We start from the raw sequence: 70,718 nt of genomic DNA, 5'->3' as shown, positions 1-70,718 counted from the left end.
ATCAACTTGCTTCCTAGTAAGGTCATCAAGTTTGAAACACCCATCACACGTCTTCTTGGCATTGTACCAAATTACACGTCGCTTCGTATCTTTGGTTGTGCTTGTTGGCCAAATCTTAGGCCTTATAACACGCGTAAACTTGCGTTTCGTTCAAAGAGATGTGTGTTCTTAGGATATAGTCCAATGCACAAAGGAGTAAAATGTTTAGATGTTCCTACGGGAAGAGTTTACATATCCAGGGATGTCGTTTTTGATGAGTCTGTTTTCCCATTTGCATCACTTCATCCTAATGCTGGTGCCCTTCTTCGAAAGGAAATTCTTCTCCTTCCTCAAAATCTTAGGAGTTTTGATCATGGGGGCGACAATTGTACTAACCAAAATGTTGGCACTTGAGTGAACGGGTCCGGGAACTCCGGCAGCCCCTAGTGCTGGTGGTGGTGGCCGTCTGGTGGTGATTGCCGTGATGATGACCTGGCCATCGTGATGGTGATGATGATGGCCGGGCGTCATTGATGGAGATGCCGCCAATCGATGCTGAATGATGGCTTGCTGGGTGGAAATAAGATGCGTACCATTGCGAGGGTGTGATGGACTACGGTGGATTGTTCTGGGTCGTTATCTATGTTGGACGATCCGAGTTGGGCCATGAACGAATAGGTCATGGCTTGGAAACTCAAACAGTATGTATTTTACATTCTAGTGCCCTGTAATACAGTTATCAGCCAGGTCCCCAGCCGTTTGATCATGCGACCTGGGATTGTTGGATCAGCCTTTTGAAGCACACCACTGAAAGTGCGTTATATCGACTAGAGGGGGGGGTGAATGGGCGATTTTTATGAATTCTTCATTGAGGAATTTGCTAGTGAGGAAATTTCTTAGCGAAGAACTACTTGCAGCGGAATAAGTACTCAGAAGTAAACATAACAGAAGACAAGCATAGTCATCATGATGTAATGAAGACAAGCACAGAGTACAGAAAACGTAGTCACAGGATAACACTAGATGAAGACAAACAGACTGAAGAAATTGAACTGAGGAAATTGAGAAAGTCTTCAGTCAAAGTCTTCAAACACAAATATGACAAGCAAACAACACAATGATAAGGAAACAAAAGAGTTGAGGAAATAGAACCAGTTGGCTTGGTGAAGAAAACGATTTGGTAGACCAGTTCCAACTGCTATCTCAGTTGTACATCTGGTTGGAGCGGCTAGGTATTTAAACCTGAGGACACACAGTCTCGGACACACAGTCCTCACCGTATTCTACTTGAGCTAAGGTCACACAGACCTCGCCCAATCACTCGTGGTAAGTCTTCAGGTGACTTCTGAACCTTCACAAACTCGGTCACTCGATGATCCACAATTCCTCTTGGATGCTCTAGACCATGACGCCTAACCATCTGGAAGAAGCACAGTCTTCAAAGGTAACAAGTGTTTGATCCACGCAGGATCAATCTCTTCAGTGATGCTCAATCACTTTGGGTTTGTAGGTGTTTGGGTTTGGGTTTTCCTCACTCGATGATTTTCGCTCAAAGTCCTCAGAGGATGGGATGCTCTCAATTGACAAGTGTCAGTTTCTCTCAGGGCAGCCAACCAGCTAGTGGTTGTAGGGGGCGGCTATTTATAGCCTAGGGAGCAGCCCGACATGATAAGACATAAATGCCCTTCAATGATATGACCATTAGGTGGATAAGATATTTTGGGACAGCTGGCGCGCAGCACAACAACGGTCGGAAATTTGAGGTTCAAAATCCTCAGGGCTATCATGTTCCTCACTGTGTAGGCAATCCGCACTGGCGAATTCCTAACTCCTTAGTCAGAACAAATTCCTCAGAGACCAGAAGAACTTCGTCTCTGTCACTGATGAAATTGACTGAACTGTATGAGATTTCCAATGGCTTCACTCGAAGGGATTGGTAGGTGTAGGATTTTGAGTTGAGCATCACATGGAAATTTTTCCTTAGTATTTCCTCGACCCTCTTTAACAGTATGGTGTTTCCTATGACTCAAGAAAGAGAAAATGAAACTACGAAAACAAAAGTCTTCACGCTTCATGTTCCTCGAATGAATAACAAGTCTTCAAGGTCACACCAATTTCTTCACTTTTAAAGTCTTCAGAAAGTCTTCAGAATACCAAAGTCTTCAGTCAAAGAACTTCATTTTTAGGGGTCGACTTTCTCTGTAAATATCAAACTCCTCATAGACTTATAGACCTGTGTACACTAATAAACACATTAGATCCTTAACCTATAAGTATTTTAATACACCAAAATCACTAAGGGGCACTAGATGCACTTACAATCCCCCCCTTTTTGGTGATTGATGACAACACAGGTTAAGTTTTCAACGGGGATAATCATATGAAGTGTAAATACTGATATTGAGGAATTTGATTGCAAGATATAGAAGAACTCCCCCTGAAGATGTGCATAGTGAGGAATTTGCTTTTGAAGCAATGCACACTTGAAGAGTTGAATCATGGAGATCTCCCCCTATATCTTGTAATTTATACACGCATTTGATATATAATATGAAGAATTTGAAATGCATGATGAAATATGATGACTGACGAATTTCAGCATGCGTGCGATAATATTAACGAGGAATAAGCATGCAGAATAACGTAGAAGAAGTATCAGACCACCATCGGGTTTATGTTTACAACTCGATCCAATAAAAGTTTCAGAAGAACGAGAGTTGTAACTTAGCAAAAAAACGCCCATATAGTAGACCCGCTTGAAGACTAACCCAAATTTCTCCCCCTTTGTCATCGAATGACCAAAAGGATCAAAACTGAGGACTAACACCCCTGAAGATAATCAAGTTGATGAAGGAGCGCCAGCGTTGTTGGGGTCGATTGTTGTAGTAGGGCCTGCCGCTGTGTCGTCCAAGTCTTCATGTTCATCAGTGTCACGCGATGAAGAATAGGAGCTGGCCACCAAAGAAGGAACCTTGACCTTCTTGTATTTCTTCGGAGGAGGTGCAGACCAGTCAAATTCTTCCTTGAGACTCATTTTCTTCAGATCTTTAGCGCTGTAGACATGAGAGAGAACAGCCCAGGTACGGTTGAAGGTTTCATGGAGATAGTAGTGGTTTTTCTTCACTGTATTGTGTGTGGAGGTCATGTTGTGAAGAATTGAACTAAACTGACGCTTGACCCATTTATGATTGCGATCAACCTTCTGATGAAGACTGAGGAGTAACTCACGATCAGTCATCACCCTGGGTATTGTGGCTTGAAGATTTTGCTTGGTGTTGTTGGCGGCAGAGTCATGAGTGGCAGAGTCATCATTGGTGGAATAGGATACATCCTTGCGAAATTGACCATCCAATAGACGAATGCCTTCATCTATCACAGCAGCTGCCTTGCCTTTGTCATCAGCTGAGGAAAATGTCCGTTTGAGGACTTTAATTGGAGGCAAGTAGCTGCAGTGGTTCAGAGTGTCAGCTTTGTAGTTGAGTGAAGACCTTGTCCTGATGAATCTCATAATCCACGGCGCATAAGGCTTCAGCTCAAATGGTGACATAGTTATATTGGCCAGAGTCCTCATGAAGAAATCATGAAAGTTGACGGGAACACCACGAATGATGTTGAAAAGAAGATTCTTCATGATGCCAACGACTTCTTCATCATTTGAGTCGTGGCCTTTGATAGGACTCATTGTCTTCGACAGAATGCGATAGACAGTCCGAGGCACATACAACAATTCCTTGACGAGGAAATTGGTTCGAGGGTCCTGCCCTGGCTTCAAGGCTTCATCAAAACTTGCATGTAGTGATTTGTAAGCTCATGTTCACTATAGACACAACGTGCACCTTCAAGGGGAGGACTGAGTGGTAGGGCACGAAGCAATTCAGAAGCTGGTGCCTTGTAATGAGTATTTTCTTTCATCCAGTCCAGTACCCATGAGTTCACATCTTTAGAATCTCCTGTGATCTGCAGCGTTGCATAGAACTGAAGAATGAGTTCTTCATTCCAATCACAGATGTCAGTGCAGAAGTTTAGCAGCCCAGCATCATGAAGAACACTGAGGACTGGCTCGAAGCACGGCAGAGACTCCATGTCCGCGTGAGGAATATGTGCATGATCGAAGACTTTGTCTTTGTTAAACAGCACTATGGAATAGAAATTTGCTTGACTAGCAGTCCAAAAATGTCTCTTCCTTATGCTAGCAGAGTCATAGGGGTTGTAATCTGTGAAGAATACATGCTCGCCAAAGAAGTCTTCAGCCTTGAATTTTTGCTTCCTTGAGAACGGATCCTTTGGCTTTGGCAGAGGAGTGTTAGTGAGTTGCATCACGACCTCAGGAATCGCAATCTCAGGTTCATCAGTCTGAGGAATTTCTGGTTCCTCTTCAGGTGCAGTCTGTGTTGTCACATGATCAGCAGCAGCAGTTTCTTCAGCACTAGTGGCTGGAATGTCTTCACGCACAGACGAGGTGGGATGAGTTTCTTCAGAGCCCATTTGAACTGTTGGTGCAGGGGACTGAGGAATTTGTTGTAGCGGGGTGAAGAGTGGATAATTTGAATGCTGACTTTCCCAAAAGTCATCATTCATCACAGGTGTTGTACTTCCAATATCCACGTCTTCATGTACATTACGTTTATGAATATGCAATTACATAAATATTGTGTTGGAAACTTTTACATGGATATGAAACTAAATAGGTCAGATCAATCTGACCTTTATGATTAGCATTTGTCATTTCAGATGTTTCTCGAACCATCCAACCATTAGGGCAAGAGCTTGTTCACCGGTTTCGACTTCGAATGGGTTGGTGACATTGTATCTACAAGCAAAGCCATGGCAAACTCCTGGAAAGATCTTCCCGAAGTAAGGTATCTACAACAAAGCAATATGACATGAGGCCACGTAGCACTTGGGTTAAAAGACCTTCTGACTAGTCATGTCAATTCACTTATGAGATGGTGTATTGAAATCTTTGGTCGGTCTAACACCATTTTCACAAGCCTACCTTTTTTTATAAACCTACCAAATCCAGTAAACAAAGTGCAGAATTACACATCCACGGTTGTACCTCCGTTCTCATTTACTTGTTGAAGAAATGTTACCGCCTTAAACTTTCTCACGATACAAAGTAACAATGTTTTTTTATAAAAAAATATTGCAGAATGTGATAATTTTATTAAAAATACTTCATAAAATAGTAAATTTGACATCAGAGGAAATAGAGTGTAATTGCGCACTTCAAGATAATCCACCTACAACCTTGTCAGGAAATATGAGGCCTTATTCAATAAAAATCTTTATATTTCTTCATTTTGGTAACGTTAACATGTGAGATGCGTAGCAATTATACACACTACGATATTCAAAAAATGGATCTTGTCCTTCAAAAAACTATATTTCAAACTTTGGAATAACAATGCGAGCATAACTATGTTAATGGCATCAAGAGTCAACAAAATCAAAATTAACTCACCTTGTCACTTCTTTTGCGAAGGGCATTCAAAAACTGATATATGAACTTTTGTGGTGTAGCTTGGTCATATTCGCCTCCAAGGATTTCAATGGGACACTTGACCTCTGAGTTCCAGAGAAACTTCAAATATGAATATAAGGGAGTCACACTAAAACTAACAACCTCATAAGTAAAAATAAAAGTGCACCTCTCATATCACCGACAATGACTGAGTAAGGATGGGAGATGACAACTGCCTTCACCTCATTCATTTTCGCTACCTCCACTGCGAACTTTCCTGTTAGTGCAACATAACAAAAGGATTATCGGATTAAGTCTAGGATGAAAGGATTAAAGTTGACTATATTATGATTTCTTTCAATAATGTATACTGATTTCACTGACCACCCCAACAGTATCCTCCAACTCCAAGACTAAATTTTCGCTCTTTTCTCAAGGTTGCAAATATTGGTTTAGCATCTTGAGCAGCTTTTACCTGTTAGATAAACCAAGTAAATAAGATAACACTTGCAAAATTATCTTGACAGTAAATCTATTTCCGCCCGAACCACTACAGAACTTCAACAAAATATACCGGTTTCTTTTGGAACTTACCACTTTGATGATAGTATACTACAAGGTGTATTAGACTAATAGTCGAGAAAAGTAATGTAAATGTTTAATAAAAGTCAAGGGAATGTTATTATTGGAATATATTACCGGAGAGTGCTCACTGAGCCATTGTGTGAGGTTTTCACCTGGTGCCCCCGTTAAAGGTTGCCCATTAAAGAAATCAGGGACCACGACATAGTATCCAGCTTCACCAATTTTGTCTGCTATCTTCCTTCCTTGTCATGTTAAACATTAATCACAACCATACATGATTTGAAATTGATTCATATACGTCACTTTGGGCACGATCCGCCAAAAATAGTTGGTGCCCAACAGCACTAGCATCAGCCAAAAAAACGAATAACCTCCTCCCTATAGGCCCGCTGCTGGCCTCCATGTATGATCCTGCAAGCGTCGGCCGTAAATTTGTCCTGTGTATAGCAACGCTTTACACGATTTCTACTTATAGATGTATAGATATTGGGATAAAGAAGTTATTGACCGGCACGACACTCTATGCATGCTCATGTAACTTTGTACATACTATTTAACTTAAACAGCAGTGCTACTACTTCCTTCGGAGGACGATAATATTAGTCTGACACAGGAATTTAGGTAGTCAATTTAACTGGAAAACATATACATAATACAAAAAATACATATTTAGAAACTTTTGTTGATGACAAATCTAGAAAATACCTTCGAAGCCATACAATCCATTTTTCGGTAATGAAATCAAACACATAAAACCCGTGCCTGACTTATATCACATCCGAAGGAAGTATCTTGCTTTGCTTTTATATATAAGAGGAAGAAAGGGAAAGTTGTTGCTGAACCCCACGACATGTACACTATACATCCAGGACATCCATTTTTGCGTTGAATTATGTAGGCATAAATTTACTTTTCTTTTATTTGAAACTAAACCATGCATAAACACGAAACTTAACGCATAATATTTAGGTCTTTTTGATGGAACAGAAATACTTAAAATGATCGGCAATGGATTGTCGAACCTCAGCAACGGCGCTTCGAATCCTGAAGAAATGAAAATGGAATAGCCATGTTCATGCAGTTCTTCTTCACACAAAAGGAAAACAAGCCAGATATGCAAAAAAATTGCACAATATACAGTGAACCAACATGTCCCATGTACAATTTAAACAAAAGAACTAACCGTAGACGTCGGAGGCCAGGACGACGGCCCGGTCGGAGTGGATGGCGCCGGTAACGTAAGCCGTGTAGCCAGCAAAGTCATGGACGACCTTTCCCGCCTCGACCCTGGCGGCCGTCATGTCCGGCGGGTTGTCGTGGCACTGCGAGTGTGGTGGGGCGGAGACTGCTCTGCCGGTGAGCACGGCGAGGCAGAGGAAGAACGGGTACAGAACCTCCATAGCCATGGCTCTCTAGCACACTCAGTTTGTTGTGCGGTAGGTGGACTACTGGACTTCACTGATTTGCAGCTAGCGGTAGGTGGCATGGAGGTTTTCCTTGCAGGGAAGTGGCGTGGAAGTTGCCACGTTGCTTCCTTTCTTTCCTAGTCGTTTCTTATCTTTTGGTGCGTGTACTGTTCTCTGCTTGAGCGCATCATCTTCCTCCTTTCTGTTTGACCCCACGGCTCATAAGCGACAGCCGAGGACGGCGAAGGGTCACCATCGTTCTGTTCTCGCATCTTCTATTAGTACTAATTTGTTACAATCCACTATTTTTTTGGAGAGAATTTCTGATTTATACTTTTTTAATCATGACAATACAACGAATATCAGAAATGATAAAAATTACATTCGGATCCGCAAACCACCTAGCGACGATTATAAGCAGTGGAGCAAGCCGTGCAACCATTACATTTTTTGCATTACTCCATGTATGCAACGCCACGTCATCAATTCATGCATGTTAGTCATAGATTATTTTTTACATTAAATTTTGTATTGTAAATGTGTTGTGGGGTTGCAGGATACCTATGTAGTTTACTCTCCCCATTTTGTTAAACACCACATTCTTTTAACCTTATTTTTATTTTTATATTTATATGCTTCATATTTATATTGTTTTTAAGCTTAATGTGTTTCCCATACATTTTGGATGATCTTGCAGCGACTATTTACACATTTCTTTTATCAAGGTTCCCGCAGCAATACGTGGGGCATCATCTGGCTTAATTGAGTCATGACGGCGAAGGCTCAACAAAACAAGTCATGCCCGCTAGGAAGGCGAGTAGGCTGGGCGACATAATTGGCTGAGGACTCCGCCTGAACATGGGAATCTAAAGGTTCTCCAGACTTGGTTGTCACTCAAATTGTGGACTCCTATCAACGTGGGAATCTAAAGGTTCTCCAGACTTGGTTGTCACTCCACTGTCATGAGATCAGAACCCATTTTAATCTACAGCGGCGTTTTGGCGTGATTGGTTTAAACGGTGCGCCCCTTGGAATCCAGGGATCACGCCATATACGAATGTTTCCTCCATTGCCCACTTGCCAAATATATCCTTGCTTCACTAGCTCCAGACCATGCCCAATGGCAAGCCATGTTGTCGATTTGTTCCCCGTAAATAATGTATCTGTGATGGAACCGGATGGATAGTACTTAGCCCGCAAAACCTGTGCGCATAGGCTGTCCGGGAACTCAATAAGCCTCCACGCTTGCAGCGCTAGCATTGCTTGGTTAAACAATCTCAAATCTTTGAATCCCATGCCACCTCTTCCCTTGGGTCTCAGCATACTCTCCCAACTGACCCAATGTGTTTTTTGCTTCCCTTTCTCTGCACCCCACCAGAACCAATGAATCATTCTTGTTAGAAACTACTTACAATGACATTTGACACACTTTGTCTATGTCTAGTGGAGACCTCGACTTGCCTGCACCATAGTCTGAATGTGGTGATTCATTTCTCTCCAGAGAACATCGTTCCAAGTCTATATCAATTGAAATCCATGCCGCTGTTGTGTACTTGGTCCAGGGTCCGATGACGAAGGCATGGGCGAACAAGAGAGAAGAGAAGAGATGCTACTACCTCCGTCCTGGTTTATTGGTTCCCATTGTAATCTGTGTCAAATTTTGACTATCAATTTAACTAATAAAATGTTTATGCATGTCATCCAAAATTATATCATTGGAAAGTATGTTCAAATATGAATACAACGATATAATGTTTTTTGATATGCACTAATATTTTGTCAGTTAAATCTTTGGCCAAATTTGGCACAAATTACAAAGTGACTAATAAACCAGGACAGATGCAGTAGTGAATTCGGGAACTGATGGCGTGGCGGCGGCTGCGCGGGAAATGTACGAGTACAATTCAGCATTCGGGCCCTCTCCAATGCTCTACCTTGTACAAGTGCTAAGGCTGTCATGTAGGCAAAAGTTATAATATGACAAGGTAATAAAGAGGAGGGAGATGTGTTTGGTGACCCCAAAAATAACCAATGCCAAGCACATGAACTTAGGCAAAAGTAATTAAATGAATGAAACCTACCAATGCATGGAATAATTTAGTTACTAAAACATTAAATGAGGGAAGTGTAGCACCAACAAATGAAGCACCTATACATTATGAACATTAGTTGCTAAACTTTTTAATGAGAGAGACCCGCGTTGCATTATCTATTTGATGGGATCAGCCTAATTATTTACTGGGTTCAGGCCTGATAAGACCTACTTATACGTACCTAACGAACAGCTATCCCTCATCTAAAAAAAAACAGCTATCCCTCAAAAAAGAAAAAACCTAACCAACAGCTTTCGGTGGGTTCAACTGCACCCAACGGTATAACGATGGTTCCACCTCTGCTGATATGTGAACCAGTTAGGTGCATATAACTTACAACCAAGCTATTTAGGCTCAGTAAAGGCAATAATACGTCTAACACATGTGTCGAACCAGCCCTCCTCCAACAAAAGAGAGCTTTCGCCTACACGTGTACAAGTTTGATTACAATTAGAACCTACCCACTTTGGGACTGGGGAGAGAGGACAGTTGTAGGGCACATGTTAGAGCATCTATAGCCGGGCGTCTCAAACCCCACTCAAACATCCGGATGGACGACCTGGTCCAGAAAAAAAGCAACCCACACGAACGCTTCAAACCAGGCTCAAACTCCAGGCTGACCGGCATCCTCATCTCTAGCCCATATTTGAGGTAGATATAAGGTGGCCCTGGCACGTGCCGTGTCGGACCCGACAATCCGACGCCAACTAAAATGGCACCAAATCCCCCCTCCCCCAACCTAGCTACCCGATTTCACTGGCTCCTCTCCTCCCTTCTCCCTCCTCCACGCCGACTGTCTCTGAGCTCCGCAGCCATTTCCAGCCTTAGCATTGCTAGCACTGGCACAACATTCCTCCTAGTCGTGCTTGCCACTGCAGACATTGTCACCGGCCCGGATGCTACCGCGGTACGTCCGGCAATTCTCGAATTGCACCTTGCCTCTATGTGTTCGACACATTGTCTGGGCATGTTTTTTGGTGATTATTTCATACGCAAAATAATGGATACCGATGGTTAGTTGGACGAGCATTAGTGGCCAAACAATGAAAACCAAAGAGCTAATGTTTGAGTTATGCAGTTAATATAAATTTTATGTTTGAACTATGTATTTGAGAGTATCCAGCTGCCAACCTTTGTTATTTACGTGCGACATTGACTTGTATGATTTTGTGTGCATCGTTTTGCATGAATTTGAGAGTCCGGATTTGAGGTGTGTGGCTTCGACATATGAGGGGCTGTCTGGCTCCGTCCACGAGTGTTCCCGGGCACGTCCATGGGCGTATAGAGGGCCTGATTTTCCAAGTCCGACTGTAGATGCGCTTAGGATTGGTATCGTACACACAACCAATAGTAGGACAAACCTAGCCTCTCACAACCTTAGTGACCTAGCCGCACTCGCGATGTAGTGTCGCCGCCACCCAGACTAATCACACGATCTCTCCTCAGACGCACCTCTCGCCTATCATCGCTCTTCCTCCCCCGCCGCCTCCAGACGCTACCGACAGCTAAGTCGTGTGGCCCCAGGGATGGGGATGGTGGCGCGATTCTTTGTTGGTCGCAATGGTTATACACTAGTTCAATTAGGGGTGGGTGGTCGCCGCCATCAATCTCCCCGTTGCCGCTGGACTGTCGCTGAGCAAAGTTCGAAGGTGATGGTGGTGGTGGTGATGGCGGGGGGGGGGGGGGGGTGATGGCGGCGTCGGGGCGTTCCTCCTTTGTGGCTCCGTGCACGGCTATGGCGGGATCTCGTGCGGGTGCCTTGGCTCAATGTGTGCACGACCTTGTGTCGGTGCAGTGTTGATGTGGCCTCCCGTTCCATCAGCAGCCCACCCGGCCCGGCAGTGGTCGCACATCGATTGCATCGGCGGCACATCGTTTGCTAGCGAAAACTTGTTTTGGCCTTGGCCGGATGCATCGACGGTGGTGTTCACGGGCATCTTTACCTCGTTCAAGGCATCGTGGGCCTGTCGTTACTCCCTTTATGCTTCGAGGGAAACCGCAAATTCGGAATTCCCGAATCAGATGATGGCAGTGTGCCTGCGTCATCCCTCCTTGGGGGCACCATCTTTGGAAACATACATAAGCCGGAGAGACCAGTGGGTGGCTTCCATGGAGGCCGCTAGTCTCCACTTCTATAGAATAATTTAATAAAGTTGATTGTGCATCGCTTAATGTAGAGGCCAGGGATAATCGTCCTTTAAAAAGAAAAGGTTAGCAGTAGTCGTTGTACAACCGAGCTGCTCCTGTGTAGCATCAAATTTCCAATTTTTCTGTTTCCCTCTTCTACTTTTTGACCTAGTCTGTTATGTACCGCTGCCCTCCTTGATGAAAACGTGGGGCACTTGTGTCTCAAAAAGAAAAGGTGTCACGTAAATTATCATCGCCACGACCGAACCATAAGGTAGTTAGGACCCCTGAGACAATTTTAGGGCAGGTACATAGAACATCAACAGCTCGATACATCAAATCCAGCTACTCAAACGCCCGCCTGCTGATGCTCCCAGACGCATTGGTGACCGGAAATTCCTTAAATTTCTTTGTCTGTCTCCGAATACCTCAAGGTGACGCGCTTTGTCCATTCAGCCCACGAGGTTGCCAGTCCACAGCTTCATTCGTACTTGTATGTCGATATTTTTTGTTTTTGGGCGATGGAGAACATACACACACAGACTCATCCAGGCTCTAGGTGATTACGGATTCTTGCCTCCCACGGATCTACATTGTCTCTCGGGGCCTTAGGCCATTGAGGCATGGTGAATCCGGCACTAACCGACGGGAGAGCTCATACTCCGTTTTTAGATGTTTTTGTTGCCCGGTTAAGGTTTATGTCCTCATCAATCAGGAAGGCAAGGCGGCGAAGGATCCTTGAAGATGGAATAAGGTTCTCCCCGTCCAGTCCCTGTCCTGACAGTGTGTCTAGCGTTGTTGGAATGTGCATGAAGGTATGTCTTCCATGAATCTCATGAGATTCGGTCGGTGCTCGTCTTTGATTGATCTACTTGGATCCGTTCTTAGTTCACATGTGTTCATCTGTCCACTGGTCTATCCTATGCTTATGTTCATCGGTGACGGTTGCGGTTCAGGTACACTCTTCCTATCGGGTCTCAGCATGACGACTTTTCGACTGTCTTTTACAATTAGTTTTGTCTAGCTCTGGTCATGGAGGGGTGACAACGGTGGCATGCCTTTGGATTGTTTCAGTGGTTGTAGTCATCGCTAGGTGGTCACTAGACCTGCATGTAATCTTTGTTACTTCTTGTTCTTTATACTGCCATGACAGTTGATGAATTAATCAGAAGTTTTTCCCGCAAGAAAAAAAAGGATCGATCTAACGCAGTAGTTTGTAGGGTAGAAGTAGACTTGGTAATTCATACTAGATAGAGACTTCAAGGAAAAATACAGGTTCCTCTTATTGTTCCATGACTAAAGGAAGGGGAAATATTGCTTTTAATGGCAAAAAATCTTCTCCGTTGCAGTCTATTTTTTCCCCCTTCACCTGTTCATGTCATATTTGATTTATGCATAGGGACACACGAAGTGTTTGTTTCTCTTTTGCAGATCTTGAGCATTATCCCACGTTTTGATGATTTGCTTCATAGAGCAAATGCATTTGATGAGCACACGGTGCTTGTCCACTTGCCAATTTATTTTTAGGAAAACTCTAGGAGATTGTCCTAAAGCATATATGTTTCACAAATGATAAGGGAGTATCTATAGCACTATTTACAAAGATTTAAGTAATTAAGTTACATCTATTATTATAGGTGATTGAGGCTTGGTGTTTGTTGACATACTTCACGGACGCAAGCCATTTCATCAAATTAGTTTTTCCTATGTTTTCTCATTAAAGTTAGCGTTTCGATTCGTACATCTTTGTGTTTGTGCATTCTAGTTTATTGTGTCAAATAATCTATGCTTTAAAATTGCAGAACACATTATTAATAATAATTTGTTGCTTTCCCTGATCATCGTAGCAAGGAATATATTTCTAGCTCGATCCCCCTCGCAGGACATTGCTAGCATAAATTGTAATTTTTCTTTTGCAAGGAAGCATAAATTTTAGTTACACCAAGGTCTCATCGTAGCAAGGAAGCATAAATTGTAATTTTTCTTTTGCAAGCCATTCCGTCCGAAAAGACAAGCTCGAGGTGGATCGAGCCCCGGAAGAACAAGTCTCTGGCCCAGGTGCCTTAAACACGGAGGCACTATAAAAAGACCTGGGCGCACCCGGCCCGAAAATTCGTGGGAGTGGACGGGCTCGCCTGCTCACGGAATCGTGCTGCGTTGCTTCGCATTGGGATGCTGGACGCATGCTGTATTTTAGGACATGTACTACCGCTTATTTAATCTATACCTATACCAATATAAAAAGACCCAAAAGGGCAGATTCAAATCATCTCGACCGTCAAATCATGTTATTTAGCGGTTCAAATCGCTTCAATGTTGAGCATCAAACACGTTTAACGCTCTAATTACTCACCACTGTCAATGGTTATAAACACGTTTTGACGATATCCCATGAAATCTGTCATGTAATTAATATCCTACCATTCCCACGAAAAAGTATTTGGTATCTTACCAAATACCAACGTGAAACATATATCTTACCTAATATAACGTGCAACTAATACCCTATCTAATATAAACATACATTGCACGTACATTATTACTAGTGTGTATAACGGACGGGAAGAGGGCAACGTTTGTAAGGCGTGGCGACGGACGTCTACGTACCCGTGACGACGTTTTGGTTCTCTGCCATGTGCCGATAACGCCAAGGTGGATGTTCACCGCTCTCCGTCAAGGCTGGACGGTCTCTCCAAATCGATTCGGCATAGCTTCCTGGCTCAAACCAGTTGTCGCCGTCGGCGGAGCTATGATTTTGCGGATCGTAGTCGCCTACCTCTTCCACGGCTGAAAAGCATGACTGAACTTCAGGCCCGTCTTCGAAAGCTTCCTCTGCCATCGACGTGCCGTCAGCTCTTCCGTCCACCGAATCCTGCGAACAAGCCCCACTGGATGCACTGATCAGCCAATAGTAAATTCAAGATGCTAGAACATAAAGGATCACTCTCAGATTGTGCAGAAGTTTCTAGACATATCATATACACAAAGAGCATAGTGTGTGTTTGTATGAATATGAACATCCAAGAGAAAATTAAGAAATTTTGTAGACATTAGGAACTTGTTTCAGCACGAAACAGCTGGTGTCTTGTTATCATTCAGTACACATTTTATGTCAGACTACTCAAAATTAAGGGATAACCGAACGACTAATACATCGAGGGCATCATATAAGCCATAGGGAAAAGTATATTTTTCGTCCCTAAACTTTCTTGAAAGTATAGAAATGGTCCCTCAACTTCAAAACTGGCAAATCTTAGTCCCTCAACTTTTCAAACCAGATTACTTTAGTCCCTTGACTCACAAAAGTGGTTTTCATGCTGACTTGGCATGGTTTTGACCACTGATGGCCCACGTGATAATCTTCTTCGTCCTTCCTGTTTTAATTTAGCTGAGCATTTCATCGAGCATTTGACGAGCGTCGAGCAACAAGAGAAGGAGGTAGCCGTGGACCTTGTTTGGCTCGCGGCGGCACACACAGAGGGTGCAGGCGGCCAGAGAGCTCCATGCCTACCTCTTCTCTTGGTGCTCGGTGCACGCAAACTACTCGATGAAATACCTGCCAAGTTAAAATGAGAAGGAAGAAGAAGATTTCCACACATGGGCGATGACTGGTCAAAACCATGCCAAGTCAGCACAAAAACCGTTTTTGTTGAGTGAAGGGACTAAAGTAATCCGGTTTGAGAAGTTGAGGTACTAAGATTTGCTGGTTTTGGAGTTGAGGGACCATTTCTATACTTTTGAAAGAGTTCAGGGATGAAAAATATACTTTTCCCTAAGCCATATACCTCTTCGTCCAGCCCGGGGCTTGAGGATGATCTTTGCCCGTTGATTCCTCAGAGCTCGGCGCCGACAAACTCTGTTTAGTTCTACTTGGACTGTCAGCGCCGCATCGCCTACATCACCAATGCTGGACTGGGCGGTTGTGCACACCAGAGTTCAGGTGGGTTCAGCATTGAGAATGCCGCCGCCAAGATCCGGCAGGGGGAACCTATGGCAAAGAAGGGAGCAGAGTACTAAGTTCACGCGGCGAGTCACAGCGGACAGCAGTACGATTCACGGACCGGAGATATGGAAGGTACCTGTCAACGGGATCTGGCAGAAACTCGAAGCCATCGCCCCCCGCCTCCGCCATCGTCATGGCTGCCTCCTGCGGTCGTCCAAGGGATATTTTTTTTTCCGTGATGCCATATATATATGTTTATCCTTGCAAACTCATGTTTTGTGTGATGGGACGGAACGTCCCCAATCATGTTTTGTAGATCCTAAAAAAAACTCATGTTTTGTGTGACGGGACGGAACGTCCCCAATCATGTTTTGTAGATCCTCAAAAAGAAAACTCGTGTTTTGTGTGACGGGACGGAATGTCCCTAATCGTTCTGCACTGGTTCTCCCATTCTGTACCGTGGGAACATGTGGACGATATGCCGTAACGGCATCGTCACAGCAAACGGCTCCCTCAACGTAGACCACTGTTCCAGGTTACGCTCGCATTCAATGCCCAGTCCGTCGTGTCTTTACTCGATTGGTACAAGTAGCGAGAGCAGGCGAGCTCATCCACTACATCGCCACTCTCCCGCACCCCGCGTACCAAACCTTGTATCACTCGGCTCCCAGCTATCATAGAACAACGACCGGCTGTGGATGTTGCGGACCGAACAGCCCAGCAGCAAATGCCTCACGCCGAGCCGGGTGAACACACGAATCCAACTTGTGTGAGCTAAACAGCCCGGCAGGGGGCAGCGAAACCAAAAAGTGCTAGGACAGACAAACACAAACATGCAGACAACTAGCGCTGCCGCCTACGAGAAAATTTTGTTTAAGACGTTATAGCCTAGAGAAAATTTTGTTGCTGATTTGTTTGCCAAGTTTATTGGTGCCCAACGTGATCTGGCAACGGAAAAGCCTGTTTGGGTGTCAACCCCTGTTTTTTTGCGAAATTGATACGACCAATTTCGATTATAGTCAGACCAACAACAATGACGATGTACAAGCTGCTCCTCAGAATCAAGATACCACAACTCCGTTGGTCACTGTTGGGGACATATATGTGCCGTCGTATTTACGACAGAGCTTTGAAAATGAACTAATTGTTGCTACAAAATTGCATCCAGATATATCAAGAGAGATGAGTATTGTTCAGCGAAACGAAGAAGACTACAGAGAAGAATATATATTGGAACTAGTACAAGGAATAGCAGTGCATCCGGAACCTATACATGCACGTGATTTCTTTGGTAATTTTGATTGGCATGCAGGCAAAAGATTAGGGTTTTGGCAACCTATTTTCGATGGAGAAGTAATGCATGTATGCAACGTGCTAGTAGGATATGAAATAGAAAGTGCTTATTTGTTGGGATCGGTCAAGAAGATAAATAGCAGACATTTATTTCTTTTCTGTCCACGCAAGGAACAAGCTCCTTGGAAAAGAAGATTTGTACATGTTCATCTTTCCTTGAAGGAAGTGGGATGGGGCCCACCTGGAGAATAGGAGACGTTTGAAGATGGTGCAACAGTCCAGATAGGTTTCTTTTTTATCTCAGTTATTTTGTTTAAGTCAATTTAGTACTTGCCGAGATGTAAAAGGCATGCTCTATTTAAATTAATAGAAGGATAGATTCTTTCACGGATAGATGTCTTGAGTTTGTTAGATGGGTCAATCATTATATAAGGTCAGGTACGTGAGCCATGTAAGAGGAGGTTATTTTTATATAAAATAGACACGATGTGTTTTTCAGGATAGACACCCGTATCAAGTTTTGGAGGGATCTTTAGAAAACCTTTGTGTTGCGATTTCTCTTCGTGGAAATTGTTTTGCGCGTGAGTACCTTCGTCGAGATTGGTTTTCTCGTGCTGGGCCGCAAGGTTCAAACCCTCTACTTCGTGTACATCGCGTGCGCGGGCGAGAGGTTGCTACTGCTGGTGGTGGAGTGTCGTGAAAGGTCGGGCCGCAACAACGGATCGGATCTCGCCATCGAGGTTCGGTCTACACCAGAAATAGTTCGTCAACCCTATTGCAAAGAAAATCTTATGACTCAACCTTGTTGGGATGGGGTTGAACGGACCACTCTCAAGTTAATAAGATCTCCAGTAGGGCATTAATTTCCTTTCATGCATACCATTGTCGATTCTCTCCGCTATGGCAAGTGTGTTATGTCTTGCGTACTTATTTCCTTTCGTGCATACCATAGCTGACCAGGAATACGTCGTTCCAAAAAGATCGAGCCCACGCTGCCATGATCGTGATGACGCCCAACAGTTGTGGTACAGTTTGTGCTGGGAGTGGCCTGGTTTAAATAGCGGATGTCGGTGAGGCCAAGTGGCTGGTTGTGTCAATGCAGACGCCGGAATTTGTTTCTCGGCTAGCATGAGTATTTAATGGTGGCAGACGGACATACGTGCAACCCATTTGAATGCGGTAGATATCCGTCCTATCTAGTAACGCCTCTCCGGCGTTGGACAGGCAGGGAAAATTTTGGCCAGTGATCCGTTTCAATGCCAACATCAGTGAGAGGTCACGTCCGCTCTAGGCTTACATCAGTGCGGAACTGGCGCTGTAGAGCGGCATGAATGCGGGGCAATCGTTTCGGGTGGCAAAGGACACAGACAAGGAAAAGGAATTTGGGTGGGCCAAGGGTGTTGAATGCATGTGTGGCAATGGTCCGAATCACGCGATCTTAACCAATGCGAGGGATTTGAGGGTTAGCGTTGGAGATACATGCACTTAAGTGGTGCATTGAGTAACTTTTGCTATAGCTCCACCCATGATTATCGTAGCAAGGTTACTATTTCTACAATGAACACTCCTCACTGAACATTGCCTGCATTAAATTGTAACTACATCAAGGTCTCACATGATAATAGTGGTCACTATTGCACAGGATATAGTATCAAATTCTCATATGTCAAAAATTTCAAAAAAATTCCTCATATGTTAACAAAGTTAATTTACTCTATTCAAATTAAACTAGCTAGTATACTGGTAGCAGTACAATATAGTATATGTACTTGCTAGGACGTCTCCCTCCCAAGTATAAGTAGTACTAATATGCTGGCTCCATGCATGTCCATGCCATTAAAGGTATTTCCAGTTGCTCACGAATACAAAGATGATGTTGGCGATGAAGCCCACTACCAACAGGCCGACCAGACACTACACCACAAGCAACAAGAGCACGATCAATCGAATTGGTTATTAATTATTCCAATGTTATTGAAATTAATTCGACTAACCATGCAAATACGTTCGCCGGTGGTCATTTTGTCGCGGTTGGAGTTGGCCCGCGTCGGCTGGAGGACCGGCGCCACTGCCGTCGTCGACGCCAGGGCGGGGGGCGGGTACGCGTACGGCACCGGGAACCCTGGCAATGCCGCCGGCGGCTGGCCGTGGTGATGATGATGGTGGTGGTGGCCGCCGCTGTGATGACGGCTGTGCGTCATCGCCGGCGATGCTGCCGGCATCGTCGAGACATGATGGTGGCTGTGCGAATATGCATCTGGTATAGAGACCTGGACATGATGGCTGTGCGTCATCGGTCCGCTCTAGCTTGGATCGGAGGTAGATGTAAAGTAGTAGATACGTTCGGCGGATTGTCTCTCTCTCTCTCGCGGACTTGCTTGTGCTCGTACGTGTGAGCTCGATCGTTCCACGGTGACTTTTGCGTCCAATATATATGTTGAGAGTTTGTCCATGTACGAGTCGGTCTACACACGTACGATGTATCTGAATTCCAACTATGCACAGAGTTTGTGTCGGACTCATGTACAAATGTACAATGACATAATGTGGCTCCACAGGAATGTCTGTTTTTTTCTCAAAAAATAAAATAGACCGGGAGTACGTGGTAACAAACGTAGTACACTCAAGCCTTTGCAGCACCACGCGATCAAATTCGAAATAATGAGGAGATGGCACATCCGCCTGATACTTGAGCACGTAAATCAGTCTGTAACAAATCTTTCTGTAGATATAGGATCCAACCAAAAATAATAATACACTGGTTTTTTTATGGTCAAAATATCATAATTTGATGTATGAAAAAATTCACTATTCACAAGTAGCGTATTTAGCTTTCTGAACTTTCAGAAAATTAAAAAGTAACTTCTTGAATAACATTCAGTTGTGTTACTGATCTAAGTACCACAATGGTTTGCATACGTATCTCTTTCCTCCTCCACAAGAACAGCTCTTCTCCTCCCGTCGGCGCCGCCGCCGGTCCGCCCCATCTTCGATGGCCTCTAGGTCATGGACGTGCGGAGGATCTCGGCCCTCCGCCGGTGGGAGGGGCCCTGTTCTCGTTCTTGTCAGACTCAGCGTCTTGGTTGGGGACGTGTGGCGGTGACGATGTCCCTTAATAGGATTTCAAATTAACTTAACACAAGGTATGTATTTCCTATTAATGAATTTTATTCCAAGATATTCATCATTAGCAAGGAATCATTTTGGTCCTTTGGTCTACAAACAACCTCCCAAGAAGCAAGGGGAGGATTCTTTCTCACTAAATCTTTGTGTCTCTAAAACTGTGCCTTTTGTATGTGTTCAATTCAACAATTGATCCTTTATAGAGTTCGATGCAACTCCTAAGGAATGTAGGAAAGGAAGATATAACAACAATCATCAGTTGCAATCTACAAGGGTATCCAAAAAAACAGAACAAACACTCAACGTAAATTGAGTCAGCTCTGTCAACCGGTGGTGGGATGACTTTCTCGCAAGAAACTCAGCCATGAAGGCGTCGGAGGCAGCGGCAATTTGATTTACTCAGTGGAATATTTGGAACGAGCAAAATTGTAGGGTTTTCACTGAAAGGATGATGGCATGCCGCGAGGTGCCTCACCTAACCTTCGAGGATATTTGCATGCACATATCTAGCAGTTCCCTTTTGTGCGAATAGTATACATGTTGTATTGTGGGGTTTTGCTCGGCTTGCCCTATCTCAAAAGCCTCGCGTAAAAATTTGTAACATATTTTATTCTTCTAGGAGTATATGAAAGCCAGGGCTCCTGCTGATTTCTCAAAGAAAAAATTGCCAACTCTGGATTAAGGGCGAAATTGATCCATCATATACTAGATATGCCGAGGGGAATGCAAGGGAAGTGAAAGGGAGCTTTCCTCTTTGACATTATAGGATTGATGAGAAGAGTTCCACCAAGTCTTCAGAAATTTTAATTGGCATTGTGAGATTTATGAAAGTTAACTTTTGGGGAATGTTATTCTCGTGATGTTCTCCGGGAAGGAATGTTTTTGTGGAAATTTAGTTGCCGTGAGGATGGAAAATTTAGTTAGCAAACATGACAAATCCTAGCAAAAAAATAAAACTTAGCGGATTTGTTGTACTTGTCCACTAAACTTGCCATCCGCAGGCAACAAAAATTGCTATGCAAAATGTTCACAATTGCCATGCCTCCTAGGGAACGTTTATTGGTTACAAAGGTTCTAACTTTTACCCAGAAGCCCATGTATATCCATCCAGCACAGACTTGAAATGAGTGAGTTCCTCTGTTGAGGCATTCATAATCAACAAGGTATCACGTGCATACTGAATTGTGGGAAAGTTGCGAGGCAAAACCATTGTGTCGCATCTAGGCAATCCCCCTTCCCTCCTACTACGGTCGCTGGTGAGCCCGTTGGTACTCTGAGATTGCATCTGTTTTTGCTCTTGGTTCTCCAAATCAGGTGAGATCTTCGTTCCTCTAGGCGGTCGGCGTGGTGATGACTGCTCTTTTTGGGGTTTTTTGTCCTCCGGCTCCTTCGTCGCTGCACCAGTGTTTCAACCGGTAATTGTGTGGGGCTAGTAAGGTGGTGTGTAGGAGGTGGTTGTCTGGTGGCCCGCAGGATGGCAACGGTGGTGTCTTCGGCGACAGTGGCATTGGCAAATCGACAATGACCTCTTCTCCACGGCAGCCCTTCTAGCCAAGCAGTGACTTTCTGTCTGCGTGGATGGCCGGCTCGAAATACAAAGCAGACGAGCGGCCGCGGTGGCGCTCCACCAGCATGTTCTGGATGTCAAGGTCATGAGGCTCCCAATGGACTTGGCTATAAGTTTCTATTCTGTTTGGGCTGCCTTGTAATGCTATGGTTTTTATTATAAATATATATCTCCCTTTGCAAAAAATGTGGGAAAGTCTTTGTAGGAAATCCTAGAAATAGGTTCTCAAATGACCCAAGGGTTACCCTATATATCTCACTTCCCTCCATGCAACAGATCAACAAATGAAGCGGCAGAACAACCATCGGATCTCTTGTGTGTAATGACGGGAGTACTTTGATGGAAGAGGGGGATTGGGAAAGTAGTGACTGCACCCATGCAGTAAACAGTAAATTGAAAAATGCAAAACAAAAGAAAAAATTCTGAACCTTGGTGGATGTGATTATGAGCAAATATTTTAAGAGCTTGCAAAGTTTGGTCGCCAATAAATATCAAATGATCTCCATACAAAACAAAATACAAATGATGCTCTGCACCCACGTTACTATTTGCATGTTTTCAGCACAAACTTTGTTTTTTCTTGTACGGATTACCTCGGATGTTATTTAGCTACCAAATTTTGCAAGCAACTAAACCATTAGGTCATAATCACATCCACAAAGTTTCAGAATTTTCTGAAATATTTTGCTAAGTTTCTTATCATGGGTGCACCGGGGGTGCAATGTGCGTGGGTGCACAAAAACCACTCTCAAGAGGATTTGTAACACCGGAGTGCTCCACACCCCATATGAACATTAAATTCAAATAAATACCAGGAAATTTGAAAAAAGAACTGGGATTTTTACATCTGAAACTTCGGTGTCCAATCTACTTTCGTGTGAAATTTCGTAAAAAGAACACCAGGAAAAGTATCTGTGACAAAAAAGATAAAGAATTCCTATGTTTAGAAAAACTGTTTGGATTAGTTCAGACAGTATTTCCTTCACCACAGATACGCTTTCTAGTCTTTTTTTCATGAGCCTTCACAAGGGGATAGATTGGGCACCTAGGTTTGATATCCCCAAATTTCAGATTTTTTAATATTGTTTTGGTATTTTCTAAATTTAATTTTCATGTAGGGGCGTGAAGCACCCAGTAGCTCATGTGTATTTCCCATACTTTGATGCTCAAGTGTAAGATGTGAACTATGCGATATTGCTACGTAAGAAATATAATAATGTATATAGACACACACAGAGAAATAAATAATCAGACATGAGTTTTCTTTTTGTTTGTTTGAAAGCATATCGACCACCGAGAAAGACAAGTAAAATGGTTTGAAGAACACGTTGCGGCATATATCGAAACTATAACAACAATCAAGTCACCATGCACACGAGCTGATCAGTACTCCCATGGCTACCACGTGTCCACGTTTATACTTCACTGGAGCAAGTTCTAATATTCCCGATGGGACGTGTCCCAAGTCCTCGTCAACTACTAAGCTACCTATCTGTGTGCCATCGATGCCATCAGAAACAGTAGTAATGTGCAGGCGCACGCTCCTTGGAACAATAATCGATGGATCAGCCGAACATGTAGACGAGGATGCACACCACGGCCAGGATCAAGCAGGCCACAAGCTGCACCAAAAGCAAAGAGCAAATCATCCGAGTTAATCAATCCTCTGATCGGCATCATTGTGTATGCATCCAAGGGCGCGTGGATTACGTACCGTGCAGTTGTAGAGTCCGCCCTCGGAGTCAGAGTCGGAGCAGTCCGGCTTGGGCCTGCTTTGGAGGAGCGGTGCCCCGACCGTCGTGGGAAGGTAAGAGTACGGGACGGGGAACCCCGGTAGCGCCGGCGCCTGCTGGCTGTCGTTATGGTGATGATGGTGCCCGTGGTGGTGGTGGTGATGGTGGCCATGGTGGTGATGGCCGCCGCCGTGATGGTGGTGGTGGTGGTGATGGCCGTGCGTCATCGCCGGAGATCAACGCTGCCGATGATGTCGATTATCGGCCTGGTGGGTAGAATGATGCGTTCGCGAGGGCGTGAGTACGTACGTGGATTGCTTTGACTCGAGCCCTCCATGGCCTTGGTTTATTTATTTATTATGTTGGATCCGTGTCAGACTATGTGTACGAATAGGTCACGACTTGGACCGAAGTGTCTGTACGTTCATCCAGCGTCGTAATATGACTGGAGGGTTTTATGGAGAAACAATAGGACTGGAGTTCAGAAAATAGCTTCAGTTGGACTCGTGTGTATCATGGGCACCCATACACCACGTGTTCCAACTGGAGCGAGAGCATGTTCTCCGCCGACGGTAGATTCCGGTCATCTATCTTCTTTGGCCGGACGGCAACTAGTTAGAAGTCTGTGTGTTGCCGCGAAACAAGACGTCAATACAAATTACAACTCCATAAGCAGGACACGGTGGTAGTACCGATTTCTACCTTCTTGTGAGGTGGTGCAGGCAGGGTAGCAGGCCTGGGCCGTGTCATGGCCTGGTTGGCAGACTTCTGGTTGGCAGGTGTTGCGAGGCACAGGTGTGGAGGCCCTGCAGCAGGTAGTGACTTATTCTAGAACTCATGTGTGGTGTCATGCGACGGCTATTCTCCGAAACTTTGGCACGTAGTGCGCTCGCGATAGCTCCCTCCACGGCCTCCTGCAGAACACGTTTTCATTGTTGTGATGTAATAAGATTTGAATCAAGTAATACTATATATATATATATAACTTAATAAACTGTCATGTGCTTTTGTAGTGGATTATACTATGATGTTTTGACTCCTATTGGCATTATATGGTACATTAGTATTGAAATTATGTGTCAACGGCACAATGCTGAAATTATAGTGTAAAAATACCACCTTGTGGAGGCCCACTGGATACCGGGTATGCGTCAGGTTTGGGTGTGGGCATTCTTTTCTACCAACACATATACTAATGGACAGACAAAGATATGTGTCTGGGTATGGGTGTGGGTCTAACTAAGCTTCAGCCAACGAATACGCATCCACAACAACCCTTATATGTGTGGTAATTTTCCCTTGCATAATAAACAACGTAAAAGATTTTCTGATATTGATGGAAACCAATGGTGCCTGGACGATTTACCTCTTTGATTATTATTACTTGAACTTGATTTAGCTCTCTTTGTTTAAACAGGGCAAAATGTACTAACTGATGACCTAATCATGATATTTTATTATTTTTCGCTTTTCTTCCCCTAATCCTCATGAAATGATGGTATCTAGAAAACCTTTGTCGCCGCAGCTGAGCCGTAGAGTGGATGCGCTGGAGTCCTTGGTGGAGTTTAATTTGCTACTTCAGTTTGAGCCTTTTTTTCCGAATCATGACCATAGAATAATTGTTCTATGGTGTTTTCTAAGAGTAAAACACGGTAGTTACAATATATACAAAAGGAAAAAAATTAAAAGAAACAAAACAAGAAGTCTTTCTCTCTCTCTCTCAGCCAATGGTAGTTCTAGGGATGATGTTATTAGATGTAGAGGGTGGTTAACATTTTGTTAGTAACCATATATGAGTATCAGTCCAGCCTGACAAACTGTTCAAATGTGTATTCTTGATTCTATGTTTTAACAGCAGTAGGTCTTCTCTTAGTTTGAAATTCCACTAGTTAACGCTAAAGACTTCATGTCTGATTTTTTTTCATTTCTCTGATTCCATATCTGCCAACACCGTTGGATAATGATTTCCATGGCAATCTTCTTGGGTAAAGAGGGATGGGATATTCAAATACCATCAAAAATGAAATACACAACTTTTTGTTTGGAACGATGTTGTTCCAGCAATCCGGACAAATCCACAGTCCGAGAAAAGATGGCTATTAGTAACTTCAGTTGATCAGTGCAAAAAAGAGAGTAACAACAGTCAAGGTGAAATTGCTTCCTTTTCAGCAAGCTCCTACTATTTACTCTGTTATGCAGGAGTAGCCAGAAAAAAAATGGTGTCTTTGCCTTGAGGCGTCTTTCCTTTTCCATTGAAAAGCAATGTGCTCTTTCTCAGGGCCAAATATACTTTGGTACATCTTGATAGAGGACTATGATTTTTCCTTGTCCAGTACCTTGCCATGAGTATGGATTGTGTGGAACTTTGTAGCTTTCCATGAGCTATTGTAATTCATTGTATTGATTGATAGCTTACACACAGAGATGGGTATGCAGGAATTCATTGGTATCTTGAGCAACGATCCAACTTTCAACAGATTGGGCAGTATTTTTTACGATATAGTACAGCTCCGGAAACTTTTGTTCAAAGGATTATTCTAAACACTTCTCTTTCCGCGGCACTATTGCTTGACCATTTCCCACTTTACAGGAAGAGTGTTGCTTGTAGAGGGGAATTATCTTAAGATGATTCTTCCACCAACTAGAACCAACAAATCTTGAGTGGGGTAGTTGGGCTGAGTAGTATTTTGCTCATATGAGCTTAACCCAAGGTAGATCCACTTCGTTGAAGAATTTACGCAGGTTCTTCATCATCAAGGCTTTGTTGTGGGTTGAGATATCTAGAATTGCTAGACCACCTTGTTTTTTAGGTTTGCATACTGTTTTCTGGGCAATGAGTGCAGACCCATCATCTCCTTTCCATATTTTCTTCAAAGGAAATTTCTTAAATATCTATCTAGCTGTGAGTAATAACCAAGGGAGGCCAAAGGGATCATGTAGAAAATTGGGAGCGCAACAAACACATATTTGATGAGAAGAGATCTTCCATCATAGGATAACATGGTTGAGCATCCAGAAAGTCTTCTCTCATTTTGCTGGCAGATGGAGGTAAAATCTTCAGTTTTTAGTGTGCTAGCACTTAAAGGTAGGATCATATATGTAAGAGGGAAGCTCCCCTGCTTGCACCCAAGAGTGTTAGAATATGACTCAGGTTGTCTTATCTCACATTTATGGGTACAACACAAACTTATGATAGTTGATTTTGAGACTTATTTGGGCTGCAAAGTGATTCAGCGAGTTGCTTAGTTGAAGGATTTGGTTTGTGATTGCAGGTAGAATTAGAATTGTATCATCTGCATATTGGATAAAATTGGGAAGTCAGGGTTTGAAACAAATGAAATTTGGAGCCTGGATCAAGTAGGCTTGCATTGCCTCATTGAGAATCGTTTGTAATAAATTAGCAGCTAGCACAAATATGCAAGGAGAGAGAGAGAGAGAGAGAGAGAGAGAGAGAGAGAGAGAGAGTCGTTGTCTCACTCCCCTCTTGCAATGAAATTGTTTTCCAGAAACTCCATTGAGTGAGATGGAGGAATACCCAGAACATAAAATCATTCTAATCCACATTATACACCTCTCCCAAGTGGTGTAGTGGTAGTGCCCTCGCGTGTGAGCCTTTGTTTGAGTTTGGGAACCCTGCGTAGATGATTAGAGAGAGAAAATGTGTATTTTCTTTTTGAAGTCAATTTAGGGTTCATGAAACATTGTTAAGACAGGTGTGCAAGAGTGTACGTCATACCTAGATGGAATTTTAAGAAAAGTATTGAATGAATGGATTGGAGTAAAATTAGAAGTTTTGGTTTTTCTTCTTATCGGGTGAGATAATTATAGTGAAGGGAGTGAGATTTCTACAACGATCATCAACCCTAAGAAAACATTGGCGCATAAATTGAAGTTGCACCACCATAATCTACTACTCCTATAAAAGAAAGAGAGGGCGGAGAACCAAACCATCCTATCCATCGGAACCTACAATCTGATGGTCTACATCCCTCCAGAATATTAAACGCGTTTTACGCTTTAATTACCCACCATGCCATTACTTAATTAATTACCAATCTTGCCATTGGATTAACATCGTCCCCGACCACGTTGCCCCTCTCGCAACCAGCAGTTTTTGCATCGCCCGCCGGCGCCGCGCCGTCCGCCTCGCCCGCCCGCGCCGCGCCGTCCGCCTCGCCCGCCCGCGCCGCGCCGTCTGCCGCGCCGTCCGCCTCGACCGCCGCCGCGCCGTCCGCCTCGACCGCCGCCGCGCCGTCCGCCTCGACCGCCGCGCCGTCCGTGCCGCCAGGACATAGCCCGCGCCGACCGGGTCGCGTCCGCCACGCCGTCTGCCTCGACCGCCGCCGCGCCGTCCGCCTGGTCCGCCGCGCCGTCCGCCTGGTCCGCCGCGCCGTCCGCGCCGTCCGCCTGGTCCGCCGCGCCGTCCGCATCGCCGCGCCGTCCGCGCTCGAGGCGCCTTGACCGCTGCGCCGTCCACGCTCCATCCGCCCGGACCGCCGCGCCGCCAGGACACAGCCCGCGCCGACCGGGTCGCCGCGTCCACGCGCCGCCAGGACACAGCCCACGCCGGACCTCCACGCTGCAGGTGCTTTGCCCTCACATTCTTACTGCTTGCTGTCACAATTTTTGGGTTTTTGGTTTGATTCTATGCTTCTAAATTCCGCTGGTGTTTCTGCTGCTGTCAGTTCTAGGCATTGTTCTGTAAATTATGGAGAATCGATCTGTTCTTTACTTGGACCCAGTGGCGATTCTACTCAACAGGATTCATCAGGCTCTAGCCTACCCTCAAAATTTGCCACACAAAAAAAAACACCACCAATGATTATTAGCACAATAGTAGTTAGGTGCAGCGCATAAAATAGCTTCTGACACCAAAAAATCAGTATCCTTGAAGTCGAGCCTGCCCTGCAATTATGTTCTAGATTCGCCACTGCTTGGACCATGATTTTGCTTTAGTTGCTTATTTTTGTAGTAGTAGTAGTATACTTCTTTGTGACAATCAAGAATCTACTAACCGTATTGCCAGTATTATATGTATATACTCCATATGGTAGTATATACTCTGATAATTGTTGTATATACCTTATTTGTAAAATAGTATGTATATACTTCTTGCTAACTACTCTGTATTATCATAGTGGGTTAAATAATTTTTGGTCTTCTAACTCTCTAGGATTATTAGCATCTTTGTGGGCCTTTTCAGTTCAAAATAACCTATTGATTTGATCAATAGAACAGATCTCGCTTTTAAAATAGTGGTAGTTTCTCTAAAGTTCTACTTATTTAATTTATTATTTTGGTATCCACATCCAATAGCCTTACTGTTAATTCAAGCTCACAATTCAAAACATCAGTTTTGGTTTAGCACCTTTTGTTAGGTGCTCTTTTGGTGCAGGAATAATCATCTAAGGTGACACCGATTTGTGACGACCAAAGATCAGATTTCTTGTGCTTACATGAAAACAACCTATTCTGAAGTTGGATTGCTTACATGACATTAGTAATAAATAAGTCTTTGTGGTTTAACCAAGTCAACCAAGATAGCATATCAGACCAATGCTTATAATATTCAAAACTATTGCTGAAGGTCAACTGGATAGTAAAACCTGTTATGAGGGGGGCAAATAAATCAAGGATCATCTGTTCTACATAAAACAAATGGTCTCAAACCAGATTGGTAGGGTCAAGGAGTTGAACATTGAACTCACTAAAACCACTGTCATGTATGTGCTTATACATATATGTTCCCTCCCAATTTATTCTCTGATTTGTCTGTCCATACCATTTGATTTTTATTCTTTTCCATTGTCTTATGGTTTAGGAAGCATTGAGCAGTTGCATTGCAAATACAAGGAACATCATCAGTCCAACAGAGAGGTAGCAACAAGAGGTTGAGGTTATCACTCGAGGCAAGAAATCCTATCGTATCCTTCCAAACTCAGAGAGGAGCATTCCTTACTTTTAATAGATCAAATAATTCGATGATGCTTTGGTTTCTTACTATTATCTGTTGAAATGCATGGTATCTGTTGAAGTGCGTGGTAAGGATGACAAGCCTACCAAATGTTTATTCCAAATCTAAAATGATAGCTCCCTGTTATGTATGCATAATCAGGAGCGGTAAGCCCTGCATTTGGCCTTAATAGGATGAAATAAATAACTTATCATTGTTATGCAGATTAGCTAGGTTCAGCTATGTGCTTATGACATATCATCAATCTGTCCCCATTGATTATGCATGTATTTTTCTCTTGTATTAGCCTGATGTAGAAAATAACTGAATTTTTTTTATGTTCTTGCATCGCAAGACCAGCTTGGGTGAGACTGCTATTGCCAAATAGATTGTTCTGATTAAACCACAATTTTTGTGGAACCGGTCTCTTTTAGCTCACACATTATCTGAGATTTAGTGTTACTATTTTCTCTGATGCCAAATTGATTCTGTTGATTATTTATTATATAGATATAGTTCCTTCTTCTTGTTGTCTTTCTGTAGCATCACTGACTGTACGTGCATCTTAACATCTCGAGTCAACGGTGATACTGTTTTCAGTGTCTAATTTTTTCTGTAATGCAACTTCACGTGGATGTAACAGAATGTGCAAAGTTGTTCCTTCAACGCAAAGCTGCAATGTGATTTGAAAGTACCAGGTTTAGATAGTGGAGGATCCTGAATTGATGCATATATTGCCTCCAAAGGTAACCAGGCTCCAAAGTGCAGAATGAGGAGAGGTATGCTTACTGTTGTCTGTGTTAGTCTATCTACTCAATCACCTTCATATGAACAGGTGCATTGGAATTGTTTATCTCATTGCATTGGAATTGTTTCTTTGGTGCAGGGTTTCTGCTGTTATTGTTAAATCTTAATGAAACATCTGTTCCTGGTTCAGAGGTTTATAAGTTCCCTTTCTCAAATATCAAGGTGATGTATTTGCAAACCTCAATGCAAAATGGTTAGTCAGTCTCAAACAGCTGCAGCTCTACTTTCCAGGTATGCTATTGATGCCACGTCCAGATTACTCTTATCTTCTCCTTTTCTTTTGTTGGGAGTATAATTTACTTCCTATTTTCTGCCTGTTTCTCTAAGTACCCCCACTAAATATTTGTATTTAGTTAGGATGGTAAAGAGGTAAAAACGAAGATATCCACTCAAGGATCAAGCAAATGCAGTTCTAATGCCACGGGATTTTAACTGTCCATGAAATATTTTTCTCCTCTTAAAAGTTCAATTTGAAAAACTAATATATAAAAGCACAGAAATATTAGACATAACGATGCTGATCTATTATATTTAGGTGGGCGTATCATGCACCATACACAGTTTTTTCCAACTAGGTTAGAAATTGGCATTTCTGTCATGCGAACTTCAGAGAATGATTTATCTGATTATCCGTTGATGTTCTTGTAAAATTGTATCCTTTTGAATATTTCCAGCCCATGGGAACGTGGTAAATGATAAAGCCAAAAAAATAGCCTCGATGAAAATAACTGACAGTAGTTCTGAAATTTTTCTGCAGTGTCTTTCTAAACTTACAACACTGAACTTGGTATGTCTAGATAATATGCTCAGTTTGCAGAATGGCAGATTTCAGACTTTTGGTTAGGATGCCACATGAGATTATATGTAGAGACACCGGCTTATTATACATATTTCTTTTATTATTTGTTGATGTTTACATACTGTAAATGTAGGTCATGGGCATCCCAAAGAAACTTGTTCCGACCATTGGCATTTTCATGGACCACCGCCAGAAGAACATGTAACTCGAGGTTATGCAATCTAATGTCCACAGGCTCGAGATACAAGGCCAACTTGGCAAGCTTTATTTTCCTAAGGTGTGCTTGCAACTATGGGATATGTTTCTTTTTCTCCGTGTTTACACCTCTGTTGCTTCAAGGATGGTGATTTGATCCTAACACCGCCTTGCTGCAGCCATCCAGAGGTCCAGGGCGACCACATGCCCATCACTCACGGTGGCGGCGAGAAGCACATGCATACGGCAAGCTCCGTGTTGAGATGATGAACCAACACCTGTTGGGAGCCCAGATGAAGAAGGCTGCAGACGTGGAGAAAGCGGATAAGTGATGAGATGTTTATGGCAGCTAATGGATGATGTTATCTTAGTTTCTGAATTTTTGTTTTGGTTGACTCGGAAACCTTGTTTGATGTTTGAAGATCCCTTTTTGCCCACTCATCAAATCATCTCTTCATTTCTGTATAAATGGTCAAACAATGCATAGATTGCTTTTTAGAACTATAAATATTTGATACAGTATTAGTCTAGACATGCGTTGCACGTGCAAGCTTACTAGTAATAGTCAAAGTACCGCACATGTTCTAGCAATCCTCACATGGCTACCAACAAGTTAATTTGGCCTGCTCAAATTAAACTACCACTAGTATTACTACGATAATACAGTATACTTCCTAGGACGTCTCCCAAGTCCTGACTAAGCAATCTGCTAGCTCCATGCACGTCCATGTCATAAAAGGACACACTACTAATCTCCAAGCTCCCGTTGATCCATATCATCGGTTGACCACGAATGTGTAGAGGAGGATGGGCAGCTCGATGACTATAAAGCAGATCACACACTGCACCACGAAAAACAACAGCAGCACGATATGCACGATATATCATATTAATAGTTAAATTAGTCCATGCATTGTTGCCGAAATGAATTATAGACTAAGCTGTAACCACGCAAGAAGCATGCGCACGTACCATGACGGCTCCGAAGAGGCGGGCGTCGTTCTCGCAGTTGTCCGGCGTGGGCTCGAGGACCGGCGCCCAAACCGTGGTCGTGGACGCCTGGCTAGGAGACGGGTACGTGTACGGGACAGCGAACCCCGGATACGCCGCCGGCTGCTGGCTGTCTTGATGGTGGTGGTGGCGGCCGTGGTGATGATGATGGTGGCCACCGCCGGCGTGTTGTTGATGATGATGTTGGTGGTGGCCGTGTGTCATGGCCGGAGACACTGCCGGCATCGAGATCGAGGCATGATGGTGGTGGCTGTGCATCATCGCCGAAGAAGAATCCGGCATGGAGATGTGATGGTGGCCGTGCGTCATCTAGTCGGCGATGGAGAAATAGATGCTCGCCGGCCGTGGGTCGATGGAAAGTGCGTGCGTACCGTGGATTGGCTCTAGCTCGCTCGCTCGTACAGTACGTACTTCCCTTTGGCGTTGGGATATTTATCCATGGCGAATACGTACGAGTCGGTGTCGGAGTCGGTATGGACGATCGATCTGAATTCGAAGACGCTTCTGTTCTCTGGCAAGAAGAGTCGTACTAGTCTCTTTAATTTGCAGGAATTCTAAAACACAAAAATAGAAAAAACACAGTAATAGAATAGGTAAATGATTCTGGCCGGCTGACCAGATGGAAACTGCGCCGCTCGCACCCACGGACAACACATGTCCTGTGGGGCCGTGCACACAATGCCCCTCTCCGTTAGAGCAACTCCAACGCGTCGATCCATTTCGTTCTCGCGTGTTCGTTTGGATTAAAGCGGACATAAATGTCAGTCCAACATGCCAGAGTCGCCGCGGCAACGAGGAGACCAATCCAAACACTAGTAGAAAACAGAGCTTTATTACCGGTTTGTAAGGGTCTTTAGTGCCGGTTCTGCAACCGGCACTAAAGGGTGGAGACTAAAGCCCCCTCCCCCTTTAGTACCGCTTCGGCACGAACCGCCACTAAAGGCCCACCACGTGGCGTGAGCTCGCGGCGTGGTATGGGGGACTTTAGTACCGGTTTGTCCGGTACTAAAGATTTTTTTTTTGAAATTTTGGAAAAAATTGTTTTTTTCGATTTTCAATTTTCTGAATTATTTGATGATTTAGTCTTTAATCACCCCTCTTAACTGCTCAAGTATGGATCACTGAATCCAAATCGTCTAACTACCCGGCCGGTCACCCATTCTCTCACTACTCCAGCCTGAGCACGCTTAACTTCGAAGTTCTATTCCCCCTAGTTTCCAAGTCTGCATTTGTTTTTTTCCTGACAAATGTAAGCGGTCAATCCTATTAATCCCCAGGAGTTTAGCTTGAGCATCAGGTCAGACGTTTCGCCGTTTGAGTTTGAAACTATTATTCTATAAAACAGTAATTATTTTAGTAACACTAATATTTCTAGAATAAGTAGTTCGACCAAAGTTTGACCAGATTTGACCAAAATTCAAAAAACTAAAATAATTATTTAGTAACACTAATATTCTTGAATAATTATTTAGTAACATTAATATTTCTTGAATGAGTAGTTTGACCACAGTTTGACCAAAATTCAAAAAAACTGAAATTTGAGCATATTTTTTTTCCTTTTACAATTTGAGGATTCTAAAAAATTGCAAACAGTCCGTAGGCTTTCAAAATCGGATGCGGATTTTCGTGTTGAACATTTTGATATATTATACGTTTTTTTCGACATTGTATGCAAAAGATATAGTCATTTTACTTGTTTATCACACTTTTTTGCAAAACATGTTCAAATTTAAGTTTTTAAATTTTCCTAACTTTTTTTTCAAAATTGAAATGGCGATACACGGGACCGGGGGGGGGGGGGGGTAGAGTTTGGAAATTGCCCTATAGTGCGGTTTGTGTCTCTAACCGGGACTATAGGTTAAGACTCTTTAGTGCCGGTTGGTGACACAAACCGGTACTATAGGTTAGACCTTTAGTACCGGTTGTATCACAAACCGGGACTAAAGGGGCTCGTGGGGCCCGGGCCTGGCGCTAGCCTGCCACCACCCCTTTAGTATCGGTTCGTGGCACGAACCGATACTAAAGGTTCAACACGAACCGGCACTAATGCATAGCCGTTCGAACCGGCACTAATGGTCACATTAGTGCCGGCTCAAATGCAAACCGGGACTAATGAGCTGAACATTTGACCCTTTTTCTACTAGTGAAAGGAAGGGGCTTGAACTTGATGCGGAGAAGCAACGCAAGATGTTGGAGATGGAGATGGAGGCGGAGAAGCTATCAAAGATGCTCGAGATCGGTGCCGCCAATGCCAAGACCTAGGCAAAAGAAGTGGCGCTCGCTAGCATGATGACGGGGGTAGAGATCATGAAGGTGGACTTGAGCACGGTGACCATGATGAGTAGGTTGTTGGTGATGTCGATGCCTTCGATTTCCCCCTCCCGAAGAGAATGAGAGCACCAGGACTTGAACCCGGTGGGCTAGGGATACTACTGTCCACCGAACCATCCAACCACAGGTTGGTGCTTACTCCCTCCGTCTGGTGAAGATTGTACATCTAGCTTTAAAATTTATCCACAAAAGAGTGTACTTCTATCTTCCCAATACATTTTAAAGTGGGAAAAATACTTCTCTCTTATCACACGGTAATCAAGACCAATAGCAATCTACATATGGTCTTATTAATTTCTACATGCGCTTAGCTCATTGAGGGTTGGGTAATTAAAGAGGAGCGAGATGGTGGCTTGCACCTTTGCAATGTATTTTTTACTTAACTCCATAATCTATTATATCTATTAAAACAGAAGTAAAACAAGCAACCACGTTTAACCACATAAGCTTAAATTATTTTATCCGTTGATCTAAATTATAATGGCTGGGATTTAACATCTAAAAGTTACGCACAATATTTTCATGTGCAGCTATAACTAGATCATGTCACGTATACAACCTTTTAAAAGAAAAAACTCACGTACGCAACCGTAGCAATTGAGTCCAAAAAAAACATAGCAATCGGATTGTACATGCATTAGGACTCCTATTTCCATTAGGAGACATACAGAAAGGAAATAATCAAACGGTGTGGATTCGTTAAGATATAGCACGTCTACATGCAAACTCCAGGAGCCACACGTATGCATGCATGTATCACATGGACAAGTACGGACTAAGCAATAAAAAAAGCAGGCAATAACCGGCCAGTAAATACAAGGATATCTCCCGCAGAATTTTTTAGAAAAAAAATGAAAATAGTACAGCCACCCGCCAAAGAAAAACAATGCCAAAAGAAAAAAAACACAGTGCTATGCACTACATGTACGTCAAAGAAGAATGTCCTACAGGAGACATGCTATATATGAAGTTCAAAATATAAAATAAATAAATATAAAATCAGTTTTAATTGTAATTTAGGTAGTCTTCAAAACTATAATTTGGTACATATAGTTTTTTTTCCAGGGATTTAGATAGTTGAACGTGAAACAAGCAATCAGATTCCCGGTTGATTAAAATACAATCGGTCTATATCTTCTATTGAACGAGCGTCCACGTTCATCCACATAAACCAAAAAAATAATTAATCTATTGATGCTAATTATAGTGGTTGAGATGAAAATATGAAAAAAAAATGTATCCACAATATTAGTCATGTACAAAAAAAAGTCTGTCATTGACACTTACACATGAGCCTATCATTGACATGTACAAACCAAGTCCAGCATGGACGTCCAAAATAAGATCACGTAAAAATATATAGGCAGGGCTTTCATGGTAAGAACTTGCATGCAAGAAAACATGGATTGTTAGCCATAACAGTAACCATGTCAATATTGAATCAGACTATGCGTCCCGTAAAAAGGAAAAAAGGAAACAGATTGCGTGTTGCACCATCCATATAGCACAATCACGTAAATTAGTCTTGAGTATGCAGCATCTCTAAAAATAAAGTCTTGAGTATCTAACACAAAGACTTATTAAAAATGGGATTACTGAGGGCTTCCGCATGCCACAACTCCTACAACGGCGATTATGCCGCAAGCATGGCAGCTGGCGGCCTTGCAACTTCACGTCTTGGTAGTGTCTTTCGCACCGGCATGATCTGCTTTATCACTTGCGATAGGTGAGATACTCAACATGTTATGAAAGCATCGCACCGGCATGATCTGCCTTATCACCTGCTGATAGGTGAGATACTCAACATGTTATGAAAGCATATGCATGCGACACAAGTCCATAATATATTTATGAGCCACCTTTTGCGCAAATGAAAAGACGAGAAGCAATACTATAGACGCGTAGGCACTGGACCTCACTGCTACCAAGTTTAATGTGTACGGTCCTGCTCCGCGGAAGCCAATGCGTGTATGGATGATCAAGCTCACATGCACGTGACTAATCATTCTCCTCTCTAAACAAAAATAATCAGGCTAAGACGGCTGATTAAACCATCAATATCACACTGTAGCCTAAAACAAGTAAAAGGTACACGCAATAACAGACTGAGTGAAGACATACATTCTATACACTGAGAAAAAAAGGATGAAAATTCTTCGACTGGTGGGCAAGGCTAATATAATTATTTGAGGAAAATAAAAAACCGTGCAAGAGGGTTATACACATGCCATGGTAAAAAAATGTATTAACTACATAGATAAGGTTATATTTAGCAGGCGAGGTTATCTTAGTACTTCTTAATATACACAAACAAAAGTTTATGTTGTTTTAGACATTAATTGGAAGCACGCACGGATATTATATTGCACAATGCCACTGAAATAGCGATCAGATAACTATACTAGACATTAGTGTTAGATATTTTGTTTTGCTGAGATGTTTCTTGAAAATTGTTGTTAAAAGACTGACACCACTCTATAGTTTGGCATGACATCAGCGGACCACAATATGGTTTAGATGATAAAACTAATTGACTTGAGTCCATTTATATTTCCTAATGATACATATACCGACAAGAATTGTTTTCTTTTGACAAATGAGTTTCCAAATTGCTTATTTTGACTATAATAATTTAACTGATTTGCAAATCTATCTTTTTCAAATTGCAAGTCTACTTTCCTATACAAACATCCTAATGCTAATTTAGATATGAGAATACACAGGAAATCCAGCCGCATAAATGTGCACCAACTAGAAGTTAGATGATATGACACCTTCAAAGCTTATTGCCACCTAATGTGGTGCTCGATCAGGAGTTGTTGCTATTAATGTAAGGGTCAACTTAGTATAAAGAAGGCCGAGATGAAGTTGTAGAATCTCAAGGGAACTCAGTCCAATGATATTACAATGTGAGAGTGAGAAACGCAAGAGATAGACGAGCATTGATGAAATTAGATGGCTTGCCGGTTGGATGCGGCATAGATACCAGGTGCCTCGATGGAACTTCATGACAAACTTCATGACAGACATGTCGCACAACTATTACACGGCTACAAAACTATTAAATGATGATTATTTTGTATGTGGACTCCAAATTGGATACATTATTTGTGGAACAGTAATTTTAAAATGCCAAAAGTGGAATATAGTTTTGAGCCCCACATCACTAATATTATAAAAGGATGATACAAGGTTTCACTTCAAAGGTAGGATAAATTTATAATATCTATTGTAAGCATTAAAATAAGTGGACTTTCAAATAATGTCACAATACAAATCAACAATCTAGCCGCGCAGATGCACGGGTGACCCTGCTAGTTTATCCTAAAATTTTGAGATGTACAGTCTTCACCGGATGGAGAGAGTAGATCCAAATATTTTATCTCTGAACATAGAACTGATCCTCTTCCAGTAAGGTCGTGTATCTGAATAATCTTGAGCAATAAAGGTCATCTTCTCGCTAACGTTTCCTTCTGGGTTTTCCAGTATTTTAAAATTTTACTTTTTACTAGTTTCTGGTAGGTTAATTGTCTAGTTTTCCGAGAAAACAAAGCTTGTCTATTTTTAATATTTATTTGTAAGATCAGAAAAAGTAAAAAAAAAATCAAACATGTTTTGAAAAACATGAATATTGTTTGAGAATATGTAAACATTTAAAAAAATCTCAATCAAAATTTTGAAATTTTGAAAACATCATTGTAAGATTAGGAAACATATTATAAAAAATAGAAACATATTTTACAAATCCAAATAGGTTTTTACTGTAAAAAGAAAGAAAAATCCAAAACTCAGTAAAGTAAAGAAGGGAAAATAATTAATCTAAAACAAGGCTGGAACCTTATAGATGGTTCCCGAAACCAGATCATGTAGTACATGTGCTATCTAAAATGGGCAGGCTCAAACAACATCGCTACACCTATGCATTTGTGCAACAATTTGACGCATAGAGGGTCAAATAGGAAACACCGAAACACACATGCAAACATATACGCTGCTAGCCCACTCGCAGGCATACATAGACCTAGGCAGTCGATCTTCCCAGCTTTATTATTTTGTAGAAAGGCCAAACTTTATTACTCAAAGTTTACAGAAATTGAAATGCAAACTGGGTTATGGGGCCCAGCCAAATATGGCGTTCCTGGCCTAAAGAGGGAGAGAATTTTACTAGTGAACTAGATCATCGTTGGCGCGCGTTGCTGCGCCCGCCCATTTCTGCAGTATAATGTTAGGAAATTCGTCAAATATATGATGAAATGAAATATGGATGTTAAATACGAAATAAGTTGCTTGGATTTAAGGACACCAAGTCGAATATTTTTTATTAGCAAAACAGGGCACTGGTACTTGTGTTTAGCAATGTAATGTGTGTACTGCAGTTTAAGACCAGTCACTAAAATTTGATTCTAACCAATTAGGAGTTTTAGCTACAACATAAAAATACAACTCTTCCCGCCAAAAGAAAATACAGCTCTACAAACGATGTACAATAAGCCTTAAAAATCTCCCTATGAACTGAAATCATAAACACCCATCAACTTATTTGATCATCGGTTTCTTTTTTTTTTAGCCTAGCTCATTGTTCTTTCCCATCATACGCCACACTTGGATCTTGATTTCACACCTTATTGGTAGTTTTATCCACTCATCATTTGGTAAACCTTGGTCCTTGTTGATGAACTGATTCGTTCTGTTTCAGAATAGATACTCCCTCCAATCCATATTAATCGTCGCAGCTTTAGTATAACTTTATAGTAATACAATCGCATGGAGTAGTAAATATTCTAAGAAGGGATGTTAAATTGGTGAAAATAAAATGTTTTATTTATTCTATAGCAGACAATTATATGTACTAAAGCTGTGAGAAATTGGTGAATATGGAATAGTGAATATGGTGAAAATAAATATATGGATGGAGTAGTGAATATGTTAAGAAGGGATGATAAATTGGTGATAATAAATATTTCTATCTATTCTATACCAGACATTTATATTAAGCAACAGACCATTGCAAACCATTATATTGTGTAACAAAAAATCAGGTTCTAAAGGCGATTAGCATAAGTGCTTTTCATCAGACCAACCGGAGAAGTATACACGACAAAAAAAAACAACTTCATGTTTTGAAATTTGAACAAATAGGTTGATTTTTTTCAGGTTTTGTACATTCACATCAAAGAATAAATGTATGTCATCAAAAGGGACCATCACATTACTACACTCCATGTGGAAAGGTCATCATTACCCGTTTTTAGAAGGTCTTCACTATTTAGGAGAAAACCTTGACTGCATAATCTCAATTATATCAGTATGGGTCTTGTTTATTATCATGTATATACTTTGCATAATCTGTCCAACTAAATGTTGCATTCTGGTGACCTTTCGTAAGATTAGCACAAATAGTTATTGATAATGTTATTTCACAAAAATGAAGAGACATAATTAAGTTTATAGTCTGAATATTGACCAATAAGAAGGTGAGACGACAAAAGATATTCATCTTACTTTATAACTTGAAACACCACAAAGGGAAACATTCGAGAAGTTTGTAAGCCACCTAAAAATGCGTGTTGATTGCACCCATAAAAAGAACTTCATGTCAGCATGTACATGTTTTACTTTAGCTTATTAGTGTACAAAGATTTTTCTAAATTGTAAAAACATAATCCACTATGCATCATCTGTTGCGGAAGGAGTATGTCGGCAGTCCAACAGCATTACGCTATTACTTGGTCATATATGTTATAAGTGAAGTGTGCACAACTTTATAGTCGAAGCTAGTCCTCTTGGAACCCACGTGACCAAACCAAAATGCAAGGTAGTAATACACTTGCCTTGAGCATTCGATATCAATTTGTATCATCAGCTAGCTGTATGGCCTAACTCGGAGCGAAGTTGAACTACACAATGACCAGGCGTATCACTTGTGCCTCCCACTCTCAGTTTTTAATCCAGTAGCATCTTGCATTTACACTAATTGGACTCATAAATTTCCATAAGTTATAATTTTGAGATTGATATATATTCTGGCTAACTACAGACTGATATTATGGCATCTACTTTTTTCTTGTGAAAAGTAGCAGTTTAGAGGAAAATAAGCATCACCATGAAATTCCTTGGATCCATAAAGTTATAAAGGCATACATCGAAAGAAGAGCCTCCTAGTCAGCTCCATCTAGATATAATGGTTCATGGTCTAGGACTTGTTGCTCGACTCAATAGCGCTCTTCTCCACAGCCGCTTTTAATTTTGTTGCTGGCCTCACATTGTACGCTGGCTGCGGTTTTTCCTTCTGGTTCATTTGTTCCCTACCCAGATATAAAGAACCTCAACTTGTATTGAACTGAAGAGCTAAACTGAAAGTGGTATGGGGAAAGGTGTAACCTGGAAGTTAGGAGAAGAATTTTCAGATGTGAAACAGTAACCTGTGTCCAATGTAAATTCCATATAAATTCTGAAACAACCAGAGAACAATGATAAGAAATTGGGCATTCATAATAATCTTTGTATCGATGATAGGACAACAACGAGAGATATAATTCTTCAAGCCTTGCAAACCGTTTAACTTGTGTTTCCTCTAGAATCTGAACCATAGGCAGCAACTGATCACCTTGTCATCCCAAGTTCCATCTATTATAGAATTGCAGTAGCTACAGGCAATCAGGAATGGCACGAGGATGCCTATGACATGGATAGATCAGCACAAGATGGAGGTCCGATAGATGAGTGCTCCTCCTTTCCTCCTACTATAGTTCACATGACGAACAGCTAACCCTTCGGAATCAGCATTAACCAAAAAGTATGTAGCCTTCATCGATGGCGCCTGTTGCCACTCCCGTCTATTTATACAAAAAATGATAGAAAATTTCATAAATATTTGACCACACTAAACTTATTAAATTTGCATAATCATAACCATATGTTAGTCTGTACGCAAGAGATATCTCATATATATATTCGGTGAGAGCAAGGTTTGCAGATACAAATTGGTTTGGTATGACAACATACACAACAATGTATGTAGTAAATACAAGTAAGCAGTATTGTCAAGACAAATAACTAATATGCATCGCCAAAAATAAACATGTATTGAGATATAAGCTGTCTTTATGATTGTGTATAGAGAAATTGAATAGGTAAAAGATCCTAGACAAGCCCATCCTTCCGAGCCGACAGAGAAGGAAAACGTATACACATTAATCTTAGAAGCTTCATCCTTTTCTGTAACCATTGCACAATAAAAAGGAAATCGAGTCCTATAAGATCGCTAAACCTACTGAAATTTTATTTCTGTATTAATATCAGGTTTATCTGAATCAAAATTTGTGGAAGGTGAGATGGGATGGAAAAATGCATTCCATAACACATACTGTAGTTCTTCCTTGCAGGTGTACGTGAAGGCATGTCGCCATGTCGGCGCCGTTATAGGACGGAAGGGCGGCGGCCATCTTTGACAACAGTTGCCCCCGGGAACCGACTCACCGCCGGGCGAGCTGTCGTCTCGGGGGCCGCCGCTCGTCATGAGAGACATCAAACTTCTCCTCCTGGTCTTCACGTTCTCCTCCCTTCGCCCTTCAGAGAGAAGGCATGGCGGTGGCGCACGAGAGGAGAAGGATCGAGGGGAGCCATATGTGACTCGACTTCCCTTCTTCCTCCAGTTATCCTCTCATCTTGCTCTCACCTTCGGCCGGCATAGAACAGCGAGACAAGGAGGCAACATGGGGAGGCAGCAACATTGAGGCAGAGGATGAAAGGGGCGATCGAGGCAAAGGATGAAGGATTCGCCGGCGGCGGCGCTGTCGCCTGTCGGTAGGGCTGTTTCGCCCAGTTCGATTGGATTGGACGAGGGGATAAGGGAATGGAACAAGGTGAGAATGGGCTGGAAAACTAACAAGGAGAGGGCTGGGCGAGGTTGAGAGAATGGGCTTTGGGAGGTGGAGGGCCCAATTAACCACAAACGACGGTTTCGGCTTCCAGAATAGCAGCCCTCTAGGACAGCTGGCTCAATTCGCGATTAGAAGTTGATCCAACAGCCAGAAACGCCCAGATCGTGAGAATGGACGGCCTAAAATGCAAATCGCTGTGAGAGCTCGGTTTAGGTGCGGTTATACTGTCCTTGATGTGCTTCATAATTTGATGCTCTACCCTCAAATCAGAACATGCAATTGAACATACATAGGCCTAGGCAGTCGGCCTTCCCAGCTGGAAGCTTCTATTTGGCACACAGCGTGCTGGTTGACCGCAAACACGCGTTCAAAAAATGTTCAGGAAATTGAAAAACTGTTGTTGAATTCAAAAAATGTTTCTGATTTTGAAAAAATGTTCGCAAAATCACAAAATGTCGGCGGATCCAAAAATTGTTTCTATATTTTAAAACTGTTTGCAAATCAAAAAAATGTTCGTGGGAAGAATAATCGTGTATTGAAAAATCATCTGTGAATTTAAAAATCGGGATTTTAAAAATGTTCATTAATTTTGAAAAAGGTTTGTAAGTTTGAAAAATGTTCGCAACTTTCGAAAACAATGTTCGGGAGTTTGTAAAAAATTGGGAGGGGCAGAAGATTAGCCCCAGCAAGGCAAAACATGCATGTTGTTGTGTAGTGTGGTCCAAATTTAAACTACCAAGAAACCCGCAGAAAATTTAGGGCAACTTACATATAGCTGGTTTTGCATGGTTTTCTAAGTCAAAGTCAAGATAAAATTTTCTAAGTCTTGCGAAACAATCTTTGTCGAATTTTACTTTGACGTGGCTTTGTGGAAAACTAGTGCGTTTTCTGCAAATAGTCACTCCTCATTTACTTTTTGCATGGTTTTCTCTCTTGTTTTCATTTTAATTTTTTTGAAGTTTATATTAAAGAAAATATATATTTTAACTACGTGTACATTTATTTCATACCCACATTTTTTTGCTCTGTAATACGTAAGTGACTCTTTTGAGTTGTGTAAACATACTTTTTCAGTATTACCAAGTGCAACTTTGTGTAGTGCTAAACCTAATTTTGTTTCCCCTCCCAGACCACCATAACAATATCCCTTGTATGCCGTATGAGTCCTAAAGTGTCTTTTAATTTAATCTTTACTTGCATGCATGGTTTTCTAAATCGAAGTCAACAGTAGAGATTTTTCCAAGTCTCCTTAAACAACGACTTTGAACATTGACGCCACTCTTCGTGGTAAACTGAAGAGTTATTTTTGTGGAAATATTGACTCTTCATTTGTTATACTTTTCTTAATTACCCCGGCTACTTATACAGTTGTACTGTGGAAGCTAGCTTCAGGCAAGGCAGGCAGCCATGGCGCAGCAACAAGATGAAGACGTCATCATGTACTACCGCAATTGCCTCCTCCTGGCTGCCGCACTGCTACTCCCTCTCCTCCTCCTCAAGAGGCTCAGGCGGCCGCGCGGGGAGAACCTTCCTCCGGGGCCATGGCGGCTGCCGGTCATCGGCAGCCTGCACCACCTGGTCGGCAGGCTGCCGCACCGCTTCATGCGCGACCTCGCCCGCCGGTACGACGCCCCGCTCATACTGCTCCGCCTGGGGGAGCTCGACGTCGTCGTGGCCTCCTCCGCTGACGCGGCGAGGGAGATCCTCAAGACCCAGGACGCGGTCTTCGCCACCCGCATGCAGACGCCCACCATCCGCGCGCTCACGGTGGACGGCGCCGGCATCGCCCTGGCGCCGCACGGAGAGCACTGGCGGCACGCCCGCAAGCTCGGCGTCACCGAGCTCCTCGGCGCGCGGCCGGTCCAGTCCCTCCGCGGATCCCGCGAGGCCGGCGTTGCCGCCCTCGTCGCCTCCATCGCCTCGGCGTCGGGGCCTGTGAACGTCAGCTCCCTCCTCTCCACCTACATCATCGACGTGGCGGTGCGCGCCCTGGTGGGCGACCGAATCGGGGACGACCTCCGCGGCGAATTCCTGGAGCGCCTCGGCGAGGGCGTCAGGCTGGCCACCGGGTTCGGCCTCGCCGACCTGTTCCCGTCGTCGCGCCTCGTGCGTGCCTTCAGTGGCTCGCTAGGCCGGCTGGAGGCGCTAGGCCGCGAGACGAGCCGGGTCATGGACCGAATCATCGACAAGCACCAGCACGCCGGCGACGAGGAAAAAGACTTCGTCGACGTGATGCTCAGGATCCAGAAGAATGACGGCAGCCTCCATGCTGGAACCATGCGTGCCATGATTACCGTACGTGAAATAACCTCCACCATGCATTACATCCATCGGAAACAAAACGTGTACGTCATACGTGTTTGACGGACAAGGTTGACAGTTGACTTCTTTGCATGTATTTGCTCTATGTAGGACCTGTTCGGGGCAGCGAGTGACACCTCGGCGACGACGCTCGAATGGGCGATGGCCGAGCTCATGGGGAGCCCGGCGGCGCTTCGGAGGGGAGGGCGCAGTCGGAGGTGCGTGCCGCCCTCGCCGGGGAGACCCGCGTCCGAGAGGAGGCCCTGCCGGAGCTGCACTACCTGCGTCTCGTGCTCAAGGAGACGCTCCGGCTGCACCCGGCGGCGCCGCTGCTGCTCCCGCGGGAGTGCCCGGAGTCCCGACATGTCCTCGGCTACACCGTGCCCAAGGGCGCCATGGTGCTCGTCAACGCGTGGGCCATCGGCCGGGACGCGGCGACCTGGGGCGCCGACGCCGAGGAGTTTAGGCCGGAGAGGTTCGAAGAGGAGGCGGCGCTGGACTTCAAGGGAACCAACTTCAAGTTCGTGCCGTTCGGCGCCGGCCGGAGGATGTGCCCTAGGATCGCCTTTGGCCTTGCGGTCGTGGAGCTCGCACTGGCCAGCTTCCTCTTCCATTTCGACTGGGAGCTCCCCGCCGGTGGGCTGGATATGGAGGAGCAGCTCGGGGTCACGGCCAGGAGGAAGGGCAACCTCTGGCTGCATGCCACAATCCGCGTGCCTGCTCCTGTGCCTGCACTATAGACACTCAGCAGGCTTATTCGTCTGTGGTTATTACAGAATTGTAGTGCTTCGGCCGTGAAAATTAGTCACCAAGGAAATAAGTTGGTTATATTCCACAATTGTGTGCCTGCACCTGGTCCATAGATATTCCATCGTGTACTTGTCATTTTATTTTGACCATGTGCATTTACCACCGAGAAAATCAAGCAGACTAGTCTGCCTGGGCAAGTGGTGAAGACAACAGATGACGACTTCGGCTTGGTTGTGCTTGTTGAGTAACGGATGGATGAGAATCCTTGGTTCAACCTTCCATGGTTACACCTGACCATGACTGTATTTATGCGTCATGTCCTTGTTCATGACATTGCTTGCTCTTCAGGGTGAAGCCCCAATAGCTGAGCATCAGCGGTTCGATTGAGCGATGATAGCCCATGCATGTCGTTTTCTTCCGGGAGGCGCTATTTAAGAAGAACCTTTTTCGTAGCACTTTAGTTACATGTAAGTCGTTTAAATTCAAATTTGGGTAAGTCAATTTTCTCACCGTTGATTCTTTTGTCAAGATTTATGCTTTTTTTTTCCTTTGTATTTCTTAAGTTGATTTTTGACTTGTCACTCTTTTAAGGTAAATCGATTTTTTCCTTAGGCTGAATTCTTGACTTGCCCCTGTTTAGTGTAAGTTGATTTTTTTTTTCTTAGTTTGAATTTTTTGACTTCCCCCTTGTTGTGGTAAGTCAATTTTTCTATTGGGCTTGAAGCCCGTTACACATAGTTTTTCTTTGTATGCTTTTTTTCTTTTGCTTTTCTATTTACTTTTTAGACATTTATTTCTACATGGGTATATTTTTGCATTTGGATGAGTGGACACACAATTACTATACAGTATGTGTGTTGATTACACTAGAGTGTCAAAATTGCACTATTATATGCTTATTATTGGCGTATTTAAAATGTTTAATTTCAGCACGAAGTTGTATGTAAGTTTTTTTTATTTCATTTTGTTTGTTCTTAAAGGGTAATACCAACGCCGCTCATTCACTATTCCATATAAAAATGCTTTATTTAATTTTTTTGTTATTTATTTATTTTTATTTTTTCTTAAAGGGCAATGACAATGCACTAATTCATCCCTTAGAAATAATTATTATTTTGATATTGTTTTAGTTCTTAATTCGTTTTCTTCCCTCATTAGGACTAATACCAATGCCACTAATTCATTAATCCTTACAAAACTTCACTATTTTTCCTCTTCTTTAATGTGCAACACCAATTCTACTAATTCATTAATCCTTACAAAAGTTTATTACTATGATTATGTTAGCTTTATATTTCATTTGGTAATATCAACACCACTAATTCATTCCTTCTTAGAAAGCTTCTTTATAAGAAATTCCACTCATATACGCTTATTCTTCCATATTATGAAAAGGCACAATTTCTATGTAAATTATGTGCAAATCTCTATCATTATGTGTTTTTTTTTTCATTTTTTCCTTCTCAAAGGATAATACCAATGTAACTCCTTCTTCCTTCAAATTTTTTTCTTATTTTGACTTTTTAAGTTTTTATTTCATTTTCTTTCTTTATTATGGGTGATACAAATGCCACCAATTAATTCCTTCTTGGGAAATCTCTTTCTAAGAAATTGCACTATTATCCTCTTATTCTTGCACATTATGAAAAAGTGCAATGTCTGTGTAAATTATGTTATCATGTGTTTTCATTTTTTTTTCATTTTCTTTCTTTTGGAAGGGTATAATACCAACACCGCTAATTCAGTCTTTCAGATAAACTTCATTATTTTGATTTTCCTTAGTTTCTATTTCTTTTTTCTTTAAAGGTCATGGTATTAGTACTTGTACCTTGCATGAATGACTCGTGGTTTGAGATGAGGGTATAAGACCAGACGAGGAAAGTCTCCATTGGCTCTCTCATAATGATGCCGATTCAGGAAGCTTGAGCTTGTACATGACTTCTCCAATGTGCAACATCTATGAAGATAGCTTTTTTTGCCTGCTTTGTCTCAACGGAAGCTTGAGCTTGTTGCGACAACCTTTACCAAGTCTGAATGATTGCCAACTACGTACTAGATTCATTGGTTCATTATATTCATCCTATCCCACAAGCACAAATCTTTAGCGCGGAATATAATCAAATGCCCATAAACTTTTTTGTGCCTGAAAATTCCACTATTGTATGCTTATTTTTACATATTGTGCATGCATCGCGAGATATATAGCTGGATCATGGGCAGGAGTACCTACAAGTTTATTCAAAATTTTGGGCGCATTGGTCGAATTCACGTGTAGGGAGACCACGGAAAATTGATAGCGCTCGAGCTCGAGAAGGGGACGCCGTGGCGGATGAGTGCTCGCTAGGATCTCAGGATGAGGTGCATGGCAATTGGCAATGGCATCAGTGCAGGAAGAGAGGCACGGGTGGAGGAGTGGGAGACAGTCCGGGCAAATTTAACTGAAGGTCAAAAGAAAATTCAGGCTGGATCCCGCTCCCGCATGCATCCAGCGATCTGCTGCCGTACATATAATATACCGATTGATGCCTAGCAAATTATTACATGCATGCAGCACTGCCCCTGCGGCTGGACGATCTCGATCGATCACGAAAAGATGAGCACGAGGATCATCACCACCACCACCACGACGCACCTTCCATATTGCTCTGCACCCCAAGAAAAAGCAGATTAAAGACTACAATTCTTCATACATACCTCCTCCAGTCAGTTCACCATGAAATTCGTGCGTACGTACTACCTAACCTGAGCACGATCATAATTTTGCACTAGTAACTAGCATGGCCTAGAACATAGGAGCATATCACGTGCGTGAGTGTGTGCGTACCTTACAACTCTGGTCGTCGGTCTCGGCCTCGGGCTTGATGAGCGGCGCCGCTGTTGACGCCGGTGGCCGCCTCTTGCTCTCCCTTGCCGATGATGTGGACGGCCATATCGGCTGTCTCGCCGACTCCAGATCGTTATACTGCGGGTCCGGCCACCATCTGCCGCCTGCGTCGTCGCCGCTCTCCGCCGGGCAGTGGTGGTGGTGGTGGCAATGGTCATGCGGGTCGCAGTGGTCGTCGACATGATCGTACGAATCGCAGCAGTCGTCGACATGATCGTACGAATCGCAGCAGTCGTCGTCCATCTTCTTGTTGATGTTACCGTCGCCGCCGCCGCCGCCAGAATAAACAGATGGAAGATGCGTGCATGATTTATTTATATCTACCAAAACTGGTGTGTCAAGCACGTCGTTTGACTTGTAGAACCACGGCTTGGGCCTATTTCCCGGCTGCACTAGGCCCGAGAACTTTGGACGTGTCAGGAGGAATAGCGTCATGGCTATATATATCTGGAGCGGCCCATCTTCCTTTTCTCTTTTTCTTCTTTCTTTTAGACCCTCCATCCGCTAGAAAGTGTGCCTCTGGCTGAAAATAAGTGTACGTCTGGCTCCAAATTACATTCACCCCCTCGGTCTACGCCTCGAGGTAACTGCAGACATCCACGACCCAACCCACTCGCTCTCTCCCCCAACGATCGAATGCAGTCGTTCTCTCCTCCAAATTTCATCATAGAAGGCAGCTTCATCTTCTTCTTGTACAAGTTGCTCAAGCAAGGCAACTTCATGTTCTTCCTCAGCTGGTGGTGCTATGTTCAGGTCCAGGGCCATGGATAGTGTGTGTGTGGTGTACTGTTTGCTTCATGTGAGCTGCCTTTTGTAGCTGGGTTAGATGCTTGGGCATCTTGAGACTCAAGCATAACACTGGCTGGGCTGTGACTCACGATGATAAAGCCGGGCTGATCTTCAACCACTTCTCCCGCGCTCTAGGTCGGCCTCCTCCTCGTACGCTGGACTTTAATTGGGACGCCCTGAACCTCACCACCCACCCCTTGGAGGATCTGGGCCTGCCTTTCTCTGAGGATGAGATAAAGGAGGCTATTGATGACATGCCCGCGGACAAGGCTCCGGGCCCTGACGGTTTTACTATTGCCTTCTTTCGCTCTTGCTGGGATATAATCAAGGATGACCTTATGACCGTCATCAATGCCTTCTCCGAGCTGTCTGCGTCCAATTTCCACATCATCAACACAGCCAATGTCGTGCTTCTGCCTAAAAAGGATGGTGCAAAGTCCATATCGGATTTCAGGCCCATCAGTCTTATCCATGTGGTTCCGAAGATCATCGCCAAAGCTATGGCACGACGTCTCAGCTCGAAGATGAACGACATTGTTTCCCGCAGTCAGAGCGCTTTCATCAAGTCTAGAACTATCCACGACAATTTCTTGTACGTCAGGAACACCGCCCGCCGGTTACACCCCTGCAAAACTCCATCACTTCTGATCAAATTGGACATCGCCAAGGCCTTTGACACTGTTCGCTGGGATTACATGTTGGATCTTTTGCAACGCCTCGGCTTTCCTCAAAGATGGCGGGCCCTCCTGACGAGTCTCCTCACCACGGCCTCCTCTAGGGTCTTCCTCAACGGAATCCCTGGGAGGGACATCCTGCATGGACGCGGTTTTCGTCAGGGCGATCCCATCTCGCCCCTCCTGTTCGACATCGCCATCGACCCACTTCAGAGACTTCTGGAAAAGGCTACAGAATCCGACCTACTGTCTGCTATGCCTGGTGGTATTCAGGGCCCCAGGGTCTCCCTATATGCGGACGACGCTGCCATTTTTCTATCCCCCACGACACATGATGTGGAAGGCCTTGCTAGCATTCTACAGAGTTTTGGGGTAGTCTCTGGCCTCGTGACAAATGTGACCAAGAGCTCCATCGCCCCCATCCAATGCGCCAACATTAACTTGGAGGAGATTCTGGCGAACTGCCCAGCGACTACGACCCCCTTCCCCATTAAGTATCTGGGGCTGCCCCTCTCCCTCGGACGACTTAGGCGTGTGGACCTTCAACCCTACATCGACAAAGCAGTGGCTCGTCTTAGCCCGTGGAAAGGAAAGTTCCTGAATCGTGTCGGGTGCACTGCTCTGGTTAAGGCCGTGCTCTCCTCCATGCCAATCTTCTTGCTGACGGCTTTAAAGGCTGACAAAGGCATCCTCAAGGCCTTTGCGAAGATCAGTCGCGGCATGCTCTGGGCCTGTAAGGAGGCGGTTAATGGAGGGAAATGCAAAGTCAACTGGCAAAAGGTCTGCCGCCCCAAGGAGCTCGGTGGTTTGGGGGTTTTGGACCTGGAGAGGTTCTCCCGAGCCCTGAGGCTTCGCTGGTTATGGCATGAGTGGAAGGCTCCTGAGAAGCCATGGGTGGGCTCTGAAACCCCCAACGACGCCTCAGACCTTGACCTCTTCAATGTGGCTACTCGTGTCACCATCAAAAACGGCGCCAAGGCCTCCTTCTGGTCGTCTTCATGGCTCCATGGCTCCCCGCCAAAAGACCTGGCTCCCCTAATTTTCTAGGCTTCCAAGAGGAAGAATCGGACGGTCCAGGACGCTCTCGCTGATAACAACTGGATCTCAGACATTGCGGTGGATGCGTTCACTGCCGATCACATGGAACAATACATCCACCTCTGGGAGCTCTTGTCGGATATCCAGCTTCATCCTGACACTGAGGACTCCATTACCTGGTCCTTGACCCCTAATGGGTGCTACTCGGCAAGCTCCGCCTACAAGATCCAGTTCCTTGCCTCTTTGCCATGCCAGTTCGGGAACATCGTGTGGAAGACCTGGGCCCCTCCAAAGTGCCGTTTCTTCGCCTAGCTCGCTGTCCAGAACCGCTTATGGACCGCTGATCGCTTGGCGAAACGCGGATGGACGCACCAACCTACTTGCCAGCTCTGTCGTACCTCCCCTGAGACAGCACGACACATTCTCTTCGAGTGTCGCTTCTCCAGACGTATCTGGACGGCCGCAGCCTCTTGGTTGTCTTGTCCAGACCTCATCAGCAGCATCGGGGAGGGTAGGCCTAAAGTCGTGGACTATTGGCTGGCCGTTTCGAAGTCCACCACCTCCTCCCCTATAGGCTTGCGCTCAGCTATCACGCTCATCACTTGGGAGATCTGGAAAGAGAGGAACGATAGAGTTTTCAACAATAAGTCCTCCCTGCCTTCGGTTGTCATGCACAAGATTAGGGAAGAGGGGAAGGACTGGATCCTCGCCAGTGCTAAAAATCTGGCGGAACTTGTAGGCTGATCCTCTTCCCCCTGTGTCGGGGGTGGTGTTCGCCCCCTTCCTCTTTTTTTTGTTTTTTGTTTTTTTTGGCTCTTGCCATACCCCAGTTTGCTTCTCCTATATCAATATAAGGCAAAAGCTTTTTTGCCCGTTTCAAAAAAAAAAATGCTTGGGTTCCAATTCTTAAACATGACGCCTCTTCGAATTTCTCTGGCGGCAAGTACTAGTTTTACTAGTTTAACTGGCTGGAACAGTGAAAATGGAGCTAAACTCTTTGGCGCCAAGTACTTTCTCGTGTTTAGAATGCTTTTTTTGCTTTGGTTTCCATTACCTGTACACTTGAATCGAAGCAACACCATAGAAGCCAGTAGCTTAAATGAGGGGTGGAAGGGGCTTACTGCAAAATTCTTTAATTTTTCTTGGAATACCCAGATGCACACTTTCTAGCACACCTCCACACACTCACCGACAATACTAGATGCACCACTGAGATGGGGCTAGGCGGGAAGATCCTTATTCCATCTTTAGAGAGCTGCCTCTGTCTCGCCTTTCTGAGAAGGACACAAACCCTAAAAAACTCAAAGAAACGTGTAAAACGGAGCACTCCACCAACATGGGCCAGGATCTGCCGCGCCCCATGGCCCTAAGGGAACCGAAGACGAGGCAGGCTGACGGCGGCGCATACTTTGATGTTCCTTCAAATTTGATTTATCTATTATTTTTGCTGCATGATTGCACAATCACTGCTCGATAAAATACTTCGCTGTTGCAAGAAGATCCTACTCCTATTTGTTTCATCACGAAAAAGGATTTTCCCCCGCTTTGTATTACAAAGCAATCGTCGATACATCCAACGATAGGTGCTGAGGCCGCAGCACAAACAAGCCCAAAAAAACAGAGAAAAAGAAAGAGAAACTAAGGCCAACAACGGCAGATCAATGAACGAAGACGACCGGCAACTGCTGCACCCTCCAAAGAAGTACCACCACGCTCCCAACACTCCGAAGCGCCGCGTACCAAGCAACACCTTCAAAAAGGAGACGACGACGACGCCGCTGTTGCCCAGACTAGTCCTAGGGCTTCCCCCGGTACGCGGGGGGCAGTGGGGGAAGGGTGTACCCAACGCCCTTCAGGAAGGTCCGGCGGCACCCACAGGCGTCGCCGCGTCGGGGCCGGACGAGCCGCCAGAGATTTCACCCAACCCAATCCCCCACTACCACCCCAGACGAATCATAGTGCGCCGCCCACCAACATGTGCCACCACGGTCACCGAATCAACTTCGCCGTCTCCCTGAGGTCACCGACACGAGACCTGGAGGGCGGGAGAAGAGCTAGAGGCATCGGGGGCATCCGCAACATCGCCGACGTGAGGGGACAACCACCACCGCCGCCGCGGAGCCAACCGGACGCACGGACAAGGGGCCTGCCAGGCGCCGAGGCCCTGCCGTCACGCCGCAGCTCGCCGGCCGACGAAGCCGCCACCGCCTCCAGATCGTTATACTGCGGGTCCGGCCACCATCTGCCGCCTGCGTCGTCGCCGCTCTCCGCCGGGCAGTGGTGGTGGTGGTGGCAATGGTCATGCGGGTCGCAGTGGTCGTCGACATGATCGTACGAATCGCAGCAGTCGTCGACATGATCGTACGAATCGCAGCAGTCGTCGTCCATCTTCTTGTTGATGTTACCGTCGCCGCCGCCGCCGCCAGAATAAACAGATGGAAGATGCGTGCATGATTTATTTATATCTACCAAAACTGGTGTGTCAAGCACGTCGTTTGACTTGTAGAACCACGGCTTGGGCCTATTTCCCGGCTGCACTAGGCCCGAGAACTTTGGACGTGTCAGGAGGAATAGCGTCATGGCTATATATATCTGGAGCGGCCCATCTTCCTTTTCTCTTTTTCTTCTTTCTTTTAGACCCTCCATCCGCTAGAAAGTGTGCCTCTGGCTGAAAATAAGTGTACGTCTGGCTCCAAATTACATTCACCCCCTCGGTCTACGCCTCGAGGTAACTGCAGACATCCACGACCCAACCCACTCGCTCTCTCCCCCAACGATCGAATGCAGTCGTTCTCTCCTCCAAATTTCATCATAGAAGGCAGCTTCATCTTCTTCTTGTACAAGTTGCTCAAGCAAGGCAACTTCATGTTCTTCCTCAGCTGGTGGTGCTATGTTCAGGTCCAGGGCCATGGATAGTGTGTGTGTGGTGTACTGTTTGCTTCATGTGAGCTGCCTTTTGTAGCTGGGTTAGATGCTTGGGCATCTTGAGACTCAAGCATAACACTGGCTGGGCTGTGACTCACGATGATAAAGCCGGGCTGATCTTCAACCACTTCTCCCGCGCTCTAGGTCGGCCTCCTCCTCGTACGCTGGACTTTAATTGGGACGCCCTGAACCTCACCACCCACCCCTTGGAGGATCTGGGCCTGCCTTTCTCTGAGGATGAGATAAAGGAGGCTATTGATGACATGCCCGCGGACAAGGCTCCGGGCCCTGACGGTTTTACTATTGCCTTCTTTCGCTCTTGCTGGGATATAATCAAGGATGACCTTATGACCGTCATCAATGCCTTCTCCGAGCTGTCTGCGTCCAATTTCCACATCATCAACACAGCCAATGTCGTGCTTCTGCCTAAAAAGGATGGTGCAAAGTCCATATCGGATTTCAGGCCCATCAGTCTTATCCATGTGGTTCCGAAGATCATCGCCAAAGCTATGGCACGACGTCTCAGCCCGAAGATGAACGACATTGTTTCCCGCAGTCAGAGCGCTTTCATCAAGTCTAGAACTATCCACGACAATTTCTTGTACGTCAGGAACACCGCCCGCCGGTTACACCCCTGCAAAACTCCATCACTTCTGATCAAATTGGACATCGCCAAGGCCTTTGACACTGTTCGCTGGGATTACATGTTGGATCTTTTGCAACGCCTCGGCTTTCCTCAAAGATGGCGGGCCCTCCTGACGAGTCTCCTCACCACGGCCTCCTCTAGGGTCTTCCTCAACGGAATCCCTGGGAGGGACATCCTGCATGGACGCGGTTTTCGTCAGGGCGATCCCATCTCGCCCCTCCTGTTCGACATCGCCATCGACCCACTTCAGAGACTTCTGGAAAAGGCTACAGAATCCGACCTACTGTCTGCTATGCCTGGTGGTATTCAGGGCCCCAGGGTCTCCCTATATGCGGACGACGCTGCCATTTTTCTATCCCCCACGACACATGATGTGGAAGGCCTTGCTAGCATTCTACAGAGTTTTGGGGTAGTCTCTGGCCTCGTGACAAATGTGACCAAGAGCTCCATCGCCCCCATCCAATGCGCCAACATTAACTTGGAGGAGATTCTGGCGAACTGCCCAGCGACTACGACCCCCTTCCCCATTAAGTATCTGGGGCTGCCCCTCTCCCTCGGACGACTTAGGCGTGTGGACCTTCAACCCTACATCGACAAAGCAGTGGCTCGTCTTAGCCCGTGGAAAGGAAAGTTCCTGAATCGTGTCGGGTGCACTGCTCTGGTTAAGGCCGTGCTCTCCTCCATGCCAATCTTCTTGCTGACGGCTTTAAAGGCTGACAAAGGCATCCTCAAGGCCTTTGCGAAGATCAGTCGCGGCATGCTCTGGGCCTGTAAGGAGGCGGTTAATGGAGGGAAATGCAAAGTCAACTGGCAAAAGGTCTGCCGCCCCAAGGAGCTCGGTGGTTTGGGGGTTTTGGACCTGGAGAGGTTCTCCCGAGCCCTGAGGCTTCGCTGGTTATGGCATGAGTGGAAGGCTCCTGAGAAGCCATGGGTGGGCTCTGAAACCCCCAACGACGCCTCAGACCTTGACCTCTTCAATGTGGCTACTCGTGTCACCATCAAAAACGGCGCCAAGGCCTCCTTCTGGTCGTCTTCATGGCTCCATGGCTCCCCGCCAAAAGACCTGGCTCCCCTAATTTTCTAGGCTTCCAAGAGGAAGAATCGGACGGTCCAGGACGCTCTCGCTGATAACAACTGGATCTCAGACATTGCGGTGGATGCGTTCACTGCCGATCACATGGAACAATACATCCACCTCTGGGAGCTCTTGTCGGATATCCAGCTTCATCCTGACACTGAGGACTCCATTACCTGGTCCTTGACCCCTAATGGGTGCTACTCGGCAAGCTCCGCCTACAAGATCCAGTTCCTTGCCTCTTTGCCATGCCAGTTCGGGAACATCGTGTGGAAGACCTGGGCCCCTCCAAAGTGCCGTTTCTTCGCCTAGCTCGCTGTCCAGAACCGCTTATGGACCGCTGATCGCTTGGCGAAACGCGGATGGACGCACCAACCTACTTGCCAGCTCTGTCGTACCTCCCCTGAGACAGCACGACACATTCTCTTCGAGTGTCGCTTCTCCAGACGTATCTGGACGGCCGCAGCCTCTTGGTTGTCTTGTCCAGACCTCATCAGCAGCATCGGGGAGGGTAGGCCTAAAGTCGTGGACTATTGGCTGGCCGTTTCGAAGTCCACCACCTCCTCCCCTATAGGCTTGCGCTCAGCTATCACGCTCATCACTTGGGAGATCTGGAAAGAGAGGAACGATAGAGTTTTCAACAATAAGTCCTCCCTGCCTTCGGTTGTCATGCACAAGATTAGGGAAGAGGGGAAGGACTGGATCCTCGCCAGTGCTAAAAATCTGGCGGAACTTGTAGGCTGATCCTCTTCCCCCTGTGTCGGGGGTGGTGTTCGCCCCCTTCCTCTTTTTTTTGTTTTTTGTTTTTTTTGGCTCTTGCCATACCCCAGTTTGCTTCTCCTATATCAATATAAGGCAAAAGCTTTTTTGCCCGTTTCAAAAAAAAAAATGCTTGGGTTCCAATTCTTAAACATGACGCCTCTTCGAATTTCTCTGGCGGCAAGTACTAGTTTTACTAGTTTAACTGGCTGGAACAGTGAAAATGGAGCTAAACTCTTTGGCGCCAAGTACTTTCTCGTGTTTAGAATGCTTTTTTTGCTTTGGTTTCCATTACCTGTACACTTGAATCGAAGCAACACCATAGAAGCCAGTAGCTTAAATGAGGGGTGGAAGGGGCTTACTGCAAAATTCTTTAATTTTTCTTGGAATACCCAGATGCACACTTTCTAGCACACCTCCACACACTCACCGACAATACTAGATGCACCACTGAGATGGGGCTAGGCGGGAAGATCCTTATTCCATCTTTAGAGAGCTGCCTCTGTCTCGCCTTTCTGAGAAGGACACAAACCCTAAAAAACTCAAAGAAACGTGTAAAACGGAGCACTCCACCAACATGGGCCAGGATCTGCCGCGCCCCATGGCCCTAAGGGAACCGAAGACGAGGCAGGCTGACGGCGGCGCATACTTTGATGTTCCTTCAAATTTGATTTATCTATTATTTTTGCTGCATGATTGCACAATCACTGCTCGATAAAATACTTCGCTGTTGCAAGAAGATCCTACTCCTATTTGTTTCATCACGAAAAAGGATTTTCCCCCGCTTTGTATTACAAAGCAATCGTCGATACATCCAACGATAGGTGCTGAGGCCGCAGCACAAACAAGCCCAAAAAAACAGAGAAAAAGAAAGAGAAACTAAGGCCAACAACGGCAGATCAATGAACGAAGACGACCGGCAACTGCTGCACCCTCCAAAGAAGTACCACCACGCTCCCAACACTCCGAAGCGCCGCGTACCAAGCAACACCTTCAAAAAGGAGACGACGACGACGCCGCTGTTGCCCAGACTAGTCCTAGGGCTTCCCCCGGTACGCGGGGGGCAGTGGGGGAAGGGTGTACCCAACGCCCTTCAGGAAGGTCCGGCGGCACCCACAGGCGTCGCCGCGTCGGGGCCGGACGAGCCGCCAGAGATTTCACCCAACCCAAACCCCCACTACCACCCCAGACGAATCATAGTGCGCCGCCCACCAACATGTGCCACCACGGTCACCGAATCAACTTCGCCGTCTCCCTGAGGTCACCGACACGAGACCTGGAGGGCGGGAGAAGAGCTAGAGGCATCGGGGGCATCCGCAACATCGCCGACGTGAGGGGACAACCACCACCGCCGCCGCGGAGCCAACCGGACGCACGGACAAGGGGCCTGCCAGGCGCCGAGGCCCTGCCGTCACGCCGCAGCTCGCCGGCCGACGAAGCCGCCACCGCCTCCAGATCGTTATACTGCGGGTCCGGCCACCATCTGCCGCCTGCGTCGTCGCCGCTCTCCGCCGGGCAGTGGTGGTGGTGGTGGCAATGGTCATGCGGGTCGCAGTGGTCGTCGACATGATCGTACGAATCGCAGCAGTCGTCGACATGATCGTACGAATCGCAGCAGTCGTCGTCCATCTTCTTGTTGATGTTACCGTCGCCGCCGCCGCCGCCAGAATAAACAGATGGAAGATGCGTGCATGATTTATTTATATCTACCAAAACTGGTGTGTCAAGCACGTCGTTTGACTTGTAGAACCACGGCTTGGGCCTATTTCCCGGCTGCACTAGGCCCGAGAACTTTGGACGTGTCAGGAGGAATAGCGTCATGGCTATATATATCTGGAGCGGCCCATCCGTCAAGGGGCCTGCCAGGCGCCGAGGCCCTGCCGTCACGCCGCAGCTCGCCGGCCGACGAAGCCGCCACCGCCCGCAGACCATCGCCTCCTCGCCACCAACCAGGGAGCAGCGTCGCCGCGCACCGGCCCGCCGGCCCGCCCAAGCCCAGATGGAGCCCGAAAGGGCCCAGATCTGGGCCGCCGACCACCAGCACCGCCACGCTGTTCCGCGACCAACGGCCGCGCCGCTGCACCGAGAACCCCGAGGCCCGCCACCGAGCCGCACCGCTGCTGGCCGAGATGCACCGCCGCCCTCAGGAGGTCGTCCCCGCGCCTCCCCAAGCGCGCGCATGGAAAGAACGGCCCGCCACCGCCGGCGCTGCGCGGGAAGGGCCCGGCAGACCTCGCCGACGGCGCGGGGGGGAGGGGGGCGAAGGACGGGGAGGCGGGGCCGGAGAAGAGGCGGATCACGGGGTTCGCCCGACGCCCGCGGGAGGGGGGCGCGAGCGGACAGGGAGGCGGAGGAGGAGGGGGAGGCACGGCGTGCGCGGCCGGAGGTGGCGGGAGGGGAGGGTGGCCGGCGGCGGCGGGGGGAGCGGGAGGAGGAACCCTAGTCGCCGCTAGCGGGGGGGAGGGGGGGGGGGCTCTCTCCCTACTATATCCCTTTTTTGTGAGCAGGCTGACATGTCAAGCCCGATGTAGAGTGGCCGGTTAAAGGTGAGATGGGTTCTCTCTTGCGATGAACAGTTTGAGACTAGGCCCAGATTTGTCTCATATTTTTGCATGCTACCGCGCTTACTGAACTCCTACAACTGCTAAACAAGTTAGTGGTACAAGAACTGGCCCAGATCTCTGCTCTGTTGTCTGGACGGGCGGTTGTGATAACAGGGTGCGATGGCACCCGGGGGTCCCGACACCCCTTATCCGGTCCATAGCTTGAGATCTTCTGCAGTACGACACCGTGCTGTAGTGCAAATGACAAGTGGGGTCGGCTCCACATGGCAGCGACCGTACTGCACCGTGTGCTACTGCAGAAGATCCTAACCCCGGTCCTTTCAGCCATGTTGAGATTGATTCTACAGTATAGACAGGCGAAAAACAAATAGAAGCCAGAGGTAGTTTTCTCCGACGGTGATTCCCGTGCTCAGCTCCGCTTCCGGCGGCTGTTCCGGCGCCGCGGGGCTGGGGGTAGCAGGTTTCTATGATATTGGCTTAGGTCCCTACCGGTGGTGACCAAGCAAGGATGGCTCCGCCGTGCGATGGAATAAGAGGATCCTTCGTACCTCTTCTCGTCCTTCCGGCATGTGCTCCGTTGACGGCGGAGATCCAGCGAGGGTGGAACGCTTGGCTATGGTTTGTTTGTTGGCGCTTCTATACAGGAGTTTTCATAGGTTGTCCCAGATCGGAGCGGCGGCGTCTTCTGGCTCGACCTCCGGTTCGTCAGTGCCCTCTCTCCTACCTTTCTCCCTGTGGTGGTGATAGATTGGGCCGGTGCCTGGCACAGAGTCCCGGGTCGATGTTCCGTACGTAAGTTACAGACGGCTCGCCAAAGTTTTGTTTACTGAATGGTGCATTTTTACCCAGGGGACCGGTAAACGTGGTTACCATGGTTACCACGAAATTTCAAGCAAATTTCGAACGAAATTTATAATTAAATTTTGAATTCAAATTCTTTCAAAATAGATATGTATAGCACTTGAACTTATATATATCATAAAAGAGCTACTAGCTAGTGGAATGTTGTCTACACGCGTGCTGTCAAGTGCTGCCATACTTTACTATAAATTGAGCGTTTGAATTCAAAAAATTTGGAACATTCGATTTTCTTTGCTCCAAATGCCCATTTACCGAGGGGGACCGAAACATGCGGTAACCATGATAAATCTCGAAATTTCGATCGGTAACCGAAGTCCAAAACCCTGCGGCTCGCACAATCCATCACCACCGCCATATTGCTTGGATTGAACCAAAAGTAGCAGGTCGATATACAGAGCTATATATCATACTGAATATATGGTAAGTTACGTGAGTTTATTTTCAGAGTTACTCACATTGATTGGCTTGATCATGCTGAAATCATCTCTATGCTCATCGATTCCCTACCTTGAGCATCAAACGGGTAACAAGAACCTTAGCAGGTCTTAAAAGAAACTTCCCCGGATGTACTAGAGAACATGTTGATAAGAGATTTATATTTCGATTGGCTACGGGTTGTTGCTTTTACTCATGGTTATTGGCCTGATTCTTGCAGGTAGTTTGACCCGTTCATCCATCGCATTTTGGCGTTTCTGGATTCTTCTCCTTTTCTTATGGCTATCGGTGTGAATTTTTTGTTTTGCTGGTTGGCTACAATCTGGTGCGCAGCTTAGGTGCATTTGGTACACGTCATGTTTTGGTGTAGCTGATTGTCAGTTTCTTGCGTGGGATTTTTTTCATATGTGGTCTACTAAGATGAACATCATTTCCTTTTGGTACAAATGTCTCAGGTGGCATATTCATTGGCACTTGAACTGAATGCTAGTGACCGGAGGTGGCATCTTCGTGTGAGGATTCCATGATCGAGGGAGCATCATGATGTTAAAAAATATCATCATTGGAAATCTTAGAGGTATAAGCATAAAATTGTTCTTGCAATCATAGGCTAGCCTACATGTACCTTAAATCAGTGTTACAGTAAAGAGACACATATATTGATTCAGATAAAAACAGTGGAACCATGCGTGAATTGATAATTTCCTTTAATTTTTCAAATATGCTCGGTGGTGTTGCTCATAGATTCGTTCTTGAGCAGATTTAGCTTTTCGATGAGTGGGTTGACACGATGCAGTTCAGAGTTTAAGCCAGTAAATGAGATTTCTGCACTTCTATTTCTGTAGGTCTTACAAAGATTCCATAATAGAAAACTATGTTACAAAGTCTGACTGCTTCTCACACAATGGAACTACACAATTGTATTTGTCTTGGTCTTTTCTGCTCTTATTTGTATAGTTTTGCAGCCTTGAATTTTGCAGCACTCTCATCAATGATATAACTCAGCTGCTGATCTATTTTTATATTATGTTAGGTCCAAGAATGACAGATATATATTGTATTTTAGCATCATGGAAATTTATCCTCTTGCAGTAGGTTTCTCAATGTTACTCCAAGTATAGCTGAAATCAAGCGTACTGAAGTTTAGGTCATTTTGGTTATATGTTATGTTGATGTGTTCTTTTTGGTAAAAATTTCAAAAGAAACAAGTGTCACCACGAATAAATCCTCAGCGTCTTGATGTTTCAGTTCCGTTAACTTTTGTTTTTGTGCTTTCAAGTTGCGAAGGCTGATGGGTTGTAGAATTTCACGTGCCTGACTAATCCTATGGTGACTGCTGTCTCTTATAAACAAATGTTCAGCTCCATAAGAAAACATGCCTTGCTGATAAAGTGTATCATATAGTATGTTGGAGATTCTTCCTGGATCATAGGTATTTTAAATTAATCAAAGAGTTCTAAGACCTCAACGCAAGTTGGCAGTTGGCACACTACAGGGGTACGTTCAGTCAAAATGGTATGCTAGAGTTGCAGCGCATGTTGGCAGTTGGCACACTACAGCAGTAGGTTCAGTCAAAATGGTATGCTAGACTTGCAACTACTGAGATAAGTCGCTTGATGCTAGAGTAAATATGATGAATGTCAGAACCTCTCTTCACGCCAAATCCATCTCTGTGTTTGATTCGCACATTTATCTAATCACCCTCTCCTCACTGACGATAAGCATATGCACAGAATCGAACCATTTACCTCTTCGTCCACCCAGGCAAATGTGGGTCCATCTTCCATGTCGACATCACTGAACCTGTATCTGCATGGTCATCATGTTCTTTAACCACGGCAAGCTACCTACCCCCCTTCCTGCTCGGCCGACGTGAACACTCCATTCTCTGCCTGGCTTTCCCTGTTCACATACCCGTTGCGTGCTAGCACAGAGGGATGTAGCCATGATGGCCTTCCCTCAAAAAAAAAGCACAGAGGGATGTACTTACACCCACCCACTATACTCTCAGCGTCATCCAGCAAGACCGTCTCCGCCACCACAACCACAACCCCATCCTCGTCGATGAAGATTGGTAACCTGCCCGAAAACAGAAGAATTATTCAGAACCTGGACGAACTCGAAATTGATCCCAGTGAAGCATCAAGTAAGAATGGTTACATGCTTAACACCTTTTCCAACCCAATGAAACTGATGTTGTAACGCATTACGTATGGTATGAAAGAAATTGATGAGAACAATGCTACATTTCCTCTTACTGCAAATCAACACCAACATATCTAAAGCAGCACATGCACCATATAAGAGATCCAAATCTTGATGATAGGTTCATGTATAAAGCAAGAAAATTCGAAAAAGATGACAGAGTCTTATTAAGTGATCCTAATTTCATGCAAAGTTGCCTAGGTAAAATATCAGCGAAGGATCAAGGTGGACAACAAACAACAGTAATATATGCTGCTTGATGGTAAATAAAAATAATGAAATCGTAGTGGTTACAAGTATTTTAAATAATGAAGAAAATTAAGAACTAACCATATAAAAAATATACAGCAACACCACAGTAATCATATTCATAACACATGAAAGAACTACCCTCCTAAAAAACATGAAGTACTATACATGGTGTATCATATGACGCAAGCCATTCAGGTTTAACTCACAGAAAGGAAACTAATCACATCACATCCTAATAAAGTCAACGAAGAAATCAGCACCCCATATCCCATGGCCACGGAGGATTTGCTGAAACTGCATTACGGTGAATTAGATCCATCTTAGCTGTAGAATTTCGTGTGGTGTTGATCTGTCCATGTTCGTTTGTGGGGGTGTACATAAAAAAAAAGAAAATGTTCGCTTGTTTAATACAAAAGTAAATAAATAAATATAGATATGGATATAGATATAGATACTCACAGCACATGTCTAGTCAAGATCCATGATTTTACTGACATCTTGCTCACCAGGCGGAGCTATGGCAAGGCTAAATGGGCCCGTGGCCAGTCCAACATTTTAGACTTTGTACACAGATTTTTTTCACTCGTGGACCTTAGAACACCCGTCCACGGTTTATTATTATTTTTGGGCCTGCCCAACAATTGACTTCAAGCTCTGCCAATGATCTTGCTGTGAAAATCGAGGTGCCAAATCTGATAGGACAAAGCAGCAAGGCTTGCATTATCTGAGATTACGTGCCATCGCATCACCGACATGACCCTGTCATCACTATCGTTTTTTTGATAGAAAGACTGTAAGGGAACCCCCTACAGCATAATTGATGCAACAAACCCAAATTGCAAGTACCAAGCCTTGAACCTGGGTGGGTGGGAAGGCATCAGCCCCTTCCCACTGGTGGAAAAAGGGCCTTTGGTCGCGGTTCGCAACTGCCATTAGTCGCGGTTGCGCAACCGCGACCAAATAGGCGCGACTAAAGGCCCCCCCAGTCGCGGTTGCTTAAGAACCGCGACTAAAGGCCCGTCCACGTGGGCGCCAGGCGGCCGTCGGGGCGGAGGACCTTTAGTCGCGGTTCTTCTGGCCAACCGCGACTAAAGGCCGCCGCAGGTTTAGGGTTTTAGCCCCCCCTAAACCTGTTTTCTGTTTAATTTGCATTGTTTTATTTCTTTTGTGCTTTATTTTAATTTTGAAGGAGTTTCAGATATTCTACGGTACTACATACATGCATATGAATGTACAATTTCAAACAAATTTGAAATTAGAACCAAAAAGAATTCAAGAGGAATATACAATATATATTCAATATCATCGGATGACCATATACAATTTTGAACAAGTTTCCATACATAATTTAATACATATAAAGTTCTACGTCCTCGTAATGGTGTTCTCCTTTAGGATGGAGGACTTCCCTCCTAAACCATCCAGCTAGTTCCTCTTGAAGTGGTCGGAAGCGAGCTTCTGGACTAAGCATCATCCGGAGGTTATTCCTCTGAGCATTGGTATCACTCGGAACCCGCTCAGAGGTGTATCTCCGGATAATCTCACAGACATAGTATCCACATAGATTGGTCCCCGCTGGCTGAATATCCCCACCATTCTTAGCCTTTGACCTTTTGAATTCTAGCTCTTTTTTGAATTCACCGACCTTTGTATCTACGAACCGTCTCCAAATCCTACGAGGCAAAGAAAATTAAATGAACAAGAGAGTTATTAGTTACTTGATATTAGGAAATGAACGAAATAGGCCGATCGATATAGAGCGCAAATGAATGAAAATAATTACTTCTGCAACATTCTTCTCATGCCGCCCCAAAGCTTTGGATCCATATTCAGAGAGTCGTGGACGAGACATTCTGAGGTGTCAACTTTAATTACTAGCAGAATCCAGTGGAACCTGCGGACACGATACATGCACAGTACGTCATGCATAACTCATCGATTAGCCGGCCACATACCATGCATGGAGTAAACAAAAGAGAATGTGCTCAAGACAGAAACACTCACCCAAAATGGTAAGGAAATAGAATATCACTTTTGAGTTCCTGCTTTGTAAGAAACTGCCACAGGTCTGCCTCCATGTCGGCGGGGTGATGCTCCAACACATATCCATTAACGATGTGTGGGTCAATGAACCCAACATCATGGATGTTCCTTACTCTGCATTCCTTAATCTTCATTCTGCATGTATAATAGCGGACACAACAATATAGTTAGGACATATATATAGTGCAGGCAATATGAATGAGATGGGGTAGAAATAAATCACTTACAGAACGTAGCAACTAATGATAGATTTGTCCGGTCGGCACATATAGAATATCGCCGTTTATGATGCCGAACATATGTGCTTCACCGTCCGGATCATAGTTGTCCATAATCGGGTCAGCTCTATCGTCCGCCATTATGTCAGTCCTGAAAACATGTAGTAAAAACAAATTAATTAAGTGAAGAAGGGGGGCGGTGGCGGTGGCGGTGGCGAAAGGGCGGTGGCAAAAGGAGGGGGCGAGGAAGGGGTGGGAGAGGGTGTCGCGGTAGAGCGCGAGACGGGGCGGCAGACGACAGCGTCACGGAGAGGGAGGCGAGGACAACACACATGTATAACCCTCGCCGCCCCCTCTCGATCCCAAAAAAAAACACCGCGCGCATCGCCGCCCCCCTCGCCGCCCCCTCTCCGTATATGCGCGGGGTCGTGTACATTTTTTTAAAGCGGGATCGTTGTACATTGACGCGCGGGGTCGTTGTATATATTGATTATCAAGTTTACTTTTTTTGTTGTTAATTATCAAGTTTTATATACGTTTTTTTTGTTAATTATCAAATTTTACGGTTTTTTTTGTTAATTATCAAGTTTTAAGTTATTTTACCGTTTTTGTTAAACTAATTAACTAGTTAAAATTAAAAAGAACAAAAAAAGAAAAAAAAAGAAAAAATTCCGGTGGCCCGCGGCGCCCCTCTCTCTCTCCACGATCTCGCTCTCTGTCTGAGAGAGGCGCGCGCATGCGCGCGCGGCAGTACCGAGGCCGGCCGGCGGCGTTGAGGGCGGGCGAGCGAGCGGCGCGCGCGCGGTGGGCGAGGGAGGCCGGTGATAGCGGCCGGCGGCGCCGTACGTGGGCGAGAGGGGGCGGCGCGCGTGGGCCGGGGCGGGGCGCGGTGTGCAAACATACGGCGGACGGGGCGGCCGGGGCGCGAGAGGACGATGACAGCGCGGCGGGCGACGGCGGGCGGCGTCGAGGGCGAGGGCGACGGCGGGCGGCGTCGAGGGCGAGGGCGACGGCGGCAGGCCTTCGGCGCGGCAGAGAATCGGAGAAGACGAGAAATGGAGGCGACGGTTCGGGCCCTTGTATTTATAGCCCCCCCCTTTAGTCGCCGTTGGGGAGGCGACCCGCGACTAAAGGGTTTTTGGCGGGTTTTTGCGTTCCCGCGCGCAACGACCTTTAGTCGCGGTTGGCCAGGCCAACCGCGACTAAAGGTATTTTTCAAAATACTTTTTATTTTTCAAAATCTTAAAAATACAAATAATATATCAAAAAATTAAGAAAAATAAAACTAATTCAATTCAATATGTTAAAAACACAAATATTATATCAAAGAATTCAGAAAAATAAAACTAATTCAATTCAAAATTCTAAAAATACAAATAATATATCAAAAAATTAAGAAAAATAAAACTAATTCAATTCAAAATGTTAAAAATACAAATAATATATCAAAAAATTCAGAAAAATAAAACTAATTCAATTCAATATGTTAAAAACACAAATATTATATCAAAAAATTCAGAAAAATAAAACTAATTCAATTCAAAATTCTAAAAATACAAATAATATATCAAAAAATTAAGAAAAATAAAACTAATTCAATTCAAAATGTTAAAAATACAAATAATATATCAAAAAATTCAGAAAAATTAAACTAATTCAATTCAAAATTTTATACGCCTAGGCAGGAGTACGACAGCGACGACAATAGCGACGATTAAATTCAGAAAAATAATCACGTGGCAGTCGTGAGACTTCAGGTTTTAGAACTTTTTCTCCGCCATGTTTATTATTCCCTTTATATTGGACGAGAATCCAGACGGGACCTTCATACTGCTCAGGCATTCAAAAAAGATGACCTTCTCTTCTTTGGTCAGAGCGTAGCTGGCACGACCTTGAAACCATTCCGGATGCCGGTCATCAGGGTCTTTCAAACGTTGCTGGTCCTGCCGTGCTTCCTTTGTATCATTTGTCTTCCCATACACGCCCAAGAAGCTTAGGAGGTTCACGCAAATATTCTTCGTAACATGCATCACGTCGATTGCAGAGCGGACTTCTAGGACTTTCCAATATTCTAGCTCCCAGAATATAGATTTCTTCTTCCACATGGCTGCGTGCCCGTCAGCTCCCTTCGGAACTGATTGTCCGCCAGGACCCTTTCCAAAGATGACTTTCAAATCCTTGACCATATCAAATACCTCAGCACCAGTGCGTTCCGCAGGCTTCGGCCGGTGATCTGCCTTGCCGTTGTAATGCTTGCCTTTCTTTCTTACTGGACGAATTTTCGGAAGAAATCGACGATGCCCAAGGTACACGTTCTTCTTACAATTTGGCAAATGTATACTTTCAGTCTCATGTAAGCAGTGCGTGCATGCATTGTATCCCTTATTTGACAGTCCCGAAAGGTTACTAAGAGCAGGCCAATCGTTGATGGTTACGAAAAGCAACGCTCGTAGGTCAAATTCCTCTTCTTTGTGCTCATCCCACACACGGACACCAGGTCTGCCCCACAGCTGTAAAAGTTCATCAACTAATGGCCTTAGGTACACATCGATGTCGTTGCCGGGTTGCTTCGGACCTTGGATGAGCACTGGCATCATAATGAACTTCCGCTTCATGCACAACCAAGGAGGAAGGTTGTAGATGCATAGAGTCACGGGCCAGGTGCTATGGCTGGAGCTCTGCTCGCCAAAAGGATTCATGCCATCTGTACTTAGACCAAATCTTATGTTCCTTGCGTCAGCTGCAAAATCTTTGAACTCTCTGTCGATCTTTCTCCATTGCGTTCCATCTGCGGTGTGTCTCAACTCCCCGTCCGACTTACGGTCCTCTTTGTGCCATCGCAACAACTTGGCATGCTCTTTGTTCCTGAACAGACGTTTCAACCATGGTATTATAGGAGCATACCACATCACCTTGGCGGGAACCCTCTTCCTGGGTTTCTCGCCCTCAACATCGTCACCAGGGTCATCGCCTCTGATCTTATAACGCAATGCAGTGCATACCGGGCATTCATTCAAATTCTCGTATTCACCGCGGTAGAGGATGCAGTCGTTGATGCATGCATGTATCTTCAGAACCTCTAAACCTAGAGGGCAGACAACCTTCTTTGCTTCGTACGTACTGGCGGGCAACTCATTATTCTTTGGAAACATATTCTTCAACATTTTCAGCAAGTCTTCAAATGCCGAGTCAGCTACACCTGCCTGTGCCTTCCATTTCAGCAAATCCAGTGTGCAGCCCAGCTTTTTCAGACCATCATCGCATCCGGGGTACAACGACTTTCTGTGATCCTCTAACATGCGATCCAAATTCTCCCTCTCCTTTTCAGTTTCGCAGCGTCTCCGTGCATCAGCAATGGTCCGACCAAGATCATCAACGGTCTCATCACGTGCCTCTTCTTCACCTTCACCTTCCCCTTCACCTTCCCCTTCACCTTCAGCATCCTCCATGAAAGTATCACCGAAATGAGCAAGATAGCTTTCATCGATGAAATCATCCCCTTCTTCATCTTCTTCCATTATAACCCCTCTTTCTCCATGCTTGGTCCAACAATTATAGCTTGGCATGAAACCGTGCCGAAGCAGGTGCAGGTGAACTTCTCTTGAGGAAGAGTAACCCTTCTGATTCTTACAGTCAACACATGGACAGATAACAAAACCCTTCTGCTTGTTCGCATCAGCCACTACGAGGAAATCTTTCAAAGCCGTAGTGAACTCGCGGGAGAGTCGGTTACCGTACATCCATTGCCGATTCATCTGCATTATTATAATATAAAATATATAATTAACCATCATGCATTTGTTAAACTAACTAGCTATAAACAATAGACATTAAACAATGAACAACACACATGCATATTTTATCAATGACACACATGCATGAAAGGTTCAAGTTGCTAACCGCGATCGAGGAGGAAAAAATAAATGAGGAACCTCAAGTGTGGCTCCAACACTTCATATCATGTTTGTTTCACGCTCTTGGGGCATTTCATCAAACACCTTGTGTGCATAAGAGGAACCAAAAGCAAACCTACACCCCCTTGTGAAGCTTGTGAAGAGAAGTGGCACCAAATGGCTAAGTGAGTGTGCTGAACTGGTATATATAGGGGAGGAGCTTTAGTCGCGGTTGGCCTGGCCAACCGCGACTAAAGGCCTTTGGGCACCTTTAGTCGCGGTTTGCCTGGCCAACCGCGACTAAAGCCCCTCATGTGCACCAGCTGGCCACCGAGCGCCCTGAGCCCAGGCCTTTGGTCGCGGTTTGTCTGCCGAACCGCGACTAAAGACTTCATTAGTCGCGGTTCCTACAGTTTCGCGACTAATGGGGCTGGACGGAAGCCTCTTTTTCTACCAGTGTCCCACCACTAAGCTATGCCTTAGTCTGCCTGTCATCACTATCGTTGCAGGGCATGGTTTTCACTTTCAGCGAGATTCCGGTGAAATTTACTAAATTTCAGTAATTCCAGCAGTCATTGAAATATTACATTTTAGACAAAGAAATTTCAGTACAGCACAGGAATTCAAATATTTTTTCAAATTTTCAATTGAATTCAAGTGAATATTTCGGTCATTTGGCTGAATGGAAACTGAAATCACTGATTTCGGTTGGTGCTGAAATTTTTTAAACTGAAATTGAAAACCATGTGCAGGGGCCAGTAAATACTGGCATTGGATCATCATTCGTACTTGGTTGAATTGACGCCAAAATCACTGTTTTAACCTTTTGGGTAAGTTTAGCACAAAATAAACTTTTCTAAAATCTCACGATCTGGCCCTTTCTATAAGAGTTTTTTTTTCCTGAGACGTTCATTTCCAGCCATCGAATGGACTAGATTAGCTCGTCTACATTCGTGTGACTTCAGGTTGGAACCTTTCGATCTACACTACTCTTCATAGACGGCGGTTGATGTTCTTCTACACTGGTTTTATGAGGCCTTAGCACGACAACTTGTCGACTGTGTACTACAACATGTTTTGCCCAGCTCTGACGAGGGAGGCGCGATGACAACGGGCGTTTTTACTTTTGCAGTAAGAGGAAATGTAGTATTGTTCTCATCAATGTTATAGTGCTGATTTTTACTAGTAAAAAAACGGAGGGAGTACTAGTAAAAACGCCGAGATCCACCATCGGATCCGAGCACCATTTGGGCAATGGATGTCCGACGCATCGGGGAAGATCGGGGGAGGGCACTCCTCCCAGAAGCGTCGCAGAGTAGCGCAGACGACCATCTGCTCCTCGGGGTTGCACGGGATGAGCTCCCAGACTTCGGATCCGGACATCTCGGAGTCGGATCGTGTGGCCTCCATCGACGAGAATGCCAGAGATCGCCGGTGAGAAGCATGGTACTATTGGAAGATGAGTGGAGTGGAGTGGAATGCGGCTAGGTTTGGTCTCGGAGTTGCACGGAATAAGCTCCCCGACTTTGGATCCGGACATCTCGGAGTCGGATCCTGTGGCCTCCATGGACGAGAACGCCGGAGATCGCCGTCGAGGAGCTTGGTACTATAGGAAGACGAGCGGAGTGAAGTGGAGTGGAATGCGGCTAGGTTTGGCCCGAGGTGTGGATCGGGTTCAATTTATGTGGGGTCAAGTGGGCTAGAGTGGGTCAGATCCGACATGGCGAACGTATCCGGACGCGCAGGGCGTCGCCATATCACCCTATCGGATGGATATGGGGCCGGTCAGTCCGGCATTTGGACCGGATATGGGGCGCCCTGTTGGATGGCATTTTTTTGTACGGGCCCGGTAGGGATGAAAATGGAGTGGAAAGTTTCTGCTTTTCCGGAGGGAAAATGGAAACAGAGAGGAAATATGAAAATTGCAAAACGGAAATGGAAATGGAAAATTTTATGCGAAAAAGGAAACAAAAATGGAATGGTGTTTTCTGGTGGAACACACATGGAAATGGAACTTTTCGTTTCCGTTAATATGGAATTCCCGTTTTTACTATAGGCCGATGGCTGCTTTGTAGCCCAACTACCAAACAATATACAATGGCACAATGAGTAAA

The 70,718-nt window shown here is 45.0% G+C and overlaps 5 protein-coding genes, 1 long non-coding RNA gene and 1 pseudogene across 8 annotated transcripts; 2 read left to right on the top strand and 5 right to left on the bottom strand.

The window, feature by feature from the left end:
- Positions 1-4,069: 4,069 nt before the first annotated feature.
- LOC123149588 (endo-1,3;1,4-beta-D-glucanase) lies at positions 4,070-7,537 on the bottom strand. 3 transcript variants are annotated; one of them, XM_044569277.1, is made up of 8 exons: positions 7,212-7,537; positions 7,051-7,072; positions 6,143-6,266; positions 5,828-5,918; positions 5,631-5,720; positions 5,444-5,547; positions 4,684-4,842; positions 4,070-4,586 (listed from the first exon to the last, which is right to left on the bottom strand). In XM_044569277.1, exons 1-7 carry the CDS (start codon positions 7,432-7,434, stop codon positions 4,702-4,704), a joined length of 795 nt encoding a protein of 264 aa, XP_044425212.1. In that variant the 5' UTR covers positions 7,435-7,537; the 3' UTR covers positions 4,070-4,586; positions 4,684-4,701. The 3 variants fall into 3 exon arrangements, 2 of the variants coding, with proteins under 2 accessions (XP_044425212.1, XP_044425211.1); XR_006474758.1 differs by having other exon boundaries at positions 4,070-4,842; positions 6,143-6,465; positions 7,212-7,486; XM_044569276.1 differs by having other exon boundaries at positions 4,070-4,842; positions 7,212-7,535.
- An 11,019-nt stretch (positions 7,538-18,556) lies between these two features.
- LOC123146911 (forkhead box protein G1) lies at positions 18,557-19,281 on the bottom strand. Its single transcript, XM_044566172.1, has 2 exons — positions 18,885-19,281; positions 18,557-18,804 (listed from the first exon to the last, which is right to left on the bottom strand). Exons 1-2 carry the CDS (start codon positions 19,182-19,184, stop codon positions 18,727-18,729), a joined length of 378 nt encoding a protein of 125 aa, XP_044422107.1. The 5' UTR covers positions 19,185-19,281; the 3' UTR covers positions 18,557-18,726.
- Positions 19,282-22,821: 3,540 nt separating this feature from the next.
- On the bottom strand, positions 22,822-23,654 carry LOC123146910 (putative uncharacterized protein DDB_G0287191). Its single transcript, XM_044566171.1, has 2 exons — positions 23,295-23,654; positions 22,822-23,202 (listed from the first exon to the last, which is right to left on the bottom strand). The coding sequence occupies exons 1-2, from the start codon at positions 23,538-23,540 to the stop codon at positions 23,146-23,148; spliced, it is 303 nt and encodes a 100-aa protein (XP_044422106.1). The 5' UTR covers positions 23,541-23,654; the 3' UTR covers positions 22,822-23,145.
- A 5,366-nt stretch (positions 23,655-29,020) lies between these two features.
- On the top strand, positions 29,021-31,532 carry LOC123146909 (uncharacterized). The gene is made up of 4 exons (XR_006472971.1): positions 29,021-30,045; positions 30,153-30,304; positions 31,006-31,149; positions 31,247-31,532. It is a non-coding gene; the product is annotated as an uncharacterized lncRNA (long non-coding RNA).
- A 27-nt stretch (positions 31,533-31,559) lies between these two features.
- LOC123146907 (uncharacterized histidine-rich protein DDB_G0274557) lies at positions 31,560-32,467 on the bottom strand. The gene is made up of 2 exons (XM_044566170.1): positions 32,040-32,467; positions 31,560-31,909 (listed from the first exon to the last, which is right to left on the bottom strand). The coding sequence occupies exons 1-2, from the start codon at positions 32,385-32,387 to the stop codon at positions 31,844-31,846; spliced, it is 414 nt and encodes a 137-aa protein (XP_044422105.1). The 5' UTR covers positions 32,388-32,467; the 3' UTR covers positions 31,560-31,843.
- Positions 32,468-43,696: 11,229 nt separating this feature from the next.
- Positions 43,697-45,463, top strand: LOC123146906 (desmethyl-deoxy-podophyllotoxin synthase-like; annotated as a pseudogene).
- A 2,314-nt stretch (positions 45,464-47,777) lies between these two features.
- On the bottom strand, positions 47,778-48,662 carry LOC123153820 (uncharacterized). The gene is made up of 2 exons (XM_044572749.1): positions 48,168-48,662; positions 47,778-47,988 (listed from the first exon to the last, which is right to left on the bottom strand). Exons 1-2 carry the CDS (start codon positions 48,660-48,662, stop codon positions 47,953-47,955), a joined length of 531 nt encoding a protein of 176 aa, XP_044428684.1. The 3' UTR covers positions 47,778-47,952.
- Positions 48,663-70,718: the final 22,056 nt, after the last annotated feature.

This window comes from Triticum aestivum, chromosome 7A (assembly GCF_018294505.1).
Source record: "Triticum aestivum cultivar Chinese Spring chromosome 7A, IWGSC CS RefSeq v2.1, whole genome shotgun sequence".
Taxonomy (NCBI): domain Eukaryota; kingdom Viridiplantae; phylum Streptophyta; class Magnoliopsida; order Poales; family Poaceae; genus Triticum; species Triticum aestivum.
This window is presented reverse-complemented; position numbering and strand designations above follow the sequence as displayed.

Coding starts and splice junctions, on each gene's coding strand:
- LOC123149588 (XM_044569277.1), bottom strand. CDS start 7,434: ATGGCTATGGAGGTTCTGTACCCGTTCTTCCTCTGCCTCGCCGTGCTC. Junction 5,919..6,142: donor GGCTCAGTGAGCACTCTCCG/GTAATATATTCC, acceptor TTTATCTAACAG/GTAAAAGCTGCTCAAGATGC. Junction 5,721..5,827: donor TGGAGGATACTGTTGGGGTG/GTCAGTGAAATC, acceptor TTGCACTAACAG/GAAAGTTCGCAGTGGAGGTA.
- LOC123146911 (XM_044566172.1), bottom strand. CDS start 19,184: ATGACGCACAGCCATCATGTCCAGGTCTCTATACCAGATGCATATTCG. Junction 18,805..18,884: donor CCGGCGAACGTATTTGCATG/GTTAGTCGAATT, acceptor CTTGTGGTGTAG/TGTCTGGTCGGCCTGTTGGT.
- LOC123146910 (XM_044566171.1), bottom strand. CDS start 23,540: ATGACGCACGGCCATCACCACCACCACCACCATCACGGCGGCGGCCAT. Junction 23,203..23,294: donor GCGGACTCTACAACTGCACG/GTACGTAATCCA, acceptor CTTTTGGTGCAG/CTTGTGGCCTGCTTGATCCT.
- LOC123146907 (XM_044566170.1), bottom strand. CDS start 32,387: ATGACGCACGGCCACCATCACATCTCCATGCCGGATTCTTCTTCGGCG. Junction 31,910..32,039: donor GCCTCTTCGGAGCCGTCATG/GTACGTGCGCAT, acceptor TTCGTGGTGCAG/TGTGTGATCTGCTTTATAGT.
- LOC123153820 (XM_044572749.1), bottom strand. CDS start 48,662: ATGACGCTATTCCTCCTGACACGTCCAAAGTTCTCGGGCCTAGTGCAG. Junction 47,989..48,167: donor CCGACGACCAGAGTTGTAAG/GTACGCACACAC, acceptor CTTGGGGTGCAG/AGCAATATGGAAGGTGCGTC.